General features: G+C 44.0%; 2 protein-coding genes across 3 annotated transcripts in view; one reads left to right on the forward strand and one right to left on the reverse strand.

The window, feature by feature from the left end:
• The window catches only part of LOC309492588 (adenylate cyclase type 4), a 69,330-nt gene extending 67,633 nt beyond the window's left edge, over positions 1-1,697 (reverse strand). The window contains exon 1 of one of the 2 annotated variants that reach the window (XM_082161568.1): positions 1,556-1,697. The gene's annotated coding sequence lies outside the window, so the exon portion shown is untranslated. The remainder of the gene's footprint in view (positions 1-1,555) is intronic. The other variant, XM_082161569.1, reaches the window with a different exon arrangement.
• A 34,762-nt stretch (positions 1,698-36,459) lies between these two features.
• Positions 36,460-42,576, forward strand: LOC309493133 (uncharacterized protein). Its single transcript, XM_082162224.1, has 5 exons — positions 36,460-36,868; positions 37,873-38,232; positions 38,428-38,484; positions 42,227-42,312; positions 42,387-42,576. The coding sequence occupies exons 1-5, from the start codon at positions 36,835-36,837 to the stop codon at positions 42,498-42,500; spliced, it is 651 nt and encodes a 216-aa protein (XP_082018350.1). The 5' UTR covers positions 36,460-36,834; the 3' UTR covers positions 42,501-42,576.
• The last annotated feature ends 29,513 nt before the right edge of the window (positions 42,577-72,089 follow it).

Here is a 72,089-nt window from a genome sequence, read left to right on the forward strand (position 1 = left end):
GAGTTACTGGGAGTGAGTGACTCTATCTGTCGAGTTACTGGGAGAGAGTGACTCTATCTGTCGAGTTACTGGGAGTGAGTGACTCTATCTGTCGAGTTACTGGGAGAGAGTGACTCTATCTGTCGAGTTACTGGGAGAGAGTGACTCTATCTGTCGAGTTACTGGGAGAGAGTGACTCTATCTGTCGAGTTACTGGGAGAGAGTGACTCTATCTGTCTCTTGAGTTACTGGGAGTGAGTGACTCTATCTCTCTGATCTGGGATCAGACTCTCCTCTTGACGCTCTTTGACAGAGTGAGTCACAAACATCACAAATCCCTTCACAATACAGCATGAGTCAACGACTAACAAAAGAGCTGGTGTGTGTGTGTGTGTGTGTGTGTGTGTGTGTGTGTGTGTGTGTGTGTGTGTGTGTGTGTGTGTGTGTGTGTGTGTGTGTGTGTGTGTGTGTGTGATTCTTCCTGAATGAAATCTTACCCACATACAGACACACACACATCAGAGGAAAGATCCCAAAACCCTGAATACACATGACATTCACAAGCATGAAAGAAAAGAAAGAAAAGAAAAGCAGGTGAATAGAGGAAATAAAGCATTACCTCTGAACGCTTCACATCAAACCCTCTCCTCTGCTTCGTTCTCTTTGTCTGTTGCATTATTTGCATATCTGGGCTTTTCATATGACACTGTTTTCCATAAACTCGTCCCTAATTTTCCCTGTAACTCACTCATTATGACTGTCGCTTCATCCCACTGTCCAGAGCATTGTGTACATGTTTACAGTTATTGCTTTATCTGGCATCTATAAACAACGTAAAGTACATCGAATATTAATATAAAAGCGTTACTTTAATAGAATGTTCGTTCGAAGTGATCTGGACGTCAATGACACGTCACTGCTCGTTTTAGAACGTTCAGAGATGAGAACATTCAAATGTAACGTTTCCATAATGTTTGAAGAATGATACAATGTTTCCATAACCAATAATAAACATTTAAAAAAAGATATTAACAAATGGAAGTTTTGAAACATAACATGAGCGAAACGTTCTGAGAACATATTTTTTTTATTGTTTTAATCCTTCAAATATCTGATGTAAATATGATTGGCAGCTGATCTAAAGAAATGATAAATGATAAATTAAGTGTCAGATGGGGTTTAACAGAAGAACATGACCGAGCAAAATAAAGCATCCTCATCCTCCATGTTTCCATGTGAGAGAACTGGGCAACACTTTATATCACAGCTTCTTTGTTACATAATAATATCAGTAAATTATGTATAATTATATGCAGCGAAAGCTAATCCTATAGTGAGTAGGCTACATGTTGCTAATTGTTAATACTCAGTAGGCCTACTTAAATATATAATTAGCCTACACTGTACTAATGACACCGTAAAGTAAAGTGTAACCCAGAGCTGAATATATAAAGTCTGATACATTTCTCAGTTTTCATTAAAAAAACGAAAAACTTCTCAACACACCAAACAAGCTTTTAAACACATGTATAAAACCCCCTTTTAAGCCCGTAAACCCGGATTAAAGTGACCGTACCTCCGCGCTGTGCTCTCCTCGGTCCTTCTCTCCGTCACGCTGTGCTCTCCTCGGTCCTTCTCTCCGTCACTCACTTCTCCAAATACTTGCGGTTCCATTTTTTGTTCTTCTGAACTGGACGAACCGGTTCGACAGCATGACTGCCGGTCCACAGCCGAACCCAAAGCTCATAACTCTACACTGCTGGCTTCAGCAATACATTTATCTTCATTTATTAAGGAGTATTTAAGCTGCTGCCCAGTAATGTCATTTTAACAGTTATTTTGCGGGTCAAGTCAAGTTTATTTACTTGTCATATATACAAAATGTTAAAGACAATCTGTACATTGAAATGCATTTGGTTGAGGCTCAGGCATTCAACAGTAGCGCGATACAATTCACTAAAGTTTAGAGAAAAAAAGTAGATAATTACAGTATAAAGTATATAAATATGCAAAACAAACATGTGTTTGCTTTGTATATTAAAATGTAATAATAATTAAATGTAGCCTATATTATGTGCAGTGTGTTTTGAAGTGCACAAAGCTCTCTGTAAAGGAAAGGTATCCAGTGCAGAACAAGATGAGTTTGACACTGAGATTATAAAGCTTATTTTAATTTTGAAAACATCACAATAAATTAACATTATGATTGCAAAAGCCTTAATTATATTTTAATGAGTGCAACATATAAGTAATAATGATGATAATAATAGACCAAAGATTGATTATGATGAATCCACCCAGAAATCAACACTCCCATGTTGTTCCAAAACTGTATGACTTTCTTTCTTCTGTGGAACATAAAAGAAGATATTCTGAAGAATGTTCATGACTGAACAGATTCCGATCCCATTTATTGTTCATTGTATGGACAACAAAATACAATGGTAGTGAATGGGAACCAAACATTTTTGGTTACCAAGATTCTTCACAAAATCTTCTTGCTTTGGAATGTCATTAGTTTATGATGACAGAATTAATATTTTGGGGTGAACTATCGCTTTGATAACGCTAGATGTGCTGTTGTTGAAGTATGTGATATTTGATATTTCTCCGTGCATCTTCTGTCCTGTTCTGAACACTGATATAAACCTGTCATCTGACCGGTGTCGAGTGAAGGACTGAAGGACAAAGCAGTGGAGAAACAGGAAATCATTAAAGTCTTGCAGTATCACTCCCTCGTGTGGTTAATCTATTCTATGACATTATATTTCGGCTACACTTTAAAGTCCCCCTGTGGTGAAAATGCAGCTTTTAATGTTGTTTATGGTGTTTTTAATATGCTTTAAGACAAACTATGTGTAAATTCATTCAATGTGAAGGCTGAACCTTCGAAGGACACACCACACAGCGTAACACGGGGCTAGTTGTCACACACTTGTTTTAAATACTTCCACACATGCTAGCCTGACGAAACTTGGTGTATTTACTGGTTGCCATATCAACACTATATAGAGAACAAATTGCCCCAAAATGATTTTGTGTGTGTGTGTGTGTGTGTGTGTGTGTGTGTGTGTGTGTGTGTGTGTGTGTGGAAGATATCCATAGACATTTATTAAACCATAGCAAAAGTACATTTCTTACTTAAGTAAAAAAATGTTTACTTATCTTCTTTATTTTTTTGTGTTTATTTAAAATTAGACATATCTGATATTATTTTAATCTCCGATATGTTATTTTACAGTTGAGATAGTTCTTTAATGCTTCGCTAACCAGCAGAAGCAATATAGTCCATGGGCCCAGGCCACAATTTTCACTAATTGGTACCACCCAAGGTGGCAAATTCTAGTTTGATTTTTTTTTTTTGTCCATATCTCTAGATGATAATTCAGCATGATAACCTTTTGTAAGTGGTAGCTTTGTCACAGAAATTAACCTTCAATGACACTAACCGTTGAGCCAAAGAATGAAAAAATCCTGTAACTTTATTTGAACAGAACATGTCATACAAAGAAAAACAAAATAATGATACCTTATTCATGAACTTATTTGGTCATTGCAAAATGTTTCTGTTTATTCATCATCATCAGCATCATCGTCATCATCATATTCAACCAGTTTCATTACATCAGTTTTCTCCTCCTCCTCCTCCCTCTGATTGCTGCAGGTTTGTAGCTTGCACATTTCTGTGCACTTTAATTTATTGGCAAGACAGGGACAGTGACAAGCTTGCAGGTCCGTGAACACTTGCAGGCCATAAGCTCCAGAACAGGAATTGGTGCTGGGGGTCCCCGCATCCAGTCTAGCATCAGCATACCTGTACAAATAAGTGGGAGATATTTCTCATCCATTTCGGTGAGGTGTCAAGTTTGAGAGCAGTACGTTTTCCTCGTCCTGCAAAAGCACTTACGCTATCACAACCCGTAAAGGCATGTACCCCTATAAGAGCATCACATAGGTCATCTCCAAGGAGCTGAGCAAGGTTGCTGATGTTGATGTACCTTGTTCGATTCTGAGTGCCAGATTTCTGATAAAGGGGGCAGTTCATCTTCTTATAGCATCCAAGACAAAGGATCATGACATCTGTATCCTCACTCACAATAACTGTGGTTTGATAGCCATTCTGGCTAGCATGATTTTCATGTAGGAGCATACGGGTATCGGCCTCCTCATGGGAAGATTTCAGCTCTTCAACAACATTCCAGTCTTTTTTTGGTCAGACAATAGCATCTCTCTAGCCTGGAAAGCCAGACCTACATCAAGGTGTTAGGTCTGGCAACTCTCCATAGACACGGCTCAATCCGAGGGGCGGGATAAACGGCTGTCTTTCAAATTCACTCTGCACGCAATAGGACAGCGCTTCAACCAACCAGAGCGTTCTCCCAACAGCGGAGCTAACGTTAGTTGATAGATTCAACTTTTGAATCTGGCCGGCAAAACTACGAACACATCTTCCTTTTTTAAGAATGACTTAAGTGCCGTTCTTTGCTCTTTTCTCAAAGAAAAACTTAACTCCAAGTCCTCCAGAGTCGCGGCCAAAGCCGATTCGAAAGACTGTTCACCAGCAGCAGCCGCCATTCTTTGTTTTCAAGTAGCAGGGAACCGTCGCAACTCTGTCGTCATTATGTTAAGCCCGCCCCGCCTACTCTATACACGATGTGATTGGCCTGACCCAATTTAGGTTTTTACTGCTCCGAAAGTCAACGGAGAGTTGCTAGACTACCCTGGCTCCAAAATACATTTTGCTGCCACTAGGGTGCGTCTAGATTTCTAGGCTAGCATCTCTCTCCACAGGTTGCAAAAAGCTGCTTGCCCTGAAGCTTTACCCGGTTCTCTGCTAGCTTCCACTGGTCCATGATGAATGTTATCAAGGCTGTTTTACTGTCTGTATTACTTAACAGCTTTCTCCACTGCACTACATTGTGTCCCGGGGCAATGTTCTTCCATTGAGTGCTACTTGCTGAACCACGATTGTATCTCTCAGCATTCTTGATTGATGTTTTCCAGTACACATCAAACACCACATCTATCCGCTTACTGTTTCTTCCTTCGTGCAACATTAGGTTCGATACAGAACCAGCAATCTCTCCAAAAGTCTTGCCATTACCTTTTAGTTTCTGAACAAGGCTCATTCCATCAATGATGCATGCAGATTGTTCTCCAATATCTTCAACTGATGATGCTGATTTCTCTAACTCTCTTGCAATAGCAGCCTTATTAGTTTTCCGCAATGAGCCATCTGGATTTGAAAGTGCCCAAGGCAATGGACCAAGCGGATGAGCCAGGACATCTTTAATGTGAAGTTCTCTACTTTGCGAAGCAATGATCATATGCCCAAAGAGATTTCTGTCAGCTTCCAAGACCACCCCTTTCTTCTGTGCTTGTTTTACTCTAGCACTTGTCTTGATGCTTGAGAATGTCTTCAGATTCTGTTTTCTCATTTTGTCATGGAACCTGGTTGCAGGTGACTCTTTCTCTAAATGTTCACTTCTGAACGTCTGATATGCCTGCTCTCCAGTCTGGTGAGCTTGCAGCAGATCACTTGCTATGTCTGGTGACACAGCCATTCCTGTGGAAAGACTAATGATATCAGACTGATCTGGACCTAGAGGGTTTACCCAGCTTCTCTCCATAAGTTCTACAAAAGCATTTACATCTGCCATATCTTTCTCTATCCTGGGCTTCTGTAAATCTAGATGACTGAAACACTCTGTAGACTCATTCCCTGTCATGTTTCTGAGTTGCCTCAGATACTGACTTCTGTTTTCTGAAGTGAGATAGTATCTGGTGACTGCTCCAGTTTTTAGGCTAAAACCCTTGGTTCCACCGGCAGTCTGGGTGTCCTTGTTTATAGTCTCCTCAATTGTCTGGTCTACCGGAATCTTTCCAAAGGGATTGTTCCTGCCCAGCTGGACAGAAAAACCACCCTCTATAAAGTGTGCATGAACACCAGGATGATCCACCTCCAGGTGAGACATTTGAGCATAGTAGTATGTCAGATATCTGGCATAGTTTAGCTTATCATAAGCAAAACACCATGGAATGGTTGCTCTAATTGCTGCAAGATGCGACTGTTTTCCAATTTTTGCCATGAAAGTACAGGTGGTATGGAAGACCCCCATTCTAAGGATGATGTTCTTGAATACCTCCTGGTGTTTCCAGGTAATTTCTGCAGCTTTGGCATATAATGCCTGGTCAAAAACAACAACAATGTTGATGAGCTGCAGAGACTTCATGATGCTTATCGACTGGTTAAGTACCTTTTCAGATGAACATAGTGGCTTATCTGTACAACGAGGTACGGAGGAGTAATCTGAAACTTTTGAAACTAGCACCAGTCATTGTTGTTGCATAATATTATTTCATATACAGTACATACATATTTTTTCAAAATTGCTAGGTCATGGATTGTCCCACCATCATGGTTCTGATATCACCAGATTACAGACAGTCTTGTCTATCAATATCTGAAAAGATACCCCCCTTAACATCAATATCTTTTGAGATAGATTTACACATATAACAATTTAGTAGATTGAAAAAAATAGTTTTCTTTAATATGAAGGCTAATATAAAACGTATACCACATATATTATGTCAAATTATGGCAGATCTGGATAGCCCTGACCGTCCTGAAAAAATAAACATATAGCATGTATGGCTACCTCTTATAATAGACTTCATACAAACCTGCGGGGCAGATACTGTAGGACGATAATGGCAATAATAATGATTGTCCCAAAATATTAGTAAAGCTACTCATTTGAAAAGGTTATCATGTTTCAAAGTACTTATATGGACTCTACAAACAAACTGGTACCAAAGAGATTTTGCCACCTTAGGTGGTACCAAATTCTGGCTTGGCCCATGGACTAAATAGAACACTTGAATAAACTTCTTTTTCGTAAGGGCACAGCTATGCAGACGACGCACAGATCTACTTAGCCCTATTGCCTAACGATTACAGCCCCATTGACTCCCTGTGCCGATGCATTGATGAAGTCAACAGTTGGATGTGCCAAAACTTTCTTCAGTTAACCCTCTGGGGTCTGAGTGGTTTTTGGGGTCCTTGAGATGTTCTGACATGCCCTGACATTTGTGCTTTTTTCAGTTGCTTATAAACATATTAATGGCAAAGGTATAATTACACTCTATATAGCACAAACAGGGCTACCATAATATGTGAGCAACATGCATGTACATGTTTGTATTTTTGAGAGAATAATGTTTATGCACAGTTATTGAAAAAACAAAAAACAAAAGTTTCTGAAATAAGGCCACAAAACACATACTAAATATGTGACAATAAGACTTTTGACTAATGGATGTCGTTGCCTAGAGTTTTTTCTTCAAAATGATGTGAAAATCATCCTGCCCTTATCATTCACATAACACAATACATTGATTTAAATCTTGTAAAACACTTTTTGTTTGTAAAGGCAATATGTGCAAGGGGCGTCAACGATTCAACAGCATCATGCATATTTAGTGGTTCACACCTGAGGAGACAATGGGGCCCGCATACTGTTGTAGTCGTAGTTTACTGTTGGGGTGCCAATCAAGGAAATGACTTCTCAAAGATCTCAGATGCCAGAAAGATTTAGACTTTATTTCACAAGCAAAGTCTGAACGCCCTTCTGCAGAAAGACGCTCCCAAGCAATGATCAGCTCTAACGTATATACCTTCTCCTTCCTCCAAAGATAGTAATACATGATGGTAATACATTCTATAGGTATTTTGAGAAATAGTTTTGTACCATGAGACATTACTGAAATAGAATTCTCTGCTGCAACAGCACAGCTCTCAGGCTTTCAAAGTCAATTCAAAGTCAAAAGACACACAGAAAGGAGATAATAGTGTACAAAAATACAGTTAAATTACTTATTTTCTAAATAATAAAATCTTCAACATTCCCCTCTCTGGGGCTTACTTAAGCCCCACTTTCATTTCCCTTTTCCAGAGTGTAGTTTCAAAATCCAGTCCCCTCAGTTATACTACCTAGTGACTAAATTAAGTCACCCATTCTTATTTCCAATGACTGAAATTATGCCACCACACTCCGAGGAGCAATCGAGCCAAACATCTTTCTCCATACATTTTCTTTCTTTCAGTTGTTTCTCTTTCTTTTTCTTTCACTGGAGAAAGTAAAAGACTCGAATCCTCCCTAATTAAACATCAAACATTGTTATAAGCGTGAGCGTGTATTTTGTTCAGCCTTGCCTGTGGTTGTCACAGTTATGTAGAACACATCAAACATAAAATCATGCATTATATTATCCAAAGTTTTTCTTGAGGTGTAGACTTTCTCTTCGACCCAGACACTTTGCGCATCGTAGAGGGTAACCCTTTTTGGGCCAGAGGTTAGGCTAGCACATACACCCAGGGTCTGGCTCATCAATCATCTTCTTCGTCCTCATTTGAGGTACTTGAATCATTATCCAATGCTTGTAAGATCCAATTTGTTTTTTCAGGGCAATCCTGACACTTTAGCACCTCCATTTGTTTAACCGTGGTTTTAACTACTAGCGATCATAATATTGGAAGTACACAACAGAATAATAATCCTCCTATTAATATTGCAACACCTAAAAACATTCCTAATTTTGCAAACCATGCTCCTATTGCACCAAAGCTTAAATCAAACCAGTCCCACATTTGGCTATCTCTTCCTGCATTTGCTTTAACTTCTGCCCTTAATCCTTTTATCTTAAGCATAGCTTCAGTAAATTTTCCTCCTGGAGCGGTATTATTTGGTATAAAAGTACAGCACTGATCTCCAAACATAACGCATACTCCTCCTTTGTCTGCCAATAACCAATTAAGGGCTTGTCTGTTTTGCCATGTCATTTTACTTGTTTCACGTAGTTGTTCTCCTAATGCAGATAATGCATCATCGGTGTAATTAATAAATCTCTGCTGATTATAGTAAATATAATTGATCCATTCAACATTTTTGTTTTGCGTGATCCATATAAATATTGATTCAAACCCTGATTTACATTTACATTTACATTTACATTTATTCATTTAGCTGACGCTTTTATACAAAGCGACTTACAATTGCTATATATGTCAGAGGTCGCACGCCTCTGGAGCAACTAGGGGTTAAGTGTCTTGCTCAGGGACACATTGGTGTCTCACAGTGGATTCGAACCCGGGTCTCTCACACCAAAGGCATGTGTCTTATCCATTGCGCCACCACCACCCCTTCATCTCTAGCTTTAAATTCATTAGGGATACCTCTAGGTTGTCCTATTGAATCTAAACTTTTCCATCCCATTGGCTGCTGCTGTGGAGCATAGACATTGACAGTGGGTGCAGGGATCTGTTGTACATTTGGAGGTATTGCTACAGGCGGAGGCAGCTGCATAGCTGTCTGTGGAGCCATAGGAGCCATTACTGTCATTTGATCTGACTCTTCTCTTTTTACAGTAGCTTGAATCTTTTTCTTATTATTGCTTGTCAGCTGCTCAAGCTGTAACTGAGTCAGTTTTCTTTGTAGCTCTTTTTCTTGAATCTTTAGTTTTAGTTCATTTTTTCTGTATTGTTCTACAGCATGAGTCACATGATCACAAAACTCCTTGTGTGTTTTGGAGTTTAGACCAACCACATCCTCCAGCTTGCTCTTTACTGTTTGCGGCATAGCATCTACCACAGCATTTCTGAAAAGTGTAGCCATTAATGGGTCTCCTTCTGGATTCCCTTCAGTCTCTTGTTTCCATCTTTTTAATTGTCTCTGTATATATTCAATTGGGCTTTCTGTATCTCCCAGTTGTTCCCCCTTTAATGATTTAGGGTCTATTCTGGTTGGATACTCGTCACGCAGCGCTTGCCATACTGCTGGACGGAATGCATCAAAAACAGTCCCATCCATGTAATAAGAGTCAACAGCTCTGTCTAAATCAGACGCTTGGAGGATTTCTTCCATTTTTGATCCTCCTATAATTTTTGCTAGAAGTGCTTTAATGTCCCCCACAGATAACAATTTGCCCATTGTTTCTTCTTCAAACACTCTAATCCACTTTCCAGCTCCTTCATGAATGTTCGGGAGGCGAGTGACTAACCCTTCAAGATCCTGTGAGGCCCAGGGCACATATTGACCCTCTGTACCCTTAATCAGAATTGGGAGTTGTTTTGCCATCGGTCTAAGCCTTCCTTTTTCTCTTCCCTGTGTCCACCTTTCCTCATCAAATGATAACTCCTGTTCACTTCCTACATTTAAACTGTCCAATAGTCTACTTCTGCTTTTGACTAATTTATCTGTCATCTATTAATTGTTCTGTTTCTTTAATTTTTTTATCTATTTCATCCTCAATTATTTGTGTTTCCGCATCAATCTCCTCCTCTTCCTTTTCTATTTGCTTTCCCTCATATTGTGTTTTTATTTTTTCTAATGCTGTCCGTGCCTGTTTATAGCAATCTAAGGGCAAGCTTTGCTTAGATGTTTTATTTTGAGTCATTTTTTGTCTTACATATTGTTTTGTTCCTTTTTCTTTTTCTAATTCCACTTGTCCCTCCATTTTCATTTCTCCTAATACTTCTACTATTCCCTTAAGTATTGGAAATTGACCTTCTGGTATTACATTTGAAGGTGGTTTGGCAAAGATTTCCTCTTTTTTCTTTGTTTCTTTGTCTGTCTCTTTTATTATTTTCCTTGCTTGCTTTATGCTTTTCAATAAATCTTCTCCCTCTTGTTTGAACAATGCCAGCACTGCCTGTTCTTTTTCTCGTTTAGCTTCTCTATTTTTTCTTTTTAGGCTTTTATTCTTTATCTTATGATTTTTTATCAAAGTTTCCATTTCTTCGCATAATGTTACGTCAAATGTTCCTTCTTTTGGCCATTTTGTCATCATATCTTGAGTTGTCTTTTGCCATTTAATTGACATTTTATCAATTAATTCCTTACACAAAGGGTATTTTAACCCCAGCATTTTCACTGGAGAGGCCATAATTCTTCTCTAGTCAATTTATTTTAAGAAGCAAATTCCAAGTTCCAAATCTTTTTTTCCTCTCAACGGGAACTCAATATACTGTTTAATTTAATTTTCCTCTATCCTTTTCTTTAACTTGTATTTGAATGTTTACTCATATTGTAACGGTCACCAGCTGGAGTACCCTTGAAAGCCACCAGAGGGCACTCCACATCAGACACTCACGTTCACTCTCAGACTACATTTCCCATACTCACTGCCCGGACTCATCTCTGATCACTCATCACAGTCACCTGTACCTCATTATCACTGATTGCATTCACCTGTGTCCCATCACCCTGTTAGTCTGTCTATTTATACCATGTTCATTCATTCACTCACCGCGAAGTCTTGTTTTAGTGTTACACTGCAATTCTGAGCATTCTCTTGGTTTCCTTGTCTCTTGGTTTTTGGATATCTTGCCCTGTTCCCTGGATTACTCTCTTGCCTCTGGTCCCTGCCTGTTTTGTTTGTTTGTTTGTTTGTTTGTTTGTTTCTTTTGTTGGACTGCCTATCTGTGTATGACCCTTGCCTGTATCTTGGATTACGCCTCTGGATTGCCCTCAAATAAAGCTGCACTTGGATCTAAACCTTCGTGTCTCGGAACAGTCCGTAACAGAAGACTTCGCCACGCCCAGATCCAGCAGCTATGACCACCAGGAATCCAGCAGTACAGATCTCGCCTGATCTTCCCAGCATGAGCCGGGAATTCGCTGGACAGATCGCGGCCTTGGCCCTGGATAGCCTCGATTTGTTCCAGTACACCTGGGGGTTTGTTCCTCTCGCTGCCTCTTGCTCTCTGGGTGACGAGGCAATTAAGTTGTATTACCTGCTGGGGGCTAAGGAGGTCGACCCGAGGGAGCTCCCCGATCTCTCCGGTTTGGATTGGAGAGAGGCACTCTCCAGATGTCAGGAGAGCTTCCTTCCATGGCACGCCAGGTCATCGTCTGCACTTCACGCCAGTCCAGCCGAGCCTGCACTTCACGCCAGTCCAGCCGAGCCTGCACTTCACGCCAGTCCAGCCGAGCCTGCACTTCACGCCAGTCCAGCCGAGCCTGCACTTCACGCCAGTCCAGCCGAGCCCGCACTTCACGCCAAATCTGCCGAAGCCAAGGCAGTATGCGTCATGCCCGCCGCCCCTGAGACTGAGAGCATCATGCCTGCCGCGCCTGAGACAGCAAGCGACATGCCTGCCAAGCTAGAGCCTGCACCGCTGGTCCCGTCCAGCACAGAGCCCTCTTCGCCGCTGGTCCCGTCCAGCACAGAGCCCTCTTCGCCGCTGGTCCCGTCCAGCACAGAGCCCTCTTCGCCGCTGGTCCCGTCCAGCACAGAGCCCTCTTCGCCGCTGGTCCCGTCCAGCACAGAGCCCTCTTCGCCGCTGGTCCCGTCCAGCACAGAGCCCTCTTCGCCGCTGGTTCCGTCCAGCTCAGAGCCCTCTTCGCCGCTGGTCCTGCCCAGCTCAGAGCCCTCTTCGCCGCTGGTTCCGTCCAGCTCAGAGCCCTCTTCATCGCTGGTCCTAACCAGCTCAGAGTCCTCTTCGCCGCTGGCCCTACCCAGCTCAAAGCCCTCACCGCCGCTGGTCCCGTCAAGCTCAGAGCGCGCTGATCCTGAGCCAGAGCTTCACGTCAGTCCTGCCGAGCCAGAGCCAGAGCTTCACGTCAGTCCTGCCGAGCCAGAGCCAGAGCTTCACGTCAGTCCTGCCGAGCCAGAGCCAGAGCTTCACGTCAGTCCTGCCGAGCCAGAGCCAGAGCTTCACGTCAGTCCTGCCGAGCCAGAGCCAGAGCTTCACGTCAGTCCTGTCCAGCCAGAGCCAGAGACTGTGTACGCCACGTCTTCCACGCCAGTGTCTTCGGACAAGATGGCCGACTCCACGCCTTCCACGCCAGTGTCTTCGGACAAGATGGCCGACTCCACGCCTGTGTCTTCGGACAAGATGGCCGCTGCCGAGCCGGATCCAGTGTCTGCGGACAAGATGGTTGCCGCCGAGCCTGTTCACGTCACGTCTGCCGAGCCTGTTTCGTCGGACAAGATGGCCACCGCTGAGCCTGTGTCTTCGGACAAGATGGCTGCTGCCGAGCCTGTGTCTTCGGACAAGAGGATTGTCTCGGAACTGCCCACCATCAGTCCTGCCATGGCCAGGAGGGCTGTCTTCCTCTTTTACGCAGTGGCGGTATTGCATGCGTGGAAGAGACACAGCAAGTCTGCTGATCCAGAGACTGTTCACGTCACGTCAGCCGATCCAGAGACTGTCCACGTCACGTCTGCCGATCCAGAGACTGTCCACGTCACATCTTTAGATCCAGAGACTATTCCTGTGCTGGAGGCTGTACCCGTCAGCCCTGCCACGGCCCAGAGGGCTGTCTTCACTTTTTATTTGGTTGCTGTCTGGCGTGCCTGGGCTGCACACACTACCAAGATGGCAGCCTCCAGTCCGGTTGGAACCCCGGACACTGTGCTGAAGCCGGTGTTTGTTTATGTTCCTGAACAGGTGTCTGTATCTGTTCCTGAGCCGGTGGTGTCAGTTCCTGAGCCGGTGGTGTCAGTTCCTGAGCCGGTGGTGTCAGTTCCTGAGCCGGTGGTGTCAGTTCCTGAGCCGGTGGTGTCTGTTCCTGAGCCGGTGGTGTCTGTTCCTGGTCCTGAGCCGGTGGTGTCTGTTCCTGCTCCTGAGCTGGTGGTGTCTGTTCCAGCGCCTGAGCCGGTGGTGTCTGTTCCAGCGCCATGGCCGCCCGAGGGGTCGTCTCCGCCATGGCCGCCCGAGGGGTCGTCTCCGCCATGGCCGCCCGAGGGGTCGTCTCCGCCATGGCCGCCCGAGGGAAAGTCTCCGCCATGGCCGCCCGAGGGAAAGTCTCCGCCCTGGCCGCCCGAGGGAAAGTCTTCGCCCTGGCCGCCCGAGGGAAAGTCTCCGCCCTGGCCGCCCGAAGGGTCGTCTCCGCCGCCCTGGCCGCCCGAAGGATCGTCTGCTCCGCCCTGGTCGTCTGCTCCGCCCTGGTCGTCTGCTCCGCCCTGGCCGCCTGAAGGGTCGTCTGCTCCGCCCTGGTCGTCTGCTCCGCCCTGGCCGCCTGAAGGGTCGTCTGCTCCGCCCTGGCCGCCTGAAGGGTCGTCTGCTCCGCCTGAAGGGTCGCCTGCTCCGCCCTGGCCACCTGAAGGGTCGCCTGCACTGCCTGCTCCGCCCCGGTCGCCTGCACTGCCTGCTCCGCCCCGGTCGCCTGCACTGCCTGCACTGCCAGCTCCGCCCTGGTCACCTGCACTGCCTGCGTCGCCACAGTCTCCAGGTCCTCTTCCGCTCCACGGGCCTGGCCCTCCATCCCGCCCCCGGGTCCGCCTCCGCTCCACCACCCTCCTGGACAATTTAGGAGCGTCTGGAATCCGCTCCTTAAAGGGGGGGCTATGTAACGGTCACCAGCTGGAGTACCCTTGAAAGCCACCAGAGGGCACTCCACATCAGACACTCACGTTCACTCTCAGACTACATTTCCCATACTCACTGCCCGGACTCATCAGAATCAGAATCAGAATCAGAAAGAGCTTTATTGCCAAGTGTGCTTGCACCCACAAGGAATTTTTCTTGGTACTGAAGCTTCCAGTGCACATATACAAATACAAATACAACAAGAAACATAGTAATACAAATTCTAAGAATAAAATATATAAAAAAATAAAATAAAATAAAATAGTATAAAAAGTAAAAAAAAGGGGTCACAGTTGGGTTTAGTCTGAATAAACATTTACAGATTATGAACATATTTACAGTATTTTGAGAAGTATGAATAATATAAATATAAATATCACCTGAGTTAGAGAATATTACACTAGACAGTGGGAGTCTAGTGCATGTTACAGATTATGAACATATTTACAGTATTTTGAGTAGTATGAATAATATAAATATAAATATCACCTGAGTTAAGAGAATATTGCACTAGACAGTGGGAGTATTGCACTTGCAGGCATATGCCTTGGGGGGCATGTTAAGTGTTCAGAAGGGAAATGGCCTGTGGAAAGAAACTGTTCCTGTGCCTGGATGTTCTTGTGGCCAGTGATCTGTGTCGCCGTCCTGACGGTAACAGTTCAAACAGGGGGTGTCCAGGGTGAGTGGAGTCTGTGATGATTTTACCTGCTCTCTTCCTCACTCTGGAAGAGTACAGGTCCTGGAGGGTTGGCAGGGGGGCACCAATAATCCTCTCTGCTGTCCGGACTGTCCGTTGTAGTCTCCTGATGTCCGATTTGGTAGCTGAACCAAACCAGACAGTGATGGAAGTGCTTAAAACAGACTCAATGACGGCTGAGTAGAACTGGATCAGCAGCTCCTGTGGCAGATTGAACTTCTTCAGCTGGCGAAGGAAGTACAGTCTCTGCTGGGCCTTTTTCACAATGGAGTCAATGTGATTTGCCCACTTCAGGTCCTGAGAGATGGTAGAGCCCAGGAACCTGAATGACTCCACTGCTTCCACAGTGCTGTTCATGATGGTGAGAGGGGGGAGTGCTGGGGATTTTCTCCTGAAATCCACAATCATCTCCACTGTTTTGAGCGTGTTCAGCTCAAGGTTGTTATAGCTGCACCAGACAGCCAGCTGTTCAACCCCCAGTCTGTAAGCAGACTCGTCACCATTTTGGATGAGACCGATGACGGTGGTGTCGTCTGCAAATTTCAGGAGCTTGACAGAGGGGTCTTTAGAAGTGCAGTCATTAGTGTACAGCGAGAAGAGCAGTGGGGAGAGAACGCACCCTTGGGGGGCGCCAGTGCTGATGGTGAGGGTCCTGGATGTGAGCTTCCCCAGTCTCACTCGCTGCTGCCGGTCTGTCAGGAAGCTGGAGATCCACTGACAGATTGAGGATGGCATGGAGAGCTGAGTCAGTTTGGCTGTGAGAAGATCAGGGATGATGGTATTGAAGGCCGAACTGAAGTCCACAAATAAGATCCGTGCATAAGTCCCAGGTCTGTCAAGATGTTGCAGGATATAGTGCAGTCCCATGTTGACTGCATCATCCACAGACCTGTTTGCTCTGTAAGCAAACTGAAAGGGATCCAGAAGGGGTCCAGTGATGTCCTTCAGATAGGCCAACACCAGTCTTTCAAACGACTTCATGACCACAGACGTGAGAGCGACAGGTCTGTAGTCATTAAGTCCAGTGATTTTAGGTTTTTTGGGAACCGGAATGATAGTGGAGCGTTTGAAGCAGCAGGGAACTTCACACTGCTCCAATGATCTGTTGAAGATCTGCGTGAAGACTGGGGCCAGTTGGTCAGCGCAGGCTTTTAGACAAGCAGATGAGATGCCGTCTGGGCCTGAAGCTTTCCTAGTCTTCTGTTTTTTGAAGACTCGGCTCACGTCCTCCACACAGACCTTAAGCTCAGGTTGGATGGCAGAAGGGGGGAGGAGAGGGGTTGCAGGAGGTGATGGTGGATGTGTGAAGTGCACATCAGAGCGGGTGTGAGGTGTGAGTCTGGGCTTCTCAAACCTGCAATAGAATGCATTGAGAGTGTCAGCCAGTTGTTGATTCTCCACAGATCGGGGGGATGGTGATTTGTAGTTGGTGATGTTCCTCAGGCCTCTCCAGACTGATGCCGGGTCGTTGGCTGAAAACTGGTTTTTCAGCTTTTCAGAGTAGCTTCTTTTAGCAACTCTGATCTCCTTTGTCAGTCTGTTTCTGGCCTGGTTATACAAGATTTTATCCCCACTTCTGTAAGCATCCTCTTTGGCATGACGAAGCTGTTTGAGTTTCCCAGTAAACCATGGTTTATCATTAGTGAATGATAAGAATGTCCTGGTAGGAATGCATGTATCCTCACAGAAACTGATATATGATGTTACAGTATCTGTGAGCTCATCCAGATCGGTGGCTGCAGCTTCAAAAACAGTCCAATCAGTGCAATCGAAGCAGGCCTGTAGATCCTGCTCTGCTTCGTTGGTCCATCTTTTTACAGTCCTTATTACAGGTTTAGCTGATTTCAGTTTCTGCCTGTAGGTCGGTATAAGATGAACCAAACAATGATCAGAGAGCCCCAAAGCTGCCCGTGGGACGGAGTGATACGCATTCTTTATCGTGGTGTAACAGTGGTCCAATATATTACTGTCTCTGGTAGGACATGTAACATGCTGTCTGTATTTTGGCAGTTCACGGGAGAGATTTGCTTTGTTAAAATCCCCAAGAATGATTAAAAGAGAGTCTGGGTACCTTTGTTCCATTTCAGCTATATGTTCAGCCAGCTGTTGTATCGCCGCGCTCACACACGCGTCTGGAGGAATGTAAACTTTCGCGAGAATGAATGAGGAAAACTCCCGCGGCGAGTAGAAAGGTTTACAGTTTATGAAATGTGCCTCTAAATTAGGAGAGCACATCTTCATTAGGAGAGCACATCTTCACTCATCACAGTCACCTGTACCTCATTATCACTGATTGCATTCACCTGTGTCCCATCACCCTGTTAGTCTGTCTATTTATACCATGTTCATTCATTCACTCACCGCGAAGTCTTGTTTTAGTGTTACACTGCAATTCTGAGCATTCTCTTGGTTTCCTTGTCTCTTGATTTTTGGATATCTTGCCCTGTTCCCTGGATTACTCTCTTGCCTCTGGTCCCTGCCTGTTTTGTTTGTTTGTTTGTTTGTTTCTTTTGTTGGACTGCCTATCTGTGTATGACCCTTGCCTGTATCTTGGATTACGCCTCTGGATTGCCCTCAAATAAAGCTGCACTTGGATCTAAACCTTCGTGTCTCGAAACAGTCCGTAACACATATACAAATTTTTCTCTATTTATTTAATTCTTATTCAAATATCACCAATCATTGAAAACCACCACCTTTTTATTTAGATTATAGTATTTATCTATTATCATCTATTACACTTTGCATAATCAGAATAACTAATTATTTAACACCACTGATTTGGATATCTTATATACTTTATTATATTAATCTATTTTTGCAAAGCTAATTTTCTAACTTAATTTCTCTCACATTCACAGTCCTTCAACATTCATTCATTCACAAAAGTCCTTTATTGAATGGGGACAACTTTTATTCTTTTATACTTGTTCCTCAGGGCTTATTGCTGTTCATCCCCGGGACTCATACTCTCATTCCTTTATCTCTCCTCGAGTGAACAGCTCCCTCACCACCAGACCACAGTCTGTGAGGTCAGCAAGGGGTCATGCTCCACAAGAGACAGAGCTTATTTTTAACCTCAAGCATCCAGAGCCCACTCACACACAAATATTTACTCCACTCCCTGTCAGCCTTACTTAAAACAGTGAAAAACAATACACTTTTAAAACCTCTATTTACACTACCTTATTCATATACCTCTTCACTCCCTCAACAGAAAAGAGTCATATATGATCTTAATTCCCCTGAGCAAACTCTTATTAGAGTAATAAGGTACCCGGAAATTGACTTAATCTGCAATCATGCTCATTTGTATCCTTCAAGGCCCTCTTACAAATGTCTGCAGATCAACCATCTATATAAGCTAAACTACACCTGTATCAATCAATGCCCACTTACAGGTATAGATTCCAGGAGGCAGGATGCAGACAAGAGATGGGAGGTTCAATATGAGAAGAACTTACATTGGGTCTTAAAGGAATGGTAAAATCAACCTAGGGTTCTTTGCACCATGACCTCGAGCCAAACATTAGGGAAAGCAACATTAAAGTAACTAAAATTTTAACAAAACAAATGGCTCCAAAAGTTACACCAAAAACAACAGAAATTTGGTACGACAAAATTTATTGATATAACACAAGTAAGGAAGTTTAAAGACTTCAGCAGTGGGGGAAAAGCCCAAAGAAAATACACAAACAAAATGCCTCTAACTGTAGGGATCAAATCTACACTTACTTTAAAGAAAGTAAAAGGAAATAAACAACAAAATAATTCTCTGACTCCCTCTCTAGTTTAACCCCCTGAGGTCGGCTATCGCGCTGGCGCTTTTTTCCTTATCAGTGCAAAAAAAAAAAAAAAAAATTTTTTTTTTAATCTTATATGCTTGTGTTATACATCAATCGATCCTGTTAAGTGTGTATTATTTTTGTGTATACTCAAAATAAAAACAAAGTGTTGTGCTTTTCGCCAAATAAAGAAAAATAAACATGATGCGAGTTCTGCCTCCTCTCTGTCAGTGAAGTCAATTCTGAAACGCGTCCGAAAATGATGGTTTTTGCGTTTATATTAGGTTACTACTGCATTACTGTATGTTGCATTTGTACGCTGGCAGGTCTGGGCCAGCGTGTCCTCGTTCTTCGTAAAGAACTTTGGGCAGTGAGCGTTGTCTTTTGACACAAGGAGGTCGACTTTCGCTTTGCCGAAACGGCGCCACAGTGACTGGACTGCTTGGGGGTGCAAGGACCACTCCCCAGGGGGAACATTGTCCCTGGACAGTCTGTCGGGACCCTCGTTCAGGTGCCCAGGCACATGCGCGGCTCTCAGCGAGCGCAGTGAGTGCTGAGCCCACACGAGGAGGCGTTCCGCCAGGGTGCAGAGCATTTTGGATCCTACGCCGCCCTGGCGGTTCACGTAGGCCACTACTGATGTATTGTCCGTGCTGACTAGAACATGGTGACCTTGGAGGACTGGGAGGAAGTGCCTGAGCGCTTTCTCGACCGCGAGCATCTCTAGACAGTTTATGTGAAGGAGATTCTCCTGGTCTGACCAGCGGCCATAGACCGGTCTGCCTTCGAAGAGCACTCCCCAACCTTGGTTGGAAGCGTCTGTCGAGACAACCTTCCGGTGCGAGATCGCTCCCATCGTCACTCCCGTGCGATACCATTCGGCTGCCAGCCAGGGCTGTAGAGCTGAAATGCAGCCTTGATTCACCCTGACTCGCGAGTCGCCGGCCGCCCAGGCTCGGTGAGGCACGCGCGCTTTCAGCCAGCGTTGAAGCGGGCGCATGCGCAGTAAGCCTAGCTGAAGCACTGCTGCAGCTGAGGCCATATGCCCCAGGATTCGCTGGAATGTCCTCAGCGGAGTCTGGCTGCCCACCTGGAAGGATGCGGCAAGATGACGGATGCGGCGCGCGCGCTGGCCATCATAGCCACCGAGTCCAGTTCTATCCCAAGAAGGAGATTGACTGGCGGGGCGATAATGAGCTCTTGGTCCAGTTAACCGACAGACCCAGGTTTTCCAAGTGGCTGAGAAGCTTCTGTGAGACACAAGCTCTGTCTCTGACTGCGCCAGAATAAGCCAGTCGTCCAGATAGTTCAGTATTCGCATTCCCCGTCTTCTGAGGGGAGCGAGAGCTGTGTCCATGCACTTCGTAAATGTACGGGTTGCCAAAGACAGGCCGAACGGCAGGACTGTGTATTGATATACCCGACCGTCGAAGGCGAATCTCAAGAATGGCCTGTGACGGGGTGTTATCTGGATCTGAAAGTACGCGTCCTTCAGATCGAGAGAGATAAACCAGTCTCCTGGGCGAATTTGCGCAAGGATTTGTCTGGTTGTGATCATTTTGAACGGCCGTCTCATGAGGGCTTTGTTCAAATGTCTCAGATCTAAAATAGGTCTTAGCGCTCCGTCCTTCTTGGGTACGAGGAAGCAACGGCTGTAAAAGCCCGACTCGCTCAGAGAAGGATGGACCTGTTCTATAGCCCCTTTGTGCAGCAGCTTTGCTATTTTCTGCATGAAGCAGATGCGCTGCTTCTGAATTCACTTTTGTCTCCGTCCGTGCTAAAAAGCGTGGGGGACGGCGAGCGAATTGAAGCGAATAGCCGTGTTCTATAGTGTTCAGCACCCATTCTGACATGCCCTGGATAGCTTCCCATGCTTCCGCACGCATAGCTAGGGGTCGAATGGTCTCTGGGTTCAGATCGCCGCACTGCGCGAGATGGGGAACCTGTATCAGAGAAGATGGGGCGGCGCACACGCCGCCGGTGCTTGAACACGGGGGCTGGTAGACAGTAGTGACTGGCTGTACAGCGTATGACGGCTCGATCTTTATGGATGGGGCACATTTCGCTGTTAAAAACCCGTGTCGCGAGAGCGGCATGAGGGGTATCGTGTTTGTTAGTAAGTTCGCGCACTCGTGAGCGGGCGCAGGGCTTACATTTGTCACACGGCCAGTGTTTGAGCGCTTTAGAGGGTCTGCAACCCGGGGTAACTGTGTGGCAGACCGGGCAGTGGGTAGGTGTGGGCACAGAGCCGTGGACACATTCTCTACGCTTATCACTCGAGCGCGTTACCAGGGGAACCGTGTTTGTGTGTAGCAGTGAGCACGAGGGTGTGGGCACATTTTCTACACTTATGACACCTTCGGCGTGAGCCGGACAACCCGAATTTATACCCTTTATGAGATTTATCTGGGCCGCCTTAAAAACGGCGTTTGTGTGCAGGCGAGCGAGTTGTGTTACTGGCTCGTTGGCTGCGATGTAAGCTGCTGCAGTAGCCTCTTGTAAGGGGACTGACAGAGCTGGGCGCTTTGATGGCTCATACATGTTTAGACATTTACATTTACATTTACATTTAGTCATTTAGCAGACACCTTTATCCAAAGCGACTTACAAATTAGGACTAATTTAAGCGAGTCATCATAAAGAGGCAAAAAACAACAACACAACAAGGAATGCTCAAAATACGAAGTTCAGGTATTATTCAGAGTAGCATAAGCCTGATAAGCGATGTTTCAAAGGGAAAAACATCTTTTTTTTTAATTTTTTTTTTTTTATGAGGTTAAGTGCTCACGGAAGAGATGGGTTTTTAGCTGTCTTTTGAATGTTGTCAGGGATTCTGCATTCCGGATGAGGGTGGGGAAAGCGTTCCACCAGCATGGAACTGTGAATGAGAATGTTCTGGAAAGTGATTTTGTGGCTTTCTGCGATGGAACCACGAGACGTCGCTCGTTGACCGATCGTAGGTGTCTGGTAGGGATGTAGACTCGTAGGAGTGAGTGAAAGTAGGAGGGAGCTGAGCCTGTGATGGATCTGTAAGCAAGCGTCAATGCCTTGACGTTCATAAATACTCAAGCACCATCCTTGTGAGCGGGAGGGTGCGAGATGCGGGTTCGCTTTCTGTATGTAAGAAAGCTGGCCGCGAGCTCGGAGAAGCAAACAGAAAGAAAAAAAAAAATGTATCTGCCGCCAGGAAAAATCAATCATCTCAAAATCATGACGCTGTAACAATGTACAGTACAACGAAGCTCTTACTGTATCGTGTTTGCATTGTTATTTGGTGAAAGCCAGAGGTGTATCAAACCAAAATATATTCACACACCTTCAACATTTCTCACATTATCACAGTTTATTCGCTATAGTTTAGAAAATGGTAATAAATTAAAGCTGCAAGCAGCATTTATCGGGGTTCAAGCAGTTAAGGCCTTTAAGCACAAAAGCATCAAAAGTGATTAAGTTGTATTTAGCAAGCATGTAACCACTGACATCATAGATGGAAAACACCATTTAGAGCCAATACAGGCAATGTACCATAGGAAATGTATGGTTTTAAAGTTTTTTTGGTCCGATCTCCATAAAATTTGGCATGCTTGTTAATGATGTTATGTCACATATGCTCACCAATTGATGATCGGTTCATGAGCAGCTTTAACTGAGCCTCGAGTCTACAGCGATCTGTCAGACACATTAAAGAGTCACAAAACGGTATTTATTGTTTAAATGTCTCTAAAAAATGACTACATTTGATAGGTGAGACTTTGTTTCATATCAAAAGTACTTGTCTGTCAGCGCGCAGTCTTTTCTCTGATCCGCAATGTATTTTTCACTGCGTGAGAACTTGGTGTGGTGTGAGAGTGGCGTTGCTTGTCAGACATAGCAACAGTAACTAAAGTGGGCGGGTCTTTGCGAACGGTCATTGACAGTATGGACGGGGATTCGCCAGTCCCAATTCAAAACAAATTTCATCACAATCCATCATTGTTCGTTTCAAACATGTGAGAGCATCAAAATGATCCATGGGTGAAATTGATTGGATTTAATAAAAAAATGTGTCAGTTCCTATCATAATTTTTACATTTTGGCGTTATTGTTTAGCTATTTACCTATGTTTTCAAATTTTCTTAGTTTTGTTGTTGTTGTCGTCTCGATCGGACTAACGGCTTTGAAGATAACCACAATTTTTTAAAGCTCTATATGACACTTACAAAAACCATAAGGCGAAACCTGGCATTTTTGGTATTGTTGGACTTGGCAAGGATTCTTAGTGAAAAAAACATGGGCTTGAAACTTCTAAGGCTCCTTCAAGGCATTGTGCCAATGACGTATAGTGAGTTTTTTGAGACACACCAATGTTCTCATAGACTATCATGGCACCCTGGACAAAGACACTAGCCGCGTTTCCACTGTCGGGCCAGGGCCGGGCCGTGCTAGTGCGTGCCAGGGCCAGTCGCGTTTCCACTGTCACTTTCCGGGGCTTGATCGGGGCTTACTCGGGGCCAACGGCCAGGATTTCTGGCTCATCGAATACCTTGGGCCAGCTCGGGCTAGAGGCGTGGTCAAGGTAAAAGGCGGAGTTTATCTGTGTTAGGGAAAGTTATGGTCTGCGGCAAGATGCACATTTCACTTTTTTATAATTCAATATTTTTTATAGAAAAATAAACGCTGCTCGAAATGGAGAATCGCCTGTACTGGTCTGTCGAAGATACCAAAGCTCTTCTGAGCATTTGGGCAGAAGAAAGGGTACAACGTCAATTTGACGGCGTGTGCAGAAACGAGGACGTTATAAAATACATTGTTGCTGAACTTGCTAAGCTAAGCATTCAGCGAACAACGCTTCAAGTAAAAAAAAAAAAAAAAAAGTTGCGGGCGCAGTACAAGGCGATTAAAACGCAGAGAAGGAACTTTCCATGGTTCGACTTGATGGACGGTGTGCTGGGTCACCGTCCCTCTGTTAGTGGAGGGACAAGTCGGGACACTATGGCAGCCGCGGACGGTGAGTTAATACATGCTATCTTCATAAATTCTACGTTTTCTAACTTCCTAAGAAAACAAATAAAATATTGCATAAGTGGCTCATATGCGTGTTTATGTTTTGTGTGCTAGAATCGTCATCCCAGAGTGCTTTATTTGACTCAGAAGTGGAGCAGGGACCGTCTACTACACTTGTATGACGTTTGACGTTTGATCCAGGAAGGCGTGTTAAGGGCAGGGTTTAGGGCAGCGCTGCAGGGCTAATGGCCCAACAGTGGAAACGCAAGCCCGGTGCTTGAGGCCCGAGGCCACTGGCCCGGCTTGGCTCGCTGTTAGCCCTAGCCCGGACCTGGCCCGACAGTAGAAACGCGGCTACTGCGTGCCAATTTTCAGTAGACTAACGGTTGGGTGCGCTTATAGCTATTTTCATGATTTTTTTCACTGTTATAGCGCCACCAAGTGGCCAATTGTCACGATTTTTTTCATGTCAACTCAGATTGAGCTTATGAACATGTGTCCCAAGTTTAGCGAAAATATCTCTTTCCGCTCACAAGTTATAACCATTTTATAGCGCCACCAAGTGGCCAATTGTCGTGATTTTTTTCACGTGACCTCAGAATGAGCTCATGAACATGTGTCCCAAGTTTTGCGAAAATATCTCTTTCCGTTCACAAGTTATAACCGTTTTATAGTGCCACCTAGTGGCCAATTGTTGCGATTTTTTTCAAGTGATCTCAGACTGAGCTCAGGAAGATGTATCCCAAATTTAGCAAAAAAATCTCTTTCCGTTCACAATTTATAACCGTTTTAGTAAAAGTGGCCCTGCTGCCATCAAATATTTTGGTTCCCCTTATCGACCGTTAATTGAAATTTTGAATTGTTTGGATGATTATTGATTGTCAGACTCCAGAGAATATTCTTGCAGTGGTTTGGTTCCGATCGGGCCAAAAACCTAGGAGAAGTTCACAAAAATAGGTTTTTCAAAAAAATGCAATTTACTCAATTGGCGCCTGAAGGGCGAGCAAATCGGACATATCCATTTTGTCCGCCTTGAGCCAAGGATTTCAACGATATAAGACACTTGATCCTGGGACAAGCGGTCTAAGAGTTATGAGCAATTTAGTACTTTTGGTTGCTGTAGCATGTTGTAGCATGTAGCTGTTTGGTTGCTATGGGCCAATTGGGGTCATACTCTGATAGGTTGTCCCCAAATTGAGGCCTACCATCTGGCCAGGTTTCACGTCTCTAGGCCTTACGGTTTGGCCAGCACGATGCGTTTTACGAATCCTTACAATTACAATAGGGTTTCAGCATTTCATGCTTGAACCCCTAAATATGACAAGAATTGTCTCTGTAACGGTCACCAGCTGGAGCGCCCTTGAGAGCCACCAGAGGGCACTCCACATAAGACTATCATATTCACTCACAGACGACATTTCCCATCCTGCATCTACCTGGACTGATTACTTCATACACCTGCACTGCATTATTCACCTGCACTGTTCCTGATTACAGTCACACCTGATCCTCATTCTATGGACTATTTATGTCTCACACATTCTCACCCTCACTGCGAAGTCTTGTTTTACTGTTGTGAACTCTACTGAGCGTTTATTCTTGTGACTGCCTGTTTGTAGTGATGGCCAAATGAAGCGTTTCGAAGCATTATTGCTTTCTGATACAATTGTGTCGAAAATGGTTCATTACTCGAAGCTTCATTCATATAGAAATTGCAGCACCATCTCCTGGTGAAGTAAATGTAATGCAACAAAGCTGACAACCATAAAATGCAAGTAGGCTTATATGTTAACGCCCCGTTTATGACGTGTTTACCGAGGCGATCAAAGCTGAAACAGTGTTAGTGCTGTGAAACTCATTTATGTAGGTGAATTTTACAGATACTGATGAATTTCATGTGTTCACCTTGATAATAAAACATTAAGCATGATGTGTGTGTGTAATTATTTCTTTAGACAATGACAGAAGATCAGACCAGCTTAAAAAAAGTTGGAAACCATCACAGAAATACTAATGGTTTCTATTAAAATACCAATAGGAACCATTGGCTTTTACCATTTAAACCACTACAGAATTCTTTTTTGTAGTGTGTTTGGGACATATTCCATTAGGATTTAATGCCCCCACCAATAGAACCCATCACATATCAGTAGAGACTCACAGAGACCACTATAATTCCCATTACAACCAATACAATTCTCATGAAAACCATTAAATCCAATAGAATTTCGGTAATGGTTTCTATAGTTTTTTTTTTTTTTTTTTTTTTTTTTAGCAGGGCAGTATCATGTGTGAAAGCTTTATCTTGTTTAGCTGTGGGAAGCAGAACTCTATAACTTGTTAACTTGGTGGGACTGATATTTTTGTATGTTGAAAAGGATGTGCTTGTGTAACTGGTTGTACTTGTGTAACTGGTTGTACTTGTATAATGTAGCAGAGGGTTTTTGAAGTGTCTGTCTTTGATGCATGTTTTTATGTAACAATGTTCATATTTTCTCTAATTAATAATAAAAAAAAATGTGGCAGAGGGTGTGCTTTGCGTACATGCAGAAGGCCTAGACAAAGTGTTCATTAAATGGTATGGACAAACAAACACGGTGAGTAATGTCTTGTCCTGTTATTATCATGCGTTGCGTCTGAATGCGTTGTTGTTTTTGGAGCTCTATCGATTTGATTTATAATTCTTGATTTTTCTCTTTAAACTCGCTTACAACGAACATTTTCTACTTTTCCTCACTGAGAAGCACTAATGTTACTGCTCAAACCTCATTGTTACAACGCGGACTGTTGAGCAGACGCGTCTCAAGCCTATTAGTGATCCAACGCTGCATACTCTTAAAGGTTACGTCCGTGGATCACGGCTGAACGCGTCTTCTCCACACTCACTTACAAACAAACTTATAATATAAATTAGTATTAATATTGATAGCATCACTGGTAGCTTCGTTGCTAACTCACTGTCCATCTGTTAAAATGGCGAATATATCAGATGTAAGTAGTCTACCGCTTGGTGCAGGTGAGGACACATTTGAGCTTCACGCACTGCAGTCTGAGCTGGAAGCTGTTGAGAAACAGATCCACAACCTTTTATTGAGACAGGCCGAGCTGAGAGACCGGTGTTTGGCTCTTGAAACATCACGCGCCAATGCACACAAATCAGTGTTTAACGTTACTAACCCGCTGACTCCGACCGCGTCTACTCCGTGCGTTCCTCAGCATCGGTCGAAATCAGCCATGGTCTCGTTCACTCCGGCTCCAACACGCCACCACGAAGCCTGGGTGGTTCCGCAGCGGAAGACGCGAGTCAGGTTTAGACCAAGACTTTCTCCGACCCTCCCGGTTTTCGAGTTATCGACACAAAACCGCTTCTCCCCTCTACGCGAAACAGAACGCGATGTTGTGATCATCGGCGATTCCATCGTTCGGCATGTACACGCTACGTTAGGTAAAAGTAAGGTGCAAAGTCACTGCTTTCCTGGTGCTCGTGTTTCTGAAATCGCTGCTCGCGTTCCCGAGATCCTGAACGGTGACGAGCGCGTCGGAACTGTGGTCCTGCACGCGGGAGTGAACGACATCAGGCTGCGCCAGACGGAGATTCTGAAGAAAGACTTCAGGAATCTAATCGATACGGTACGCAGCACATCGCCTGAAACAACGATCATTGTGTCAGGACCGCTTCCCACGTACCGACTAGGGCATGAAAAGTTCAGCAGATTATTTGCGCTAAATGAATGGTTAATGTCATGGTGCAATGAGCAGAAACTGCTCTTTGTAAATAATTGGAATCTGTTTTGGGAGCGTCCTAGGCTTTTCCGTGCTGATGGCTTACACCCAAGCAGATTCGGAGCGGATCTTCTGTCAGATAACATCTCCAAAATGTTAAATACCCTTTGACTAGTAACCAAAAGTCCAAATCATAGTCTCTGCTGCACCAATTCAACTGATATAAATACTAGTGTAGAACATTGCATAGAAACCGTGTCTATTCCTCGTTTAGTGAGATCAAATAATAAATCTAATGCAGGATCTAGGAAAAATCTAATTGTTATTAAAACAGAAAATGTTGCTATTAGTAAACAAAAACTATTTCTAAAGCTAGGTCTTCTAAACATTAGATCACTCACACCTAAGGCAGTTATTGTAAATGAAATAGTCACAGATAATAGCTTCGATATACTTTGCCTTACTGAAACCTGGCTTAAACCAAATGATTATTTCGGTATTAATGAGTCTACTCCTCCTGGATACTGTTATAAGCATGAGCCCCGTCTGATTGGTCGTGGCGGAGGTGTTGCAACCATTTATAAAGATATTCTAAATGTTACCCAGAAAACGGGTTATAAGTTTATTTCATTTGAAGTACTTGTACTAAATGTTACGCTCTTAGATGTTAGAAAAACATCCCTATTATCTCTAGCCTTGGCTACCGTATATAGACCGCCAGGGCCTTACGCTGATTTCCTAAAAGAGTTTGCAGATTTTCTCTCAGACCTATTAGTCAATGTCGATAAAGCACTAATTGTTGGAGATTTTAACATACACGTAGATAATCCAAATGATGCGTTAGGAGCTGCGTTTACAGATTTATTAAATTCATTTGGGGTCAAGCAAAACGTCACCGGACCAACACATCGTCTTAATCATACACTCGATTTAATTATATCACATGGAACCGATCCAACCGATATAGATATCATTCCACAAAGTGATGAAGTCACTGATCACTACATGGTAACTTGCATATTACGTACTGCTGTAATATGTCATGCGGCGTCGCGTTATCAACCAGGCAGAACAATCCTCCCATCCACCATAGATAATTTCTCAAATTGCTTATCTAATCTGTCTCAGCTGCTGCCTGAACCCAAACAAACAGATGAACTAGAAGAACTAACTAGCACTATGAGCACCATTCTCTCTAGAACATTGGATGTGGTTGCACCTATTAAATTAAAAAAGGTCAGAGAGAAAAATAAAGCACCATGGTATAACAATACATACCTATCTGACCGCTACCATTTTGTCTATTTAAATGGAGAAAAATCGATCATAACTCCAGTAAACTATGGAGTGCCGCAGGGATCTGTATTAGGCCCTCTGTTATTTTCAATATATATGATGCCACTTGGAAATATTATAAGGAAACATGGAATTAGTTTCCATTGTTATGCTGATGACACTCAAATATATATTTCATCACGGCCGGATGAAAACGCAAAATTTTCCAAATTGACAGAGTGTGTTAAAGATATAAAAGATTGGATGACCCGTAATTTTCTTTTATTAAATCCAGACAAGACAGAGGTAATACTTATCGGTTCAAAAAACCGCCCACAAAACCTCGCACAATACAACTTTAACATCATAGGATGTCCTGTTACTTTATCCTCTACAGTAAAAGACCTGGGTGTCATACTCGATTGTAACCTGTCTTTTGAAAATCATATTTCATATGTTACAAAAACAGCATTTTTCCACCTTAGAAACATTGCTAAGCTACGTAATATGCTATCAGTTTCTGATGCAGAAAAGTTAGTTCATGCATTCATGACCTCGAGACTGGATTACTGTAATGCTTTATTAGCTGGTTGTCCTGCATCCTCAATAAACAAGCTACAGTTAGTCCAAAATGCCGCCGCTAGAGTTCTTACTAGATCAAGAAAATATGATCATATCACACCGATTTTATCATCACTGCATTGGTTACCTATAAAGTTCCGTATTAATTACAAGGTATTGCTACTGACCTATAAAGCCCTAAACGGCTTAGCTCCAGTCTATTTAACGGATCTTTTATCACCCTATAATCCATCGCGCTCTTTAAGATCACTAAATTCAAGGCTTTTGGTCATACCTAGGATATCCAGAACCACCAAAGGAGGGAGAGCATTCTCACATTTGGCTCCAAAACTCTGGAATAGTCTTCCTGATACTGTTCGTTGCTCAGACTCGCTCTCCCAGTTTAAAACTAGATTAAAGTCGCATCTCTTCAGCCAGGCATTCATATAATCCTACAGTTCAAACTACAATCCGGCCTCTAGCTCATAAATGCCAGAGGAGAACTGGCCCCCGACTGAGCCTGGGTTCTCCCAAGGTTTTTTTTTCTCCATTAGGTCACCTGATGGAGTTTTAGGACACCATTAGGTCACTTGATGAAGTTTTTCGGTTCCTTGCCACTGTTGCCTCTGGCTTGCTCAGTTGGGGATATTTTGGGGATATTTAATTTAATTTTATCAATCAATAAATTCCTCTTGAAACAAACTTTGTTGTATTATTTTAATTTAATACTGTGAAGCTGCTTTGATACAATCTGTATTGTGAAAAGCGCTATACAAATAAACTTGACTTGACTTGACTTGACTTATGGTTTTTATTCAGAAATATTATTTTCTTTGTCTTTGGTGAAAGGTGATATCTTTTTTTTTTTAAACAATTTCACCAGCTTTAGAGACACCGACTACTGACACCGACTACTGTTGCCATGGTTTGGCTTCACTTTTATAAGAAATCCAGCCGCCAGGTTTCAAACCTGTCAACACTGGATTGGGCTGTCAAAGGTGGTTCACTACAGGAGTGAACCAGTGTGTTTGCTTCAGAAGTCATTTTCACGCGACTATTGACGTAATGATACAAGCTCCGAAGCAGTGGTTCATTGCAAGGACCGTCGAGTTTGAAGCAAGCTTCGGAGCGTCGGTGTCAGACGTAACATCACTACCTGTTTGTATTTTTGACCTTGCCCGTTTCTGGATTTCTCCTTGTCTGCTGCCTGCCTACGTTACCTCTGCTTGGATCTCTGACTTTGATTGTTTGCTGCCTGCCCTGATCTTCTGCCTGGTTTTGTACTACGATTAAGCCTTGTCTTCACTGCTGTATCTGCTGGTTCTGACCTTTGCCTGTTTGACTACTCTTATTAATAAATCACACTGCGAATGGATCCCCCAGACTCTGATGCTTTATAACAGTCTCGGTTGCGTATGTAACCCTCGTTCCCTGAGGAGGGAACAGAGACGTTACGTCAGTGAATGACGAAATGGGGTTTTCGCTTAGAAGCCTATCACCTTTGAGTTCTTACAAAACGAGCCAATGGGGTGGGACATGCCATGGGTCTGCGGATTTTGCATAACGCAACTCCGCCCCACCGCGTGGGTATAAAAGAAGCAGTGCGGCAATCTCGCATTATGTTTTTGCTGAGGAGCCGAGACTGAACTCCCGGCTGTTCCAGCGGTACAGCAGTTGTGGCAGGGGGACGTGACGTCTCCATTCCCTCCTCAGGGAACGAGGGTTACATACGTAATCAAGATGTTCCCTTTCATTCAGAAATGGGGTTCCCAATTCAATCATGCAACAGCGGCTGTCTTCCAGTGCCCTGCTCAAGTCTGAGCTCCCTGTCGTGAGAATAGCACGGACGAAGGGCTAGGCTTAATGCAGGAATACCAAGGTACACTGGGTGGCATATCCCAGGTGGAATATGTAACTTAGCGCCCACCCATAGGGAGGACTTAGAATACACATATGACCCGAGAGCGGGATGCATATGGAAGCTCAGAGGTATCCAACCCGCAGGGTGGAATGTTTCAACCTCGAGATGGCAAGAGGGGACTCGCCGAGGAAAAACACGTGCTCTGAGGATACTTACTGTGGGAAAACACATGTGGGGGTTGCCCAATGGGGGAACCATGGACATGGAGGCACCTAGCCAATCACGAGGGCTGACCAAGAGGGCATGCACTCTGTTTACAGCATCAACAGTGCAGGAGGAACTCAAGGTCTAATAAGCTCACGTATCCAGTCCGTGGAGTGGAATGGCGCAGTAAGCGATGACACAGAGCAGGTCCTGCTTACCGGCTAGTGGAAGCGAGTACATGAGAGGACACTGGCTCTACACGGAGATTATAGAATCGTCCTCTTCCAGGTAGAATCGCAACATTTCCTGTTGATTGAAACTTCTTAATTATTGCCCTGATGGTGGAAATGGGAAGTTCCAATGCTTTAGCCATTTTCTTACAACACTTTCTATTTTGTGAAGCTCAACAATATTTTGCTGCACATCAGAACTATATTCTTTGGTGTTCTCGAGACACCAGGCACTGTTTTGTGCGGATGGGCGGCCGGAGCATGTTAAGAATTTTGCTGTTAGAACGGTGTCGTGTTAGCGGCCCCTAAGTTAATAACTAATGATCTTCACAACATAAGTGAATCAATCAATCAAAACTAGCTTTAGCTGGACAATAACTTTATCCTAGAGCTGCTGTAAAGCCTAAACAATCTGTTGTGGTAATTTCCTATTATCTCTGTAAAGCTGCTTTGGAATACTCCATATTGTTAAAAGCGCTGTATAAATGAAGGTCACTTGACTTGACTTTGGTTTTACTAATTGTGATGGATAATTAAGGGAATTTGGCCTTTGTGTTTCCTCATATTTAAACTCCTGTGAAACAAGAAGTATTGCTAGACAATTTTGATGTTCCTAGTCACCCTGGTGTGCTAAAAAAAGGTAAATATTAATGGGAATATACCCATTATACCCCCCCCCCACACACACACACACTTTCAATTATTTTAATTCAATGAAAGGTTAGATTTTTGCTATTTTCTTGAAAGATCAAAAGGATAAACAATGCAGATTTGATTTTTGATCATATTTACCAGGGGTGCCAATAATTCTGACCACAAATGTATATATAATCACTTTACAGAGTTTCCACGTGAATCTGGAGGAAGATTAATAGATTAAACCAAAAGTTTTGGTTTGATCCTAGAAACAAATGAGTCTGAACTTTGTGTACCAGACTGAAGCACGATAAACAAATTCTGCAAAATACACATCCCGTGCTCTCAGCCGCAGCCTTCAAGGGGTAAGACTGATCTGAGGACCGTCATTATTTACAAGAAGGCAGCGGGAAAGTGGTTTATGGGGGTCCTATCTACCGTGGTGGGCCCCGAGCAGGTTCTGGTGATGGAACAAGAAGTGAAAACACTGTTGAAGAAAGGGGCCATAGAATATTTACCTCCCTCCAACAGGGAAACCGGGTTTTACAGTCGGTATTTCATTGTTCCAAAGAAGGTCGGGGGGTTGCGTCCCATTTTGGATCTGAGAGTTCTCAACGAGTCAGTCATGCAGCTAAAATTCTAAATGTTAACTTTATATTAAGACAAATCATACTTCTACATGTCCATCCTTCCATATAATTTACATTTAATCATTTAGCAGATGTTTTAATCCAAAGCGACTTACAAATGAGGAGAACAATAGAAGCAATCAGACCAGCAAGAGGGCAACAGTATACAAGTGCTGTAACAAGTCTTAAATCAGAAAAACAACAAATAGAATAGTATAGAAAGGAATGGAAAAGGTAAGTGCTAGTATTCATTGGTTAGGTGCTGACGAAAAAGATGTGTCTTTAGACATTTTGTGAAAATGGCAAGACTGAGCTGCTGAAATTGAGATAGGCAGGTCATTCCTCCAGCCGGGAACAGTCCAGGAAAAGGTCTGTGAGAGTGATTTCGTGCCTCTTAGGGATAGCACAACGAGGCATTGTTCACTTGCAGAACATCTGGAGGGCACATAAGTCTGAACTAGCGAGTTTAGGTATATTGGCGGAGAGCCAGGGGTTGTCTTGTAGGCAAACATCAGTGCCTTGAATTTGATGCTATTTGCAGCTAGTGCAAACTGAAGAAGAGAGGTGTGACGTGGGCTTTCTTCAGCTCGTTGAAGACCACCCTCACTGCTGCATTCTGGATCAGTTGCAAAGGCTTGATAGTACACGCCAGAAGACCCGCTAAGAAAGCATTACAATAGTCCAGTCTGGATAGAACAAGAGCTTGGACCAGGAGTTTTGTGGCCTGCTCTGACAGGAAGGGTCTGATCTTCCTGATGTTGTACATATAATGTGTATAGAGTTGTAATCAAATATTTAGGAATAATAATTGACCAACACCTGTCTTTTAAAAAAAAAACAAGTAAGAAGGGTTATAAATAATTTTAAATTTAATTCAATTTAATTTTAAAACATCAGGCACCATCTTTCTCAGATCAGCTGCACTACTTTTTGTACATACTTTGTTTCTCCCTCACTTGTCGTATTGAATAACAACTTGGTCACAGGCAGGTGCGACTACACTTAAGCCTGTGTACTCCCTCCATAAACAAATTATAAAAGTACTAGACAAAAAACCAAGGGACTATCATCATTGTACCATTTTGAAATAGTTAAATAAATTTGAATAATTTTGTATCTTACACTGATGTATGCCTGATGTATAAAATTATTCATAATCTTGCTCCCCCTGGATGCCTGGCCCATAACGGAAGTGCCGGTGGGACTAGAGCATCTGCTAGGGGAGACTTGGTACCGCAGTATAGAAGAACAGCCTTTTATCAAACAGCTTTTCCGGTTAGAGTAGTGGGGATATGGAAATCCTTACTCATAAACATCCGAAGCATTGATAGCTTCACAGTTTTTAAAACCAAGCTTAAGCACTGGCTACTATCAGAACAAATCTGCAACCACTAATGACTGTGTTGTAAATTCAGTTTTTATATACTGATTTCATTAATCTTACATTCCTGGGTATATATATTGTGATGTTTTATGTGGTCTATATGTAATATTGTATGTTATTTTATTTGTTTACCTGCCTTTCCTCACAGACCTCAGGGGCCATCATGTGCTTGTTCCACACAGACAATTCATCGGTGGACGCCTACATAAATCACCGGGGGGCAAGTGAGGTTGTAGAGACCATTCTACACCCCAGAGCTCCCTCCACGAGGAAACTTTATGCCCTGAAGTGGAGAGTTTTCACTTCTTATTGTAGTGACCGTCAGCTGGCCCAGTTGGTACAGTGCTGGAGTTCCTACAGGAGCGGTTCACTGCAGGTGTATCTCCATCCACTTTAAAGGTCTACATGGCGGCCATAGGTGCTTACCACATTCCTTTGGGTGGAATGTCTTTTGGTAGAAACCCTTTGGTATCTCGTTTCCTCCGTGGTACTCTAAGGCTGAGGCCTGCAGCTCGCACCAGGGTACCAACTTGGGATTTGGCCATTGTCCTTCAAGGCCTTTCCCAGGCTCCCTTCGAGCCCATTGAGGAGGTTCCAGACAATTTTCTGACCTTAAAAGCTTTGGTCCTCCTCACTATCACTTCTCTTAAAAGAATAGGAGATCTGCAAGCCTTGTCAGTTTCACCTTCATGCTTGGAATTTGCACCTGGTATGGTTAACCCCCTGGGGTCAGCGCTCACGCCGGCGTGATCAGCTCACTTTTTTTCTTATCAGTGCAGAAGAGACTCAAAATACTCTGTTGATTTTGATATTACATAAAAGTGTTAAACATCATTCTATCCTGTTAAGTGTCTATTTTTTTTGTGTATTCTCACAATAAAAACAAAGTGTTGTGCTTTTTGCCAAATATAGAAAAATAAACATGATGCAAGCGTGGCCTGCTCTCTGTCAGTGAAGTCCATTCTGAAACGCGTCTGAAAATGAACTGTAACTCAGCGAATACTCAGTCACACAGGCATACAGACACACAGGCATAAAGTAAAAATATTCTCTGTTTATGTAATCTGTATGAAAAGAGAGAGATGTCAGTCATTCTCATTTCAGCTCATTATAGCTCATTATCTGTTCATGTGAACACGCCCACGGAGAGCGCGCACTATTCAAATGCAGATGATCTGAGGCAATCCATGCAAACCTGTCAACGCCCACATCAGCTCGATAAACAAATACGTTTTTTAAAGTTGTTGGTTTTTAAAGTCCACAGGACAAGTACTGAAACCTGTTTTGTCATGGAAATAATCTTCAAATCTGAAATAAACTGAATATCGTCACCGTAACATTATCAGAAACTGTCACCTTTTTATTATTTTGACTGCATTTGTTTTCATCTTTATTATTCATCTTATATAATCACTTTACAGAGTTTCCACGTGAATCTGGAGGAAGATTAATAGATTAAACCCAAAGTTTGAGGGTTTGATCTCAGAAACAAATGAGTCTGAACTTTGTGTCCCGGACATTGAGTCCCAGGCTAAAGCACGATAAACAAATTCTGCAAAACAAACACTCGTCTGTTTGAATGAGGATTAACAGCATGACTTTTGAACTTTCTGTTCATCATTGAAACCTGAAAACAAACACTGTATAGTGTTTCATTAAGCAGTAGAAGCATTTTCATTAGCGATCAGAAATGTTTCTTGAGCAGAAAATCAGCATATTACCCAGACAGCAACATAGAATCGGCCCAGATCCGTGGTCTTTATGTGTGGGCCTAATCTGGGCCGACACCAGTGTTGGGGAAACTTACTTTATAAGTAATGCATTACAATATTGTGTTACTCTCAAAAAAAGTTACTAATTGCGTTACTTAGTTACTTTTAATGAAAAGGAATGCATTACATTACTTTTGCGTTACTTTTTCTCACCTAGGCTGGGCTTTCTGGTTTGTTTGTTTTTAATAACAATAAAAACATTTATATTTTTGGCAAACGTTAAGGCCCTTTCACACCAAAAGTGAAATGAATAAACCTCGGACTGAAGGGTTGAAATGCATATTTACGCCTGTACAGAAGCAGCTCAAACAATCCTTTCAGCTTCTGCTGTTCTGAATTAAAAAACAATACGATACAGGAGAGTAAAAGGGAAGTCTGAAATCTTATATCAAGCTTTGCCATCACATTAATTTAAGACATTTTCAAATGTAATATACATGCAGCATTGGTGAACATTCAGAAACAAAATAATCGTACTGACTCCATACTATATGTGTACAAATTTAAAATAAAATGACCAAGTTAGGGTTAGGGTCATATTGTATAATGCAAAGATGTTAATATTGTACATCATTCACAAGCCAAACGTCAGTGGGTTTGATCTCGTTGGGATCCTGACGTGCTTTGAATGTTATTTTCAATGTAAAACACGAGTGTGTCACTATCAAGCACATAAAAGAGCACGACAGACTCATCAAACTGACCCGGAGTCAAAGCTTCCAGAGTAGATCATTGGTCATGAGGAACGCTGTGATCTTTGTGCTGTTATCAGGTGAGTTTGGAAAAACTGCTTCTTAACATTCATTAATTATCAATGAGTTCATGTTTCTTGCCAAAGCTTCATCTTCTGTAAATCAACTGCTTTCATTCAAGTCAAAAACATTATTTAACATCACAGAATCAACCAAAATACATTCATTTATACCAACAAAACTCATCTGTATGGGTTACATCATGTAGAAATAGCTCTTTAATTGCTTTTTACAGTCTAAAAGAGCATGGACGTGTTAAAATGGGCTACATTTAGAGTTACGAATGCAAATAAAACTTTACACATTTCTGCCCATTTCTATCCTGTAGTACAAGCATTTAACATTCACTGTATTAATCTAAATATATTACACCAATAACAAAATTTTGGGGCTAAATCGGGTAGAAATAGCTCTTTAAGGAAACAATTAGGGATGCTCGATATACCGATCACCATATCAGTATCGGCCGATATTTGTTCATTTTTAATGTTATCGTTATCAGTCCGATAAGAAGATTTGTCCGATATATTAAAGCCGGTAAATAATGTAGTATTTCCTTCAGCTGAGATGGTTTTGAATTGCTTGAAATATAATTAGAATCACTTCAAAAAAAGAAAATACAGTAAAGTAGTGCAAGTCATAAAAGCGGCTTCATAAAACTATCATGAAAACATTATAATAGTTTGTTTGGGACATGGTGAGACTTTTGTTTTTGTAAAAATATAAATATAAATATAAAATTTAGATTTATCTGCAAATATATCAGTTATCGGCTTTCAAATATAAAGAATTATCGGTTATCAGTATCGGCTAAAATGTTCATATGAGTGCGTCCCTAGAAACAACTGATTATCACTTTTTACTGTGTATAATACTTTTGCACATAAATACTGCAGTTTGCATTGTTATACTAAAGGTTTCAATAACTCTTGATCGTGCATTGATTATTTTACTGTATTTCACTTTCAAATTTTCCAGTCCAGAACGCTTGAGATGAGATGTTTGCATGTTTGTTGTGTTTCAGCTCTGATGCCCGTGGCGTTCTCACAGCTTCATAACTTCATCTTAATTCCTCTGAAAGTGAACTGGTCCGAGGCTCAGACCTTCTGCAGACAGCATTACACTGATCTCGCCACCGTTAATAACAAGGAGGACAACGACAATCTGTTAAAACTTCTGGCAAACGTTACTAGTTGGATCGGACTATATCGGACTTCGAATGAGTCTCCTTTAATCTGGTCGGATCAGAGCGGATCCACGTTTTCAGACTGGGCTCCTGACCAACCCAACAATTACAGTGATGCACAGTTGTGTGCTACTGTTTTATATAACCAATGGAATGGCGAGGAATGTGGGAAAACATTTTCTTTTGTGTGTAATTTTGGTGAGTTGATCATCTTAAAATACATCCTTAACATACCCATTTTTTCCTTAATAAGAAATTAAGAATTACATCTTTGAATGTTTTTGGCCTCACACATGCAGAAATCTAATGCAGATGCCTGCATAATAATGATGTTTGTTTAATATAAAAACAATAAAAATGATGTTTTATTAATGTTTTTATGTTTTTGTTTAGTTCAGGGGGAGCTCATTCAGATGATTATCACAAGTGGACAGCACTCAGCAATCAATGGTAAGAGGTATATATACATTCAGCAGTCTCACATCAATCCATTGACAGTTTAGCAGCATCTTGGTTCGCCGTTCTGCTACCATGTCGCAACGTCAAAGCTCTTCATCTGATGAAGAAACAAACACCCCCAGGGATCCGCCTTCGCATTCCGCCGGCCCCAGGACCATTCCTCCTACGCCGGACATCGCACCTGAGCCCCAGGCTTCTTCATGTGGCCGCACGCCTGCTCGCCAAGACATCTAGGCCAGTCTTCGCCGCCCCCAGCAAGACTTCCATCTTCCTCCCTGGCCTCCTCCTACCGCTCGGCTGTCCAGATGATCCCACCTATCGGGAAGTGGACCGTAGCAGGATTGAAAAAAGCGCTGGGTAATTCGGACGTACAGGCTTCGCAAAAAAAAATTAATAAAGTGGAGCTGTATGATCTGTACATTACCTTACAGTCAGCCAACCACTCTCCAAAGTCCAGACCAACTCCCAAGTCGGCTCACAGGCAAAGCAAAGCCCGCTGGGCCCAAAAGTCGCCTCCTCAGACACCATCGTCGTCCTCCTGCACAAGATCCGGCTCGCTTCGGCCATCGAGCCGCAGCAACAGGCCTTCAGCGAGCCTGGGCCGCGCCCCAGATTTCGCTGTTGCTGGTCCACTCCCACCTCTCGACGAGGGCCAGCCCTCCACCACGGCTTCTGTGGCCGCAGCGCTGTATGCCGCCTGACCCAGCGGCCTCCCCACAGCCTCTCAGTTCTATACTCCCGCTGTTCATAACCCTTTTCCTTTTCAGTGGCCTCCAGCTCCCGTCGCAGTCACTAGCACGAGGCTATCGCCGCTACCAACACAGGCCCAACCATTTCAACAGTCTTACCCAACAGGTTACAACCCCGCCCACATCCAGTGGCCTGCAGCTCTAGTAGCTCAAACAAGCGCAAGCCCGCCTCCGCTTGCAGCACAAGCCCACACTTAATACTTTCATCCTTCCTTTCCTTCCTATCCTCCAACTAACTTTCCTTTCCAAGCAACAGCGGGTAATCCAAGCGTGAGGCCGCCGCCGACATCCGAATTTTCAATTGCCTTTTCTCGTTTCACTGAAATGATCTGTTCAGCTTTCCCCCACAGGCGGCGCGAACTGAATGATTATCTAGCAATCATAGCCGAGCTTGCGCTGTCATATGGGGAGGGCATAAACATTCTAAACGTACCATAAACATTTTTCAGCCAAAAGTGCCGTGCGAGTCGCACAGTGGAACCATTGCACATACTGGGGCGCACTTGACCTTGATCTCCACAGCAGGGTGTTTTTAGGCTGCAAAAACATTTCTTGCGTAGTCTGCAGGTCAGTGGCGCACTCAACTGCATCGTGCCCGCAGGTTAACCCTTCCTCTCTTCCCTACCCGGGAACAAGCACTGCTAAATCCACCAGCTACGTGCCTCGTGCAGCAACTACCAGCGCAAACCAGGACTCCTCTTTCGACGAAAGCAGACAGCCCTGTAACCATGTAACATAGCGTATAATGTAACAGAGCGCGCTGCCGGTTCATGCACATCTGTAGCTTCTGTGGCGGTGCTCATGCCCACATTGTATGTCCAGTGTACAAATCTGTGAATAAAAAATCCAAAACATAAATTGTAATAATCTTCAATCTGCCCTCATAGAACCTGAAGTTGTAAACAATCTGATCAAAAAAGAAGTCGAGTTAGGCTTCATGATCGGCCCGTTTGACTATCCTATTGACTAAATTCTCGGGTGAAAAACGCCTAATAATTGACCTGTCAGCCCCGCACAATTATAAACAGCTTGATCCCTCTCGACGAATTTTCGCTTAAAGACCACGACATAGATCAGGCAATCGACATTATCAAAATCGCAGGTCGGGGCGCTTGGTTTGCCAAAATTGACATTACATCTGCTTTCAAAGTAATACCTATACATCCAGATTCATGGCACCTATTCGGAGTGCGCTGGCTCAGGAAATATTATTTTGCAGTGGGTTTAACTTTCGGATGCAAAAGCAGCTCTAAAATAGTTTGACATGCTATCAGAAGCCGTTTGCTACGCCATTCCCCACCTCATTCACCTGCTTGACGATTTTTTTATAATCTCGCCTCCCATCCCAGCCGCACACATCCTCACAGTCGAATTTTTTCTGAGCTCGGAATTCCCATCGCACTGGAAAAAACCATAGGCCCTGCAACATCCATCGAGTTCCTAAGAATTTATTTGGATTCAATCAAATTCCAAGCATCCCTGCCCAAAGAAAAAATCGACCGAATAATTCTCGTCTCATCTACTCTCCTTAAAAATCTAATTGTTCAAAACGCGAACTCCTATCCCTGCTCGGCCATTTAAACTTCACAATGCGCATCATTCCGCAGGGCCGCCCCTTCATATCGCATCTCCTCTCACTCGCGTCCTCCGTCCACTCGCTAGAGGACCTAATTTCCATAACTCAAGCATGTCGCAACAAACTCAAGCTATGGTCAACATTTCTAAACCAGTGGAACGGCCTATCCTTTTTCTATAACAACCTCATTTCATCCCCCACCGATATCCAACTGTTCACAGACGCCGCCCCCTCAATCGGTTTCGGGGGATTTTTTCAAGGTCGTTGGATCGCGTCTCCGTGGCCACCGCAGCTCCAGGGCATATCTCAATCCTCAGCTCTATTTGAGCTTTACCCTCTTGAAGTAGTAGCTTTTCTGTGGGGGAAAGAATGGGCCGCTAGTAGCATTTTAGTGCATTGCGACAACGACACAACAGTGCATTGCATTAACAAAGGCCGTTCCCATTCACCTGCTCTGATGCCACTCCTAAGGCGTCTCACCTGGATTTCAGCTTGCGATTAATTCATCGTAATTGCTAAACACGTCCCTGGGTCAGAAAACCAAATCGCTGACTCCCTGTCTCGTTTTCTATTTCAGAAATTCAGGATGCTGGCTCCAGAGGCAGATCAATTCCCAAATTCAGTACCTCGCTATTCGGAACTGATATTCCCGTAACCCACCCGTTAAATTGATGTACGGTGCTCCGTCCCCCGAGATAAACAGTTCACAAACCTCCCTCCTGATCAAAGGGATTCAAAGATCCCAGCCCACCTTTAGGCTGTCCTCTGCTCTTTAGCCTTTTGGGGGGAGTACTCTGGGTTTGGGCCGAACTCCGAACTCCGAGCTCAGAGCCCTCCCCCCGGACAGCACACCAAATACGCATTCAACTTTACCCCCTCTAATTGTATGTAAGTGTGAACTCGTGAAATGATGTCTTATTAACAAAGTTCGGGAGGAGCACGTTCAGAAAATTAACACAATTGGAGAGAACTCAGCAATCAATGGTAAGAGGTATACATTCAGTAGTCTCACCTCGATCCATTGACAGTTTAGCAGAAGTTTAGCAGCATCCCTCCAACACCCCTTCTCCACACTTCTAGTCCTAACCACTTACATACCATATACATAAACAACTTTAAAAACTTGATTTTCTCCACAGGGGGACTTTAAGACCTGCCTTTAATTTGTCTGTCATCATGGAGAGTTGTTTATCTTAATGTAAATCCATAAAGTAATTTATTTTTCCTGAATAAGCTGAAGATGTGTACAGCAGCAGATTAATATTGAGCATCAAACTCGATTGTAGATGTTTAGAATCGGATGTAATGACAAATTCCATAACACCATAAAACGTGTTCATCATCATTCTCAGATTATGCTTGATCGTACAGCGTTCTTTATGACTTCATCAGTGTGTTCGTCCCACAGAGAAGAAGAGACAGATCGTGAGACTGGAGGTGAAATCAGGTCAAGATCTGAACGATCCGGAAGTGAAGAAAGACATTTTAGTGAAGGTGAGTCCTCTTGTAATTCCACTGGGGGAAAAGACAGCAGAAATATCAATGAAAAGTCTGTTTGTGTTCTTCAGACGGAGCAGATCCTGAAGGAGAAGGGACTGGCAGGAGAAGCTAAACTTTCATGGAGAACCCAATCCGATGGGAATGTCTTCCAAACGAGGGACCGGAAGAGTTGCCAGACTTGACTTTGAAAAGAAACCGTGAACATGCTGTTCAAGCTTTTATTCAATCATGTTAGTTATTTACTGGGCAAATGCTAAACAACAGAGGACGCCTATCACTATTTATCTTCTTTCTAAGTGTTTCTTGTTTAATTATGAACTCTTGTGTAGTTATACTTCTTTTGTTCAGGGTTGTTTTATGAGTAATCAAGTAGAAAAGCTAGAATGCTTAATAACACATTGTTTTCAGAAGTGTGTCTGTGATATGATCTGGGCTAATAAATACTGCTAAAAAACCTAAAATCATTGTTGTTGAACTTCATATCTATATTCCATAATTGTGTACACACTAATCCGTCAGTCTCCTTCAACTAGCTGAGCTTCTATCATACCCAAGAGTCAACATTTCCAAAAATTCAATTATGAAATCATGTTAAAATCAGGACGTAGGCCTATCTGCTTATCTCTCTGTCTGTCTGCCTGTCTGCTTGTCTGCCTGTCTGTCTGTCTGCCTATCTGTCTGTCTGTCTGTATCTATCTAACCTATATTGCCAAAAGTATTGGGACACCCCTGCAAATCATTGAATCCAGGAGTTCCAATCGCTTCCATGGCCACAGTTGTATAAATCAAGCACTAGGCATGCAGACGCTTCTACACACATCTGTGAGAGAATGAGTCGCTCTCAGGAGCTCAGTGAATTCAGGCGTGGGACCTTGATAGGTTGCCATCTGTGCAATAAGTCCATTCATGAAATTTCCTTTCCCTGTTTAGAGCTTGCAGACCACCTTGAGCCAGAGTCCTGCAACGGGTCGGCCCGCGGGTACCGGCATAAAAGTGGCTAAAACGGGTGGATTGTGACATTCCTAAAATTCACGGGCGGGGACGCGGGCGGATAATGAACTCCTTGCGGGCGGGTAGCGGATGAAAAAATGTGCAATATTTTGTATGTCTAAATTACCAGCATTACACATACGCAAATATGTGTTTTAGTCAGGCCATCCTTAAAAATATTCTTGTTTGCCGTAACCCGACCGACCCTGTCAGTTTAGGACCGACACAATTTAATTTTTTTCTCCCCTTTTAGTCCGACCAAGTTGCGACATTAAATTTCTCTGTACTGTAGGCTAATAGGCCTATGTGTTGTAGCCCAGTCATTCAAAAACGATTTAGTTTCATATTCATGTTTAAATAAAATAATATACTTTTTTTTATTATTTCATGTTGATTATATGAAAAGTGAAAAGCATGAATAAGATAAGATGATCCCGAATATCGTGAGACAAATGGAGTGGGCAGACATGATTTTGACCACTTCATTAAGTTTGTTCAGCCTTTCTTTAAAGTGAATTTCGTTTTGTATTAATTGTATCTTCATTTTAATCAATGTTTCATCTACCAAATTCATGGATTTAATAAATAAGTAAATATAGCAGGCAGGCAATATAATCAGGACACGGCCGGAGGTGCCCGCGCGTGAACTGATCGTCTCTTAAATGAACCGAAACTCATCGTATAAGCTACTTGCCTCACAGACCTGAGAAATAGAAAGCATGAAATGTGTACTTTTAAACAAAACAATTCAAAACGAATGAAAACAGACTGTTCTCTGCTTATAATCCATATGAAATGTGCATTTCTTTCTGGCGCATTCACTACTGTGAAGATCGCGAGTCAGCATCGTCATCTTTGACACAGAAAACACTTGCTTATTAATAAACAATTGAAATGTCTCATTGATATATTTGACAGGCCATTACTTTTCCCAGTTCTTTGTGACAGCTTTTAGGTGCGTTATTGGCAGCGCACCCTTATGTTACATGAACGCGTCACCTGTGTGGTTTATCGCGGGCACGGGTCGGGTAACGGGCCAAATATTAACGGGTCTGGGCGGGTGCGGATTTAATTTTGATATTATCACGGGTGACGGGTCGGATCTGGTGCTGGACTTTGCGGGTACGGTCGGGAGCGGGTCTCCAAAAATGGACCCGTGCAGGACTCTGCCTTGAGCCTGTAACAGACCACCTACCTTGTCCAAAGTCATTCATGTTTTGTTTCTTGTTTTTTTACTGCAGCAAATTTTTTTATTTTGTTCCATTTTTGTTGATGGTCTATCCTGCTTTACCTGAACAGTGTGTATAAATGCAAGTAAAATCATTATCACATACAAGTTAAATTTCAAATTGTTTTTCGATATGAATATGTTTAGGAGAGTTGTAGCTTCACAAAAAAAAACTCAAATATTCAGTGTATAAACTACAGTATTGCTCTATTGCGGGGGAGAAAAATGTCCTAATTTCATTTGTGCATATAGTTCGCCCTTTTTGCAAGTTCAAACTGGAGTACATACTTGATTTTGCTTTGTCATTGCTCGAGTTAAAATGGGTACACAAACTACCCATAAACATGATTAAATGTTATATACTTCGTAACATTCTACATTCTACTCAAAAACAGGATGTACACTCATAAACATGAAAAATAAAATGACTTTAGCAGTTAAAATCTGTTTTTAAATATTGAAAGACTGGTAAAAGAAGAATGTACAATGTGGGCAGGTTGTCTAACAGGATTTGTTTCCAGGTATGTCTTCGTACTCAAAATGTGCTTTTGACTTTCATTTATATTTGGATGATATTTTTAACTATATTCTAAATAAATTACAAGCAATATATAAAAAAAACAATTTCTCACATTCTTTCTAGTAGTGACATACTTGACTGAAAGGCTCATTATGCAGCTCATTATGCAGCTCATTATGCGGGTCATTGTTTTCTCAGGTGTGAATCACAGCATTATTCATGATCATTCACGCCCCCACGCATATTTCCTTTCCAAACAAAAAGTGTCTTACAAAATTTTAATCAATGTATTGTTTTATGTGAATGATTAGGCAGGATGATTTTCACATCATTTTGAAGCAAAAACTCTAGGCGACAACATCCATTAGTCAAAAGTCTTGTGGACACATATTTAGTGTGTGTTCAGTCAAAAGTGTAACGGAGGCCAGCTAGTAGTCACTGTGCGAGTAAACCTCACTCCTCTGATCTCAATAGGCGCTCTAGCGACAGACAGGCTGCAGACTTTAACCTCCTTGTTACAGCGCCTGACCCGGGTTCGAGGCCCGCACAGAGCGGGGCGAGTAGGATCTGGGTGGAGGGGTTACACATAAATGTTTTGTTTTTTCAATAACCATGCATAAACATTATTCTCTCAAAAATACAAACATGTACATACATGTTACTCACATATTATGGCAGCCCTGTTTGTGCTAATAGAGTGCAATGACACTTTTGCCATTACAGTTTTTCTCGATTGCTTAAACATATTTCTTGAAGGTATGCCTCGTATTCTCAAAACAGTAAACACAAATCCATAACGTCTCACCCAGTTCCTCAAACATCCCTAGCCAGCGGCAGGGATCCTCTAGTATGCCTGTTCCATACTGGCACGCATCAACTGAAATATCTGGCAGGCTTCTTCCATTTCATCGTCTCTGTGTCCTAGAAAAATAGAAGTACTGATTACTGTAACTGTAACACATCCTTTATACAAAATGGAAGCATTCAGAAAACTCTATCTATGTGTGAGGCAATCTGATGCATTTTTTTTTATTACAGTAGTATAGAGCTACAGCTACAGTACATGTATGTGTTGTAACAGCCAGGTGTACAGCACTCAACAGCAGTTACAGTAGAGAGCAGTCTGAAGCACATCTACTGTACCTGTTCTTCTCCATGAAGGTTCTTATGATCGAGGCGACGGTGAAGCGACTCAAGTTTGGCTGAACTCGTTGCCCAGCCTCCCTCATAGTCAAACCATAGACAAAGACATGAGCAACTAGAGTGGCACTGCTTGTGTCTTTGTCCTTCCCCAGGCACTAGACCAGACATGTAGTTTGCTGAGGGTTGGTTTGTAGGGAAGGACTACACGCCTGCGCACATATATTCAAACACGTGAATTGTGTTCATGGATGAGGTAATAAATGAGTTTTTGTATTACCTGTACGTTTGATCATACTATTTTATGTCATCATAATGAATTAGCTGCAAGGAACGTGAAATGTAATGCTATATTACCCTGTTACTGATATGTGACTATTTGTCAAAGGATTTGGTGGGTTAATGCTGCACAATTTTACACGTTTAAAACAATCGTACTAAAGGTAAATTTGAACAAATCCACAGTATTTGCAAGTAACAGCTAAATATTTTTGTGCAACACAAGCTCTATTTAATTTCACTGCCATAGCCATAGACTTGGTCACCAGACTTGAGAAAAAGCCTTAGCCTTAGAAGCTCTCCCCATCTCAAAAACACCACGCTGATATTGATCCTTGTTTAATTTCTCTATTTTTCCCAAAGCCTGCTCGCCTCAGTTGATCTACGTTTACGTTTACTTGGATCTTCTGTACAGATCCTTCTCCTATTTAGCATATAGTATTTAGAATAGAAATGAAATGTGACAACATGCCCCATAGGTGAGGTACATTGTAACATGACAGATTAAAATACTATCTGATCTAATCAAACAAACATACAAGACAAACTAAAATATTTTCTCAATAAAATACAATTATGAAATTTTTCATATAAAATAATGGGATTTTTTAATAATTAAATTTTAAACTCATTTTTGGGTTTCGACTACGAACACAGGAAAACACAGCTATACAACACAGTTCAAAACATATTAATAATAAGTCATTTCTGAACATTGACTCTCAGTCTTTATTCACCTTTTTCTCATGTTTTCTCAATAGAATTAATAAAAGTATAGAAGTATACTAGGGTACACAACAGAACAGGAATCGGGAACTCAGGACGGGAACAAAGGGACAACAGCAACCATTACAACATGAAGAACTCACAAGGACTGAACTAAAACACAGGGCTTAAATACAAGGGAACACAAGCTAACAAGATAACAAGGGGGCGTGGTTAAACTGAAACACCTGGGAAGACTAATCAACATAACGGGGAACAGCTGAACATGGGACAAAACACATGGCAGGATCACATGACAAGCAGGGAATTACATGACAGACAAGAACAAGGAACCAGACACAAACCCACACCGTGACATTACCCCCTCCCTACGGAGCGGCTACCAGACGCTCCATAAGACCAGAGCGGGACGGGAGGGACAGACCAGGGCGGGACGGGAGGGACAGACCAGGGCGGGACGGGAGGGACAGACCAGGGCGGGACAAGGGGAATGGACAGTTCAGAAGGCCAGGGAGGCACACAAAGTTCGGGAGTCCAGGGCGGAGACGACAGTTCAGAAGGCCAGGGAGGCACACAAAGTTCGGGAGTCCAGGGCGGAGACGACAGTCCATCGGGCGGCCAGGGCGGAGACGACAGTCCATCGGGCGGCCAGGGCGGAGACGACAGTCCATCGGGCGGCCAGGGTGGAGACGACAGTCCATCGGGCGGCCAGGGCGGAGACGACCCCTCGGGAACAGACACCACAGGCTCAGGAACAGATACCACCGGCTCAGGAACAGACACCACCGGTTCAGACACCACCGGCTCAGGAACAGACACCACCGGCTCAGGAACTGGCACCACCGGCTCAGGCACTGGAACTGGCACCACCGACTCAGGCACTGGAACTGGCACCACCGACTCAGGCACTGGAACTGGCACCACCGACTCAGGCACTGGAACTGGCACCACCGACTCAGGCACTGGAACTGGCACCACCGACTCAGGCACTGGAACTGGCACCACCGACTCAGGCACTGGAACTGGCACCACCGACTCAGGCACTGGAACTGGCACCACCGACTCAGGCACTGGAACTGGCACCACCGACTCAGGCACTGGAACTGGCACCACCGACTCAGGCACTGGAACTGGCACCACCGACTCAGGCACTGGAACTGGCACCACCGGCTCAGGCTCAGGAACAGACGCCACCGGCTCAGGCTCAGGAACAGACTCAGGCACGGCGGCGGCCATCTTGTCTGAAGACACAGGCTCGGCAGACGTGACGTGAACAGTCTCTGCGTCGGCCATCTTGTCCGAAGACACAGGCTCGGCAGACGTGACGTGAACAGTCTCTGTGGCGGCCATCTTGTCCGAAGACACAGGCTCGGCAGACGTGACGTGAACAGTCTCTGCGTCGGCCATCTTGTCCGAAGACACAGGCTCGGCAGACGTGACGTGAACAGTCTCTGTGGCGGTCATCTTGTCCGAAGACACAGGCCCGGCAGACGTGACGGATTGCTGGGGTGGTGCAGGCAGTACGGGCAGCTCGGGCGGGGCCAGTAGAGCATGACACCTGGGCGGCGCGGGCAGAGCAAGACGCCTGGGCGGCGCGGGCAGAGCAAGACGCCTGGGCGGCGCGGGCAGAGCAAGACGCCTGGGCGGCGCGGGCAGAGCAAGACGCCTGGGCGGCGCGGGCAGAGCCAGACGCCTGGGCGGCGCGGGCAGAGCCAGACGCCTGGGCGGCGCGGGCAGAGCCAGACGCCTGGGCGGCGCGGGCAGAGCCAGACGCCTGGGCGGCGCGGGCAGAGCCAGACGCCTGGGCGGTGCGTCAGGAACGGCAGTCACCTCCGGGATGGTCTCCGTGTTAGGAGCCACCGGACTTGGGACCACCGGAACAGTTACGGAGGGAGCCTTTCTCCTCCTCCTGTGTTTCGGGACCACCGGAACTGGGACCACCGGAACTGGGACCACCGGAACTGGGACCACCGGACTCGGAACCACCGGAACAGGAACCACCGGAACTGGCATGGAGGAAGTCTTCCTTCTCCTCCTCCGTTTTCGGGGCCACCGGAACTGGGACCACCTGAACAGGCTCTATGCTGGATGGAACCCGTGGCGAATGGGGCGCTGGGCTGGACATCACCAACCCAGGGTCAAAGAGGGGCCAGAGTGGAGAGTGGTGTCGGGACTCCTCTCGACCACCTCCTCTACTGTGGCCTCCACGGGTCCCGCGAAATATGACCAACCGGGTCCCCTCAAAAGATTGTCCTCTCTCCCGCTCGGTGGCTGGGGAAGAGACACTGGCGAACATGCTGCTGGATTCAGTGATGGTGAGTTCTTCTGTAACGGCACTGGCAGGAATGAAGCGGAGAGAGTGAATCCAATTGCAAGCACTTTAATAAACAAACAAGTAAGTAATCCAGGGTACACAACAGAACAGGAATCGGGAACTCAGGACGGGAACAAAGGGACAACAGCAACCATTACAACATGAAGAACTCACAAGGACTGAACTAAAACACAGGGCTTAAATACAAGGGAACACAAGCTAACAAGATAACAAGGGGGCGTGGTTAAACTGAAACACCTGGGAAGACTAATCAACATAACGGGGAACAGCTGAACATGGGACAAAACACATGGCAGGATCACATGACAAGCAGGGAATTACATGACAGACAAGAACAAGGAACCAGACACAAACCCACACCGTGACAAGCGCTTAAATAACATAAATTTTAATACATCTTAGGATCCAATTCATGAAGACCTTGAAGTTAATTGAAGTGTTTTTACAATGACCATCAGGTCTTCTGTGTTTAATCTTGTAAAGTGTATTTGGACCATGCATTCAATTTTTTTTTTTTTTTTGGTATTATTATGTGTGCAGTTTATTTTTATAGCAAGGGGGAAAACTCAGTTTAAAAAATTACCCGTGAAACAGTTAAAATTACGTCTGGACATGATAAATAGTCACATGACCTGAAAATAATAAGGTTTGTAAAGGTTTCAGTGGTCACGTTGATATTATGTTTTGTTGTTATTTACTGTGCAGCCATTATAAACAATAAAACGGTATCTTAAGGAATGACACACAGCTAAATAATCTTAAACAATGTTAACAGCACACTTACGGTTTTGTGAAGATGGTTCAGCTTCATTATCCAGGGCACTCCTTAACAAGGCTACCACCCGCCTGGCAGTGTTTTGTAACTGTGCCTGTTATACAGACATAAACAACAAACACGTCAAGTCTACAACATGCTGCTGGCAGATAGCGGCGGCAATGTAAGGTAAGCTAGTAAAATATTTAACTGAATGTCAAGCTAAGGAAATGATAAGCTGTGTTATACCAGAGACAATTTATATAAGAGACATGCCACTTCCTCAATCCTCAATACAACTATATAAGGAAAACGTCTCCGGTTACTATCGTAACCTCGGTTCCCTGAGAGGCGGGAACGAGACATTACGTCACTGACGTATATGGGAACTCCCTTCCTCCTCATTTTCACTGAAATCTTATTGGCTAACGCCAGCTGGAGACAGCTGGCCAATTGACGCGAAACATGCAAATGCTGACCGGTCCGCGGGCAGTATAAATAGCATGGGCGCGACAATTACGTCAGAATCAAGACTGAACGCTAGCACAGCTGATCAAACGGCGAGCACGGCGGCTGACGTAATGTCTCGTTCCCGCCTCTCAGGGAACCGAGGTTACGATAGTAACCGGAGACGTTCCCTTTCAAGGCGGTCACTTCGACATTACGTCACTGTTGTATATGGGAACTGTATAGAATCCCGCCGTGAGCGCAGTGAAAATAAGCCCTGAACGGGGTCAAGCTACACTCCCACGAGAGACAACAGTTCTAAGCCGGCAGCGCCGCTAGGAGCACTCGAACCGATAGGCGAAACTTGACCAAGACACGTCTGTTCCAACCTTACCAAGTTGCATATCCAATGCAATGAAGCGAAGGCTGCACTGGAGGGCAGCACAACACGATAAACACTCAAGCACAAGAGTTAACACAATGTCGACGGCAATAGCGGTGACAGCTGCATAACCTCATAGCCATACACAGAGTTAACAGCACATTGAAAACTACTGCGTAATGCGGAAACCGCTATGTAACATTATAGTCATAACACAGAGTTAGCAGCAATGGTAACTCTGCATAATGCAGACTAGGCCTACTGCACAGCTGGTGGTAACAGTTCATGCAGTACATAAATAAAACTCACCGAACCCACGACACTATAGGCAGTGCATAAAACTTGAAACCCTGGCAAACGTGTTCTGAGAAGACAGCCAGCATACCTAATCCCGTAGGCATTAAACCACATTGAAAAGTGTCGAATTCAGTAAGAAAGTCTCAGAATAAAACAGCACGTCCCTAGTACCATCCACCAAGCACACAAACAGCTAGTCAGACTGCTGCCTAGTGATCCACGTACATCCGCAAAGGGCCAACAGCACTCTGAGCATCGGCATCATGCGAGGCTGACGGCTCAACAGATAAGGCGGGCAGGGATCAATCTGTGCTCTGAACAGTGTAAGCGACTTCGGAACGCAGCTTGGTATCGGACGGAGAGTGACGCTGCAGTCACTAGGTCCGAGACAATGCAACATCATTCACGTAGAATGAGCGTAGGTCTCCAAGTGCTTGCTGGGGCGAGAGCAGGTGGAAAGGGCATCTCAAAGAGAGCTCTCAGCACTTATTAGTGTGAAGTGTCTTGCTCAACTCAGGACCCAGCAGCGGACACACAAGAAGGTTCCACAGCCTGGGGCTGGGGCCAATCGTCTGTAGAAGCAGGACCTTCCTGAGGGGGATTGTCATGGGGGAGCCCCATAACTCTCTCAGGTCCGTGAACCGGGAATGATAGGCCAGTAAGGGGGTCACGAGGAAACTGACACTCCCTTGTAGAACATAGTCCGATGTTCTATAGCCGATTTACAGAAGTGCAAATTAACACATAGCTGAATGTACATAAACACAGTGCCAGTGGCCGTAGCGACAACAACTGTGAATATACGCAGTTAGATAATAGCCCCATTATAGCATAGCACCTCAGAAGTACACAAACACAGTCGTAGCCGTAGCTAGAACTGTGAGTATACGAGTTAGTACAGAATAGCCAGTTGCACTGAAGGAAACGGGGCAACATAACAGCGTAGCACATGTACGTAACAGCATCGCTCGCTGTAGTGCCGACTATACGCAGTAGCTCAGTATAGGCACTGAAGGATACGGGGCAACACCGCAGCATGAACACATCCATGTGCAAATAAATGCAGCGCAGGTCGCCGTATCGACAGAGACTGTGAATATGCACAGTTCGACTGGGATAGCTAGTTGCACTAGATACAGGGCAACATGACAGCATAACACAAGTGCATAAGAATAGCGAATCCATGTATGTACATAAACGCAGCGTAAGTCACCATAGCTGAGATGCACAGTTAGATCAGGATGGCTAGCTGCACTGAAGGAAACAGGGCAGCATTACAGCATAACACATCCGTGCACGTACATACATCCAGAAACTGTGAATATGCATGGTTAGATTAGGATAGCTAGTTTTGCACTGAAGGAACAGGGCAACAAAATAGCAAAAACACATCCTTGTACACATAAGTGCAGTGTAGTCGCCGTAGCGACAGAAATGAAAGCTTTAGCATAAGTTCTGCTGGGAAGACTCAATTATTACGTCACTTATTGCTTCACTTCTATCCAATCATATTATTATGCTTATTGTATAAAAGCACGGTACTTACACATGTTTGAGTTCGCAGATACTGAAGCGATGATTAGTTCGCAGATGCTGACGCTTCAATTCAGTTCGCAGAACGACACCGGCGTTCATTCACTTGCGTTCGATTCATAACAACACAAGTCATATCGTTGATTTGATCTCAGCCATTTTCGCGGTGCGCGAATGCACCACGCTTGCAGAGGAAACAAGATGTGGCGGCTTTAAATCTCACGAGAGACGATCTCCTAACAGGGTTTTCAAGTTCAAGTTCCATTTTCAAGGCTTTCACGTTGGTAGCTTCCCGCGGCCACTGTTTACATCCCTATTAGGCTACTATGATTAAATTCCATTCAGGTAAGTATATTAATTTGCTACTCTACTGCTCCCTTCATCAGCGGTAAAGTTCAATTGTGACTCTGGTGACGCGGTAGTTACAAAAAAAAAAAAAAAAAAAAAAACTACTAATCTATTTCAGCGTTGATTCCACGCTCTCATGGTTAATTGCAAAAATATTAACAGCTGGGTTGCTGAAAATAATTAAATCAAGCTTAAGAGCAACTTTATCAAATTGGCTTTATGTATGCCATTTACAGCTTGCGCTCCTCATCTGCTCACTCACTATGTGAGAGTGCCTGTCAATAAAGGAGCGTACCTATTCAACTCGTTGTACGCCCTTATCTGAATTCGTTATTGCTTCGGCATTTATGGAGACGTTTTGCTAATCACTTCCCGACCGCCGGGAAGATTTCGACTCATAGCCTAACTAGATTGCGCTTTAACCAATAAAAGGGGGCATTTTATCTCCGTTTATTTTCTGTTAATATAACTATCTATTATTCAAACATAAAACAAAAGCAATTAATAGCTACTGTTAAATTATTAAAAATAAAAAATAAATTCTTAAGTTATAAATTTACAAAGGGTTTCTAAAAATTTGAAAGTGATATATATGTAAATATATGTCCATATCAGAAGCTAGTTGATCGTTGGATGTTATATGTATGCCGTAGAAGACATGGTTATGAAGGGTATATGTAGGGTATATATGTAGCAGGAGTATTCAATACAAAGGAAGTAAATGATACATTTACAGTGCTAATAATTCTCTATATCTCTATTCAATTTGACTTGTGGCCTATAGGCCTACAATGATATGATTTTTCATATTAAGATCTTTTAATTCTTGAATTTAAGTTCTTCACTAACAGAAATATGGTACAACCGCCATAACACAATTTCTTGGCGACTACTTTAATCCACCGATATGTGTCATCGAAATATCGACATGATAAGGATTTGATATTAAATGTACAAAGGCAGACTAAGGATGCTCAGGTCAAAGGTCACAGACTTTGCCAAAACTTGCCTAACACAGTAGAACTAACAGTTATAAGTGTAGAATATATAATTCAAACCAATCACCAGACGAATCTCAGTCAAGAAGACTCGAATGACATTATATTTACTTATTTGTATGATTTAAATGTTTACCTATTTTTCTATTCAAGGAACTCACTTGTTGCCATGGCAGTGATCTCTCGGTCGTGAATAACTTCATTCATACAACTTGAGAGTAATGTCAGGTGAACGCTGCGCAGCTGAGAAAGAGTCTATGCTCAAAAGTCAACAACAGAATATCAAATGTGATTGAGGTATCTTATCGGTATGCTGTCACCTTACTACAGGTAAGTATTTTACTGATATTTAATAAGATTTAAAAATTTAAAATAAATAAATATATATAAAAAAATATATATAAAATAAAATAAAATAAAATAAAAAATAAAAAATATAAAAATTCACCATAAGTATCTCTTTAAGGCAGGGCATTTATTTCTCGTCTGTTAACTCTGGCCATAGTCGAAGGGTGCATATCCGTTCAGATTTGGACATTTGGATAGCAAAGGTCAGATAAATTACCAAGCCTGCTCAGACTCCGTTCATTCGCACTTCACCGAAATTACCTTATAGCGGCTGCTAACATCTCTGGGTTCGAAGTGGTGGCAAAACTTATGTTGTATGTGCTACCGAAGCTCGGTTGCATCACTAAGGCAGTCCTTGTTAGACGATCATGCTGTTCCAGAGACGTTCAGCTGGGAATCCGTAGTCTCCAATTTCATGATTAAGGTCACGCAAGCTCATTCCTGACCACTGCAATGCCATAGCTACGCACTGTAGTCTTCAGGCGGCTCTGCCTTTCAGCAGCCCTTATCCATCACCCTGCCCTCCTCTAACTGTGATCAAATAAATTAGTCACTGCTCAATCCAGCTAGACCGTATATCACTGAAGATGTGGCTCCCTACACCTTTAAAGCTTATATTTCTGCAGAATCGATTATATGTTTTGCTTTTCTTTCAGATTCCTTATTTCTTATCCGGATCACAGCCGGTTGTTCCTTCCTTGTCTACAATTAGTAAAATCGATGTGTGGTGGGTCTCAGTGTCCCCATGGTGTGTGTGTGGGGTTCGGCTTGGAATGCCCTAAATACTTTTCATATCCTATGCTGGAATTGTCATTGAGGGTGAGTAAGCGCATGGTTTTTGTCGTCTCTTTGGATGCAGTCGAGCTGTTGCTCCCGGAACAGGGCTGGAGTTCGACAGCTCGTTTTGCAGCTTTGCTTACCTCTCACAGACATTTCAAAACTTCTAGCTTATATTCAAACCAAGTCAGCAAAGACGGAGAGACTCAAGAAGCGTCAACATGTAGACCCCATTTCCGGATGGTTGGTTGATGTATCATGTAGCTTATGCGTAGTTATCTTCTAGTATTGATTAGCTCATGCTGTTTGTTATGCTATAAATCATATTCCGGGAGCTGAATATATAACTTTATGGTTTGCGATGCCACCAATCCAAAGGAATGCCGCACAGTCCCTCTCAGCATTGTTGTAGTCCTTAAAAAGCGATCTCTTTAAATTAAATCTTCAGTGCTTGAACTTTGTGCATTGTAACTTTGCAGTTGTTGTTATGCTTTAACAGTAACATTACAGAAAAGTGAAATCCATTTAACCCCCTTTTATTACCTCCCATCCATATTGGTTTCTTTTCCTATTTTCCTATTCAGATTGTATCCATGTTTAACTATGTTCATGGCTCATGCATCCAGGGGAATTTTCTTCAGATCTAACACTCCGATCTTGCCCTAGGTCCTTTTTCTGATTCACCTTCTCTCCTAATTTCTTTACTCTTTCTTAAGCACTCCAACCGACTCTCAAGTTTCTGGTATCACATCAACAATTTCTAAAATTAGCAATACATTGTGTCCCTTCTCATCTGATTACATTCCTAAAAATCCGCTCTAGATTCTCAGATCACTTTCCCTATTTTCCTACCTGCGAAGCACCTCTCTCTTAAGCGTGGTTCAGGACTCAAAAGCTGCAGTTATCTCCCCTCCAGTATAACGGTCATTCATTTAGGTTTGGGGCAGCCACTACAGCAGCTGAACGTGGCATTTCTACTTAAGCTTTCAAGATCCCGGGCAGATGGTCTTCATCTGCATTCAAGTCTTACATAAGACCCGATTCTAAAACTATTCTTAAAGCCCAGCAAGCTCTACAATAACCATAAGGTAAATAACTATGCAACTACTGGTGGTGGTGTCAATCTTATTTCCTTCATCCTGTTATTATTCTAGCCAGCACTCCTCAATGACTATCTAGTCTTCTATTATGTGTGGCCTAGCGGCTCTGTTCAATGTGGCCTCGTCTCTATGTGGCTGTAGCAGCCGTTGTGCCTTTGTTACATGTTCGTCATTTAATAAAAAAAAAAAAAAAAAAAAAAAAATATATATATATATATATATATAATTAATTATATATATAAAAAAAAAATTTAAAAAAAAAAGTGACGGCTATTTCATGCGATATTCATGTTCTATGTGGTCTACTGTGACCGTGTAGCCTAATGTGGCTGTCCCGTGGTCTTGTGGCCATTAAATATGGCAGGTTCTGTGTGGCCTAGTGGCTCTGTCTTGTTGGCCTCGTTCAGTGTGGCTTAGCAGCCTTGTGGCCCGGTGGGCCTCGTCTCTGTGTCGGTCTCATGGCTTCGTGGTCCCATGTTGCCTTGTCCTATGTTCGGCCTTCAAGGCTGTGGCCCTTATGGCCTTGTTCTGTGTGGCTTAGTGGCCGTTGTCTGTACGTCTCGTCTAAGTGTGGGATTATGGTTTGGAACTCTTTATGTTCTGTGTGGTCTACTGTGACCGTGTAGCCTAATGTGGCCTTGTCTCGTGGTCTTGTGGCCTTCATGGCATGGTTAAATGTGGCCTAGTGGCCTTGTACTCAAGTATGTCTGTCTACGTGTGGCATTAGTGGCCTTGTGGCCACGTGGGCCTTGTGTACATGTGGGGCTTGGCGCCTTGTGGCATATGTTTGCCTTGTCCTTTCAAAAAGATGCCTGAACGGCCAGTGGCCCCCTCGGGGCAGAGGTTTTATGTGGCTTAGATGCCGTAGTCTTGTGTGGTTTGTCTTCATGTGGCTCTAGTGGCTCGGTCTTGTCATTAAAAGATGCAATGGTGGCCAGTTGCCCCCCGGGGCATAGGTTTCGTGATCTTAAGGCTTAAGATATATAAAAAAAAACAAAAAAAAAAAACAAAAAAAAAACTTATGTGTTGTCCAGTCTTACCTCGTCTCTTTGTGGCATTAGCGGCCGTTGTGGCTTAGTAGCCTCGTCTCTGTGGTCTATTGTGGCCGTGTGGCTCATTAAAGCCTCGTCTCTGTGGTCTATAAAGGCCATGTGGTTCAATGAGGCCAGAGTCTGTGTTATGCTCAGCCCCAGGTGGCTGCTATATGTGGTCCAAGGAGGCCTGTTTATTATTTTTGCCAAAGCGGCTGTCTGTGTGGTCCAATGTGACCTAGTCTATGCAAGCCAAAAGCGGCATTGCCGGTCCAATGAGGCCTCGTCTCTGTGTTTTCCTAGGAGTGAACTGGCAATATAAAAAAATAAATATATATAAAAAATAAAATAAAATAAAAATAATATTAGAATTGTCCTTCTTCCCTATTAAACTTTAGGCACACTGTATTTCTCACATCTAATTTGTATCTTCACCATTTGTATCTTCCTTCTCTATTTTTCAGGAACCCCAGGACTCTAGACTGGTGGGTATACTCAGTTACCATCTTTTGGGGGTTGGCGTGCCCCGTCCCGGTGTATTCATACTCCACCTATTTTTGGGGGTCGGCTGCGCCCCTGCCTTCATCTTTAGGCAGGAATTGCAGATCCGATACTCTCGGACTATGCACTACGGACGGGGCCTACGCCAAATGACTTTGTAGATTATCAGCTTGCTGAGCTGTCAATAAATGTATGGTTTATTGAAATAACTCTCCCGAGTCTTTCTGGTAGAAATGAAAGCTTTAGCATAAGTTCTGCTGGGAAGACTCAATTATTACGTCACTTATTGCTTCACTTCTATCCAATCATATTATTATGCTTATTGTATAAAAGCACGGTACTTACACATGTTTGAGTTCGCAGATACTGAAGCGATGATTACCCCCATCCTCCCCACCACCACCAGGATGGTCCCGTCCATACCTCCCAGGAGGGGGGTCGGCTGCGCCCCTGCCTTCATCTTTAGGCAGGAATTGCAGATCCGATACTCTCGGACTATGCACTACGGACGGGGCCTACGCCAAATGACTTTGTAGATTATCAGCTTGCTGAGCTGTCAATAAATGTATGGTTTATTGAAATAACTCTCCCGAGTCTTTCTGGTAGAACTGTGAATATGCACAGTTAGATAGGACAGCTGGTTGTTGCACTGAAGGATAGAGGGCAACATAACAGCATAACACATCAGTGTGCACATTTAAAACATCTGTGTGTACAATGCAGCGCTAGTCGTCGAAGCGACCGAAACTGCATGAATATGCGCAGTTTAAACATAATGGTCAGTTACGTTGAGGGCAACATAACAGCATAACGCTTCAGTGTGTACACAGATGCAGCGCAAGTCGCCGTAGCGACGACTGTGACTATGCACAGTTAGATATGATAGCTAGTTGCACTGAAGGATACAGGGCAATGTGATAGCATAGTTACATTAATGTGTACAAAAACACAGCGTCAGAGGCATAGCGACATCGACTGTGAATACGTAGTTAATCAGAATAGCCGGTTGCACTAAGGATACAGGGCAAAATATAACGGCATAAATCATAGACACATATCAGTGCGTAGTGTGTACGTAAACACAGCGTCAGTTGCGTCACGCAACAACTGAATACGCACTGCGTAGTAATCAGAATAGCCATTGCACTGAATGATACAGGGCAATATATAATGGCATAAATCATTACACATAACAGAGTGTGGTGTGTACATAACACAGCGTGAGTTGCACCGCGCAACAACTGTGAATACGTAGTAGTCAGAATAGCCATTTGCACTGAAGGATACAGGGCAATACATAACGGCAAAAATCATAACACATATCAGTGCGTAGTGTGTACGTAAACACAGCGTCAGTTGCGTCACGCAATAACTGAATACGCACTGCGTAGTAATCAGAATAGCCATTGCACTGAATGATACAGGGCAATATATAATGGCATAAATCATTACACATAACAGAGTGTGGTGTGTACATAACACAGCGTGAGTTGCATCGCGCAACAACTGTGAATACGTAGTAGTCAGAATAGCCATTTGCACTGAAGGATACAGGGCAATATACAACGGCAAAATTCATAACACATATCAGTGTGTAGTGTGTACATAAACACAGCGTCAGTTGCATCGCGCAACAACTGCGAATACGTACTGTGTAGTAATCAGAATAGCCATTGAACTGAAGGATACAGGGCAATATACAACGGCAAAATTATAACACATATCAGTGTGTACATAAACACAGCGTCAGTTGCATCGCGCAACAACTGCGAATACGCACTGCGTAGTAATCAGAATAGCCATTGCACTGAAGGATACAGGTGTTGCAATCTCTGCCTCCCTCTGGCTGCTGTTGACAAAAAGAAACGCGTATGTGTGACGAAGTGAGCTTTTGGGTTTCCGTAGTGAAAAACAAAAAGCATAGCGGAAAAAAAAGGTTTACGGTGCGAATGTAGTAGTGACGCAGTCGATAATTTCCAGTTGAATGCTAGCAAGAAAAGTGCCTTTTATGCCCGTCTATGTGTACCACTGCACTGTGAGTAATAAAGCCCGAGTTCATTGCTGCAACCATCCGACACTTGACTGTTTTGTGCTTCGGCTCTGTTAGCCCGGACCACTATTGGCAAGTTACCTGCCACGAGCCAAGTTATTATGTTGAGACCAGCTCGCTCCCAACCACGGTTCGGAGCGTGGAAGCTGTAAAGGTAACACTGGGGGCTTCGTCCGGGATCTAACAAGCAAAAAAAAAAAAAAAAAAAAAAAAAGGTTCATCGGGCGCGTAATGACGGCGCTCGGGGCTCGAGCTAATGCTAGCGCTAGGACTACGAGGTCTGTTGAGATGGAAACCCCAAATGTAAGCACCAACCCGTTTTTAACGGATATAAGAGACATTAATGTGGACTCAGTTAATCACGGAGACGGCCGATATGCCGACAGCACCAACCCTTTCGCGGCTGGCACAGAACGAACGTTAGCCGCGGACGGCGCGATTGTTTACGGCCGGATGCCGTCATTCAACCTAGCTTCGCCCCCCACACCACCGTCATCACGGTTGACTAACCCGTTCCTAATGCCCGTGGAACCTCAGGATAAAACAGATGGTGAGTCCACATACTTTTATCAGCAAACATGTGACTGTTCAAAACGTGTGACATCCAGCTCAGCTGCAGCTCCATCGTACAGTTTGAAAAATAGCCCCACTCCAACGTTTGCCCTTCGCAGTGCAAACCAGCTAGCTAACCCGTTCACTTCCATGAGCTGTACGGCACAAAACCCATTTTCCCCGGCCCACGCATTGCTCTCCCAGTTCACTTCGACACCTTTTCCACCCTGCATGCCCCGGCCCGTGGAACGTAGTAGAGTAATAAGCTATGAAGATGACTATGCCTCACACTGTGATCGATATCAATATGGTCAGTCAGCTGTGCAAAGGGCCAAGTCGGCGCCACATATATCACACAAAGAGCCAGATGTTGAAATAATGGACACTAGTGATGATGAGTATTATGGGCATAAAGAGAGAATTCCAATATTAAAGCCAGGCCATTTCGATGGAACGGGCTCCTGGAAAGACTTTATTCATCGATTTGAAAGCTGTGCGAGGGCAAACCATTGGTCAGAAATGACAATGGCGGTTCAACTGAGATTCAGCCTGACTGGCGCAGCTGGAGCTATCGTCCATAAAAACCCCAGATCTGACCGCTGGAGCTACCGGCGGATTGTGACTGAAATAGAGACCGCCTACGGGCCGCGCTCTGACCATGCGGCAGCCATCGGCATTGAACTGAGACAGAGAGTTAGGGGGCAAAACGAAGCCTTACACCTATTAAGGGATGACATATACGAGAAAGTGTCCATTGTGTATGCTGACCGTACAGAGCTGGAGCAGGACGCCATCAGTGTGGAGGTCTTCACCAACGCCCTGGCCGACCCTGAAGTGGTGCAAAAACTACTGGAGAAGCAGCCGCGCACCCTATCCAGAGCGTATGACATTGCACACAGCTACGAGACTACTAAGAGGGCCGCCAGAACGGTCACACAGTTCATGCAGCCTGGCCAACGTGGTTTCGTAAATCAGAGAGCCAGGGCCGCCACAGTACGTGAGAATAGCAGCAGGTCAGCTTGCGTGGAGCCAGTGGGGGTAGCTGTTTGTTCCATCGACTCGCCAGAGAGGGCTCCAAGATTTAAACAGCAGCCTGCGTTGGTTGACTCGGATGAGGGAGCCCGAGGGCCAACTCGCTCGCTGGCTGGAAAAACTGGCAGAGTACGACTTCCAGGTGATCCATCGTCCAGGGAGACACCACCAAAATGCAGACGCGCTCTCCAGAAGACCCTGCGGGATGTCCTGCCCATGCACAGTGCCAGAGCCTAGCCTTCATAACCAGCTTCAGCACAAAGGGATTCAGTGCAACATGGCAGAGAGTCCAGCTGCAGAGGATGCTGGGGAAACTCCTGCAGAGCAACCTCCAGTGGGGGTAGTGGTGCCCAAAGGTAGCTATGGAGGCAGCCCTGCAGTCGAGCCTAAGTATCTTCCAGTGGGGGTAGTGGAAGCTGTCAGTGACAACCCAGCTGCCTCTTCGTTCCGTCCAGGTGTCTACAGGGTCAGTGAGCCAGCCCAAACCAACCTGTTCAGTGGTTGGACCAGGGAGGAGCTAATCAGTGCCCAAGAAGCTGACCCAGATATAGCACCAGTAAGGAAGTGGATGGACAAAGGGATGGGCAGGCCATCCTGGGTTGACATAGCACCCTACAGCCCTGCCACCAAAGCCTACTGGTCACAGTGGAAAAGGCTCTACCAGAAAGACGGAGTTTTATTGAGGAAGTTTTACTGTACGGATGGAAGGGTGTTCTATCCACAGATCCTGCTGCCTCAAGAGTACCGCGTCTCAGTGACAGAACAATTGCATGATGGCCCAGTCGGTGGCCATTTTGGAGGAGAAAGGACCCTCGCACGTCTCAAGGCCCGGTACTACTGGTACAATATGAGAGATGACGTCACCCTGTGGTGCCGTACTTGCACCAGCTGTGCAGCGAAAGCCCGCCCCAGGAAAACACCTCAAGCCGCCATGGGCACAGTGCGAGTTGGTGCCCCCTTTGAACGGATCGCAGTTGATTTAATGGGACCATTAAATGAAACTGAAAGGCACAACCGCTACATAATAGTAGTACAGGACTACTTTAGCAAATGGGTGGAAGCCTATCCTGTTCCCAACGAACAAGCAACGACAGTGGCTGAAAAGATTGTTTCCGAGTGGGTGTGTAGGTACGGAGCTCCACAGTGCCTACATAGCGACCAAGGTACCAATTTCGAGTCGGCTGTGTTCCAGGAAATGTGTGAGCTGCTGGGAATCGACAAGACGCGGACCACGCCGTTTCGCCCACAGTCAGATGGCCAAGTAGAGCGTTTCAATGCCACCCTGCAGAAAATCATAGCCACCACTGCGGAACGATGTCATTGGGACTGGGACATTATGACACCATATGCAGTCATGGCTTACTACTAAACACAGCTCCACGGGCCTGACGCCTAATATGATGTTGTTCGGACGGGAAATTACAGAGCCAGTGGATCTTGTTGCTGGGCTGCCACCTGACCCAGACAACACTACTACCCCTCCATCTTATGTTGTACAGCTCAGGAAACGGCTCGAGCTATCTCACCAGTTGGCCCGAGAGGCGCTGGGAAAATCTGTGGAGCGTGCTAAACGACAGTACGATAAAAATGTTTGCAGAGTCCAACACAAAGTCGGTGATGCAGTATGGCTCTTGGTCAAAGGCACAAAGAGAGTACAGAATAAAGTGCGAAAGTTCCTGCCTTCCTACGAGGGCCCATACTTCGTCGTTGGTGTACTGGACGATTTGGTCTATCGGATTAAAAGGGGCCCGAGGACAAAGATGAAAGTCGTTCATCACGACAAACTTAAAGCTTTCCATTCCAGGACAACACTTGACAATGACTGGGTCTTTCAGGAGGCTGAAACGTGGGCACCAGTGGAGGCACCACCCCCGTTGTCAGACCCCAGCTCTTCAGAAATCATTATTAGCCCCCTTGACCTTTGGGGCGAATCACCAGAGGCAGAGGACCCTGTGGTGGGTTCCCTTCCGGGTCTTTTCTCTTTACCACCATCATCGGCAGCTTCACCGAGCAGCAGCCAGCTCCCTTGCCACCCCGCTGAGCCTTCACTAATTGAGGCTGGGACCCAGCATGAGGCAAGGGGACAAGCTGCTCGCCCTGTTTTGAACTCCACCCCTCGGCGTCAACCCCGGAGGGTCCGCAGAGCTCCTGACATGTTTGGTGACTGGATTGGTTATTGAGCACATCTGCCTGAGGTTGGGTGTAGGCGGATCGCTGCCCTTCTCAGAGGAAAAGAGTTCCAGTAAAAATAAAGACAACAAAACAAAAGAGTTCATGTGTTGTCAAAACAAAAGAGTTCCAGTATTGTATCATTACAAAAGTAACTTGTTTATGTTGTTAAAAATGTGAAGATAGTTTGGGCTTAATATAATTGTTTACTATCAACAGTCGGTAATTTGGATACTAATGGGCTACATAGTTTTGTTATAGCATCCTGGGTATGTTTACTGCTAAGAACTTAGTTTAACAGAATATTTTGCTTCAGTTTTGCACTTGAAATCCTGCACCCCTGGGTAATTTTGCGCTAACTTTGGGTTGAGTGGTTAAAGTAATAGTCCCATTTTTCTCAGGGAATGTATAAGTGTCATGTCTACATTGCCTAGAACATTTGCTTACATGCGAAGGAGTATGCAAGATGCTTTAATGGACGTTGCCTCTTCACCTTAACTTTCCACTGGAGGAGGGTCCTTCAAGGACTGTGGGAAATACGGGTCATGGTTGGGGATGTTTGTATTATGACTGTCTAATTAATATTTCCCTGTGTACAGTGTAATGATTCTGGAGATATGTTAAAGGTTTAATCATTCTCCAGAGTGGGGGTAGTGTTGCAATCTCTGCCTCCCTCTGGCTGCTGTTGACAAAAAGAAACGCGTATGTGTGACGAAGTGAGCTTTTGGGTTTCCGTAGTGAAAAACAAAAAGCATAGCGGAAAAAAAAGGTTTACGGTGCGAATGTAGTAGTGACGCAGTCGATAATTTCCAGTTGAATGCTAGCAAGAAAAGTGCCTTTTATGCCCGTCTATGTGTACCACTGCACTGTGAGTAATAAAGCCCGAGTTCATTGCTGCAACCATCCGACACTTGACTGTTTTGTGCTTCGGCTCTGTTAGCCCGGACCACTATTGGCAAGTTACCTGCCACGAGCCAAGTTATTATGTTGAGACCAGCTCGCTCCCAACCACGGTTCGGAGCGTGGAAGCTGTAAAGGTAACACAGGGCAATATACAACGGCAAAATTATAACACATATCAGTGTGTAGTGTGTACATAAACACAGCATCAGTTGCATCGCGCAACAACTGTGAATACGTACTGTGTAGTAATCAGAATAGCCATTTGCACTGAAAAATACAGGGCAATATATAGTGGCATAAATCCTAACACATAACAGTGTGTAGTGTGTACGTAACACAGAGTCAGTTGCATCACACAACAACTGTGACTACGTAGTAATCAGAATAGCCAGTTGCACTGAAGGATACAGGGCAATATCGTGGCATAAGCATAACACACACATATCAGTGTACATAAACACAGCGTCAGTGGCATCGCACAACAACTGTGAATACATAGTAGAATCAGAATAGCCAGTTGCACTGAAGGATACAGGGCAATTTATAGCGGCATAAATCATGAACACATTTAGAGTGTGGTGTGTACGTAAACACAGCATCATTTGTGTTGCACAACAACTGTGAATATGTTGTAATCAGAATAGCCATATGCACTGAAGGATACAGGGCAATATATAACGGCACAAATCATAGCACATATAGTGTGCAGTGTGTACATAAACACAGCGTCAGTGGCGTAGCGACAACAACTGTGAATACGTAGTTAAATCAGCCTGGCCAGTTGCACTGAAGGATACAGGGCAATATACAAAGGCACAAATCATAGCACATATTAGAGTGCAGTGTGTACATAAACACAGCGTCAGTGGCGTAGCGACAACAACTGTGAATACGTAGTTAATCAGCATGGCCAGTTGCACTGAAGGATACAGGGCAATATACAACGGGACAAATCATAGCACATATTAGTGTGCAGTGTGTACATAAACACAGCGTCAGTGGCGTAGCGACAACAACTGTGAATATGTAGTTAAATCAGCATGGCCAGTTGCACTGAAGGATACAGGGCAGCCTGACAACATAAGCTGTGTAAGCACATCAAAATGTAATGTTACGTAGGCCCAGCGTCGACAGCATAAGCGGTAACAACTGCGCAACCCCGTAGTCAAGACTGACTAGAAGGGGGGGTAAACAACACTCACCGGATTGCGGCACTTTCCATTGTCAGAGCGGGGCGGCTAGAGACCTCTATGCTAGAGACTCATAGCATGGTACTTTTCCTTTTAGACACGGAGCCATGGCCTTTGCCTCGTCTCTCTAGACGCGCGTCTTGCGCACGACTACCAAAGGACGCCGTGGAAGACGGGAGTCTTTCTTGAAGCAGCCTGGCTGAGATACCGGGCTAAAGTATCCTTATCAACAGAGCCTATCGCGTCGAGTCCTTCTAGCTAGCCCGCGAAGAGGACCGGAGTGGCGACGGGCAGCGTCAACTCGTCTTAGGGCGGGAGAGGGCCCGCAGCGGCCTGCTGGCGGCAGTGGGCCTCATCCCCGCTGATGCCCGGGTTATTCCCCTGAGGGCGCGCACTGTCCGGCACATGCCCGTCGTCGTGAGTGCGGCCTCGGTTGATCCTTGTTAGGGTAGAGCGAGTCGATAGGACCCGCACATATCTGGCATGTAAGTTAGCAGCCATCGGATGCGGGGAGGAAACATGGTGAGTAACCTCTATTGCAACTTCCACGATGACTTCAGATAAGACTTCTAGCGTGAAGAAAGAGATTCTGACGTAATTGTCGCGCCCATGCTATTTATAGGCTGCTGCCCGCGGACCGGTCAGCATTTGCATGTTTCGCGTCAATTGGCCAGCTGTCTCCAGCTGGCGTTAGCCAATAAGATTTCAGTGAAAATGAGGAGGAAGGGAGTTCCCATATACGTCAGTGACGTAATGTCGAAGTGACCGCCTTGAAAGGGAACCCGTAGCGGCAAAGATGGCGGTTGTATGCACATGTCCCGCCCCTCCCGCTGAAAAGCTTTTAACAGTCAAGCCGGGAAACATTTAAGCCTATCGTCTGGTTCCACTGACGCATGCGCACAGTTGAGGTTTTGCGACAGCGGAGACGATTTGGCGACAGCGAGTTGTGGTGTGTACAAGATCAGATGGAATCCACATGGAAGAGAGTGATAACAACGCGAAAATAAAGCATTTTATATTGACCACAAATATGTTACCTTACATTCTAAGTAAAATACACAAAATATGTCTTATTTGATCAGTGAGTAATGTAGATGAACTGCTGCACTTGTGACTCTGACAGGGCGCATATTTAACTGAAAGAACAAGCAGAGAGAGAGAGAGAGCCCCGGTCGCGCGCGCGCACTCTCTCTCTCCGGAGCCAGGCGAAAATGTAAACAAGACTTCACCGTCTCCAAATTAAGCGCTGTCTTGCTCTCTCTCCCTCGCACATATTAATCAAAATAAAACAACATGATGGTAAAAGGTCGGAAGACCAAAGTTTCATGTGGAGCATTCAGAGATATTTTTTCCTGAATTATCGCTGGGTGTGAATTGTGCTAAAATACGTTGCCTTATCTTCTCTGAAATGCGTTCCGCACATTCAGCTGACATAAAATTATTCTCTAAATAAACGAAAAAACCTATCCAGTGATGTAATGTTTTCTGTGTTGACACTAACCTTGTGGGATGTCCATGTCCTAACTGCTGGGATAAGCACACAACCGTATGACACGTCCAATTCGCGAACTAATGACTCCTTTGAACCGATTCATTTTAATGAATAGTTAAAACAACTGATCTATACAATACATTGTTATTACTGATAAAGTGCAAACCTGCTTATATTTAAATAATGGAGAACAATATTGACATTGAATATTGTACAACACCGGCATTCTGGATAGAGACGTAAATGAAGTTGGTATCGTGAACCCTTGCGCATGCGTAGTAAAGTATAACCTGCGGGGGAAAAGGCGTTTTAAACCTTATTTTGGGGCAAAGTCATCAAACTTTTTCAGCGATTTTTATCATATTTTACTGCTGTTTCTATACATGCAGTTTTTATGTCCCGGTGACCAGTGAAAGTGCAGTTCTGACTCTCTGCCCATTCATTTAGATAGGAGCCTGGTCTTGTTAGTCCGAAATAGCTGCCCGGAGGCGTTGCCAAGATGGCGGCCGAGTGGCACGACTTGCCTAAAAGGACTTTGGTTATACCCAATATGCACAGAATATTGTGCACTGTAAGACATAACGTTACGTAACTTACCTCCTGATGGTATTGGCGGTTGGCACACAGCGAAATGGTACAGCCAATCACAGAGGACAGGAACTGTAACCAATCATGTGTAGTGAAATGATGCCGACTGGATCCGCCCACCTACTGCCAAAAAGATTAACCGCGACTTCCGGGTAGCCCTATGGTCGAGATGCACGTGTAGTCGAGAGCTCCGTCTCAGGTCCTATTTTTTGCTTTAATCCGACCGATTTTACTGCTTAATTCAAAGATAATGGCTTCTGAAAACAAGAAGACAAGTGCGGGCACACAAATGAATCTAAAATCATACACTACCAGGCTTAAAAATAATCAAACTCCGGCCAAAGACCCATCGGAAGACCAAACGGACCCGGCTGTGTTATTGGCGCTAAAACAGCAAGAGACATCGATGCGTGATATGATGAAGCAAGTGGTAAAGGAAACTGTTCAGGAAGTTTTGTCAGGTGAATTTAAGCAGATGAAAGAGATGTTCGAGACGTCTATTTCAGCCATTGAACAGCTTTCAAAAGATGTGAAAGCGCAGGCCGAAGTCTCCGACACCTTAAAGATGCAGCAAAACGCCATGGATGTCTCGCTCCGCGCTGTGAAGAAGGATATAGCTGAACACGGTGGAGAAATTAGTCAATTACGAGAAAGAATTGTAAGCCAAGAGGACAGAGCCAGACGTCTCAACTTACGGCTCGTGAATCTCCCAGAAGGGGCTGAAGGTTCTGACCCAATTGGGTTTCTCCAAGAAAACCTCAGCAAATGGTTTCCTGCACTAACAGGTCCCAAAGTTGAAATTCAGAGGGCACATCGGATCTATGGACCCCGCTCCGGTGGACGTCCGCGCACGCTGATCTTTTGCTTGTTGAGGTACGGCGACCGAGTGAAAATTCTTCGAGAGGCCAGGGCCCTGAAATCTCCACCATCCCATGCCAGGTCGAATCTGTACTTTTTCGCGGATTACAGCCCCGAGACGACTTCCCGACGGAAGGCCTTTGACGCGATCAAGAAACAGCTCTACGCAAAAGGCTATCATCCTTTCTTGGTTTATCCTGCCGTCTTGAAGGTTAGAGAGGATGGCGGAGAAGTTCACGAGTTTCACTCGCCGTCGGACGCCGAAAACTTTCTAGCCGGTAAGCAGAATGCCGATCATGAAGACCCGGTATGCAGTAACAACTTTGACGCGCTTGCTAATACGGAGAGTGGTCATGCACTGTAAAAAAATCTGTATCATAGACTTTGGTGGACTTCGAGAATCAACACTCGAAACATTTGTGGATTGTTCATTAACATAAGCAGTTTGATGTAGCGATCTGAGCTAGAGGGGCTTGGGACGGTTGCGTCACTGTCAAGGAGCTACGCGGAGTATTTCTCTTTTTTTTTCGTGTGAGTTTAACCAAAGACAGAGATAGGCAAGTTATGCCGCCTTAGTTGTTAACGGTTAAAAGTTCTCCCGGTTGGGAGTTTAGGTGTTTGTCAGAGTGGATCTTTTGTTTCTTGAATTTGAAGGTGTTTTTCATTTTATTTTATTTTTTGTGGTCTCACTACATGCAGTGTCACGTTAAAGCGCAAATGTATCCGTTCATTTCTCCACTGCAAGAACTGGTAGAGTGGTGCAGGATTTAGTATTGATATCATGGAATGTCCGAGGTCTGAACTCGAAAGTAAAACGGGCTAAATGTTTACATTATCTTAAGCAGAATAAGGTAACCATAGCATTAATACAAGAAACACACTTAAGACAGAAGGATGTGCATCGCTTTCAAAACAGACACTACAGATCTGTCGCATATTCCTCTGCTAACAATAAAACAAAAGGAGTACTAATTTTATTTAGTAGGAAGTTCAAAGCCCATGTTGAATATATTGGATCTGATAATGTGGGTAGAATGGCTTATGTATGTGTTGTCATTAATAATAATAAGTTTTGTATAACATGTATTTATGCTCCAAATGATCGTAATTCTAACTTCTTATCACTTTTGACAAAAACACTATTAGATTTTAAAGACTATTATTTAATAATTGGAGGTGATTTCAATCAAGTGTGTAATCCTGCCCTTGATAAATCTTCAGGTCCGGCGGTAGATATAGCGCACCCTCCTGGTGAATTGAATATATTCATGGAAGAGCTCAATGTAATTGATGCTTGGCGCTCTAGGAACTTATCCATTAAGGATTATTCCTTTTACTCATCCCGCCACAAAACATATTCTCGAATTGATTATATTTTTGTTTCACCTCAACTTGATGGATGCATTGTGTCCACACAGATATTGCCTATTATTATATCTGACCATGGTGCGATACTGTATACACTTCTCATAGGGGATAGAGTGAATTCCAAGACTAGGCGTTGGAGATTTAACAATGCTCTCCTGAAAAACAGTGACTTCATTTTACAGCTTAACTCTAATCTTGCTGACTTTATTCTTTGCAATAAGGATTCTGCTTCTAATCCACAATCCCTATGGGAAGTAACTAAATGTTTTCTAAGGGGCAATGCTATTTCCTTCTCATCGCGTCTCCATTCGGCTAGGAAAAAGACTTTATCTGATTTACAAACTCAGATCTCTCTAATAGAAAATAGGCAAAAATCTGCATATTGTGAATCGAGAGAGAAACAGCTGACAGCACTGAAAAAAGAATACAACACTGCTACGCAACATATTGCAGAATTTATAATTCATAGAACTAGAGTCAACTACTATTATTATAACGAGCGGTCAAGCAGACTTTTGGCTTTAAAAATGAAGGAAGGGGAGTCTTTGTCGTTTATCAGTAGTATTCAAACACCCCAGGGGCTGATCACTCACAACCAGCAAGAAATAAATTGTACATTTAAGGAATTTTATTCCACATTATACACCTCAGAAGCGAATCCAAATGAATGCGCGATGAGGGAATTTTTAGCCGACCTAAACCTTCCCTCCTTATCTCCGGAGGAAGCTATGGCTCTAGGCGCTCCTATCACACTAGAGGAGTTGACAAGAGCTTTAAAATCTCTGAAACTGGGCAAGTCCCCGGGTTTAGATGGGCTTCCTCCTGAACTTTTTCAGGAGGTATGGGACCAGGTGGGGCCACTGGTCCTGGCTTCAATAAATTATGCCATTGAACATGGGAGGTTTCATGGAGACCAAAATACATCTTTAATTACTCTACTTTTAAAAAAAGACAAACCACCGTTTTCCCCCAAAAGCTACCGGCCTATTTCTTTAATATCTTCAGAATTAAAACTTTTTGCAAAAGTACTTGTAAATCGAATTGACCCACTGATTGGTAAACTGATACATGAGGACCAGACTGGTTTTATCAAAGGTAGACAGGCTTCTGATAATGTCAGACGACTTTTTCACATTCTTAATATCCTTGAAACATCTAACAATCCAGCAGCACTTTTCAGCCTAGATGCTGAAAAAGCCTTTGACAGACTTGAATGGAGGTATTTATGGGCAGTTCTTAATGTATTTGGCTTTGATTGTAATTTTATACGGATGATAGAAACACTATACAGCTGCTCTCAGGCAGTGGTTCAAACAGGGCAGGTTATCTCCAACTCTTTTCCTCTTAATAGAGGGTCTCGTCAAGGCTGTCCACTTTCGCCAGTCTTATTTGCCCTTTCCGTGGAACCTTTAGCACAGGCCATAAGACAAAACCCCTTGATTTCACCAATAATTATTAAAGATACAAGTCATAAAATCTCATTATATGCTGATGACATTATCCTTTATTTTTCTGATATTACTAATTCGCTCCCTCAGATCATGAACCTTTTTTCTAGCTTTAGTTCCTTTTCAGGATATAAAATAAATTGGGAGAAGTCCCTATTAGTTCCTTTAAATGATGCAGCGAATAAGACCCCCCTCCCTGACAGCTTACCTCTCGAGTGGCACACCTCAAAATGTACTTACCTTGGTCTATGTATTCCTCCCTGTTTTTCAAATGTCAGCTTTGAGAATTATGTTACACTTAAGAGTAAAATACAGGCGGATTTACAAAGATGGTCATCCCTGAAATTGACATTACAAGGGAGGATTGCGTTAGTAAAGATGAATGTT

This window comes from Leuciscus leuciscus (assembly GCF_965113295.1).
Source record: "Leuciscus leuciscus genome assembly, chromosome: 2".
Lineage (NCBI taxonomy): Eukaryota > Metazoa > Chordata > Actinopteri > Cypriniformes > Leuciscidae > Leuciscus > Leuciscus leuciscus.

Coding starts and splice junctions, on each gene's coding strand:
- LOC309493133 (XM_082162224.1), top strand. CDS start 36,835: ATGAGGAACGCTGTGATCTTTGTGCTGTTATCAG. Junction 38,485..42,226: donor ACAGCACTCAGCAATCAATG/GTAAGAGGTATA, acceptor TTCGTCCCACAG/AGAAGAAGAGACAGATCGTG. Junction 42,313..42,386: donor AGAAAGACATTTTAGTGAAG/GTGAGTCCTCTT, acceptor TGTGTTCTTCAG/ACGGAGCAGATCCTGAAGGA.